This window comes from Aphelocoma coerulescens, chromosome 1 (genome assembly GCF_041296385.1).
Source record: "Aphelocoma coerulescens isolate FSJ_1873_10779 chromosome 1, UR_Acoe_1.0, whole genome shotgun sequence".
NCBI classification, from domain to species: domain Eukaryota; kingdom Metazoa; phylum Chordata; class Aves; order Passeriformes; family Corvidae; genus Aphelocoma; species Aphelocoma coerulescens.
Genome location: NC_091013.1, coordinates 6685158 through 6736160, shown reverse-complemented (window position 1 = coordinate 6736160; position 51003 = coordinate 6685158). Strand labels below are relative to the sequence as shown.

At 43.7% G+C, this 51003-nt stretch overlaps 1 protein-coding gene across 6 annotated transcripts; it reads right to left on the bottom strand.

Annotated features, from left to right (window-relative positions):
* Window positions 1-12845: 12845 nt before the first annotated feature.
* Window positions 12846-32449, bottom strand: NDP (norrin cystine knot growth factor NDP). 6 transcript variants are annotated; one of them, XM_069025127.1, is made up of 6 exons: window positions 32435-32449; window positions 31827-31937; window positions 30746-31060; window positions 21580-21636; window positions 20560-20914; window positions 12846-13661 (listed from the first exon to the last, which is right to left on the bottom strand). In XM_069025127.1, the coding sequence occupies exons 5-6, from the start codon at window positions 20776-20778 to the stop codon at window positions 13434-13436; spliced, it is 447 nt and encodes a 148-aa protein (XP_068881228.1). In that variant the 5' UTR covers window positions 20779-20914; window positions 21580-21636; window positions 30746-31060; window positions 31827-31937; window positions 32435-32449; the 3' UTR covers window positions 12846-13433. The 6 variants fall into 6 exon arrangements, with proteins under 6 accessions (XP_068881228.1, XP_068881234.1, XP_068881254.1 ...); XM_069025133.1 differs by lacking the exon at window positions 32435-32449 and having other exon boundaries at window positions 30746-31185; window positions 31827-32165; XM_069025153.1 differs by lacking the exon at window positions 32435-32449 and having other exon boundaries at window positions 21576-21636; window positions 31827-32165.
* Window positions 32450-51003: the final 18554 nt, after the last annotated feature.

Here is a 51003-nt window from a genome sequence, read left to right as displayed (position 1 = left end):
ATCAAAAAGTCAGTGATAAATTGACCTTTAAACCCATGCAGGCTTCATATGAGCTCTGTGTTGGTGGAGAGCCATGCCTTAAACCACAACAGACTCCTTCCAGGGAACTCTGTTCTGCCTAAAAGGGTGACTTTTCTCTCCCAGGTTATTGTCTGGAATTTTCCATAGCTGGTTTCCCTTTGTGCAATTCTTTGTGAACAGTGACCATGCCTTCTAAACTGGATTGTGACTTTTTTTTTCCCCCTCCTCTAGTGGTGATATGGCAGTGCTGCTGTGCCTACATCCACAGTGGTTTGCTGTGCCTGAGGAAGAGGTGGCAGATGTACAAGACTTTGGCAGTGAACAGCACACAGGGTGACGTGGGTAAAGCTGACATGAAAGACTTTATGGTGACAGGAGGACAGATAATGGCACAGGTATTGTAGAGGTGCAGGTGGTGACATTTAATTGATCCAGACATGGAATATTGTCACGACAGCTGTTCAATGTTCATTGATTTCTTCATTGGGAATGGCTGTGATATGTTTTCCCTCCCCTCTGAAAAGTATTGTTGAAAACAGCCTATACAAGGTTTCCTGAGCTCCAGAGGAAAGTTGACCAACAACTGCAGAAACAGGCATGTCACATGTGAATAGGACGTGCTCTAATAATGCCAAGTGCAGGGAGATGGAACCTTAAGGTCCCTTCCAGCCCAAACCATTCCATGGTTCCACAGACCCAGGACACTGTTCCTCTATCCTGTTGATAATCTTGCAGGCAAGCAGTAAATCTTATGTGGCCAGGGAACTCACTTTTGGATTTGAGGACCTTCTTAAACTTGGGGACATTGGAACCTGTTTCTGAGGTTTATATTTTAAGATGGCATTGTGCATTCATAATAATTCTTCCCCAAATGACCAAGGTTAGACAATCATAGACTCATTTAGGTTGGAAAAGACCTCTTATGATCATCAAGCCCAACTGTTAATATGCTGTAATGGACAGGAACTGTGTAATTTCTAAAAAGATAGTTTCCAACATTTATAGCCTGCCTTCATCATTCCACCAACTGTAAAGTGCATCTTAAATAATATCTATGCACCTGATAGTGATGTTGCTTATTAGCCACCAAATAATCTCATTCTGAATTCTGAAGGCTCCAGCCCTGGCCAAAGGAAATTTCTGCTCCTGCCCCTGGCACAGGGAGCACTGCCCACAGGTCAGGGAAGGTGATCTCCCAGGAGAAGTGCCTGACCTCTGGAGGAAAGTCACCATCACACCAGTCTTCAAAAGGGGCAGCAAGGAGGATCCAAGAAACTACAGGCCCATCAGCTTCATCTTCATCCCTGGGAAGGTGATAGAACAACTCATCCTAGATGCCATCTCTAAACCTGTGGAATCAGCAGGGGTCAGTCAAACGTGATAGTGCAAAACCAGAAGTCAGTGAAGCTGTCCAGGAGCCTCCTGAACTGGGATCTCATAGCTATAGTGCTTCAGCAGGGGCACACACAGAGCAAGGTTCCCCCAACGAAAAACTGGAGTTCACCCCACATCTTCACTTAACCTTTGCTCTTTGCCTTTAGCAGAGACTCCAGTCACCCCCACAGGGCTGCCCTGGGAGTGTAGCTCCATGTGCCTGTTCTCTATGGAACCAGCATTTACAGCTTTTTTTTTTTTGCTTTGTAGTTCCCCGTGCTCACCACTACCTTCTCCCCTCAAAATATTTTCTCTTGAACTGATTTCTGGGGTTTCAAAGCACCTTTCCCTCTGCTTTCTGGCCATCCCCTTGCCTATATATCTTCACAGATAAAAAGCCTAAGCCTCTTATGGTCTGGGCACTGTACTTCAGACTAGTGGCATAGCTGTTTAGAATCATCATTCCTGGAGAGAAAAAGTGGGGAAAAAAGGGGTAAAAGCACAAGTAGAGGCATCTTCAGCACTATGGGTTCAATCTGTCTCAGGTCTACAGCCACCTGCAGCAGGCACTGAGAGCTCATGCTCACAGCTGCAAGCTAAAGCTAGATTTTCTCTAGCCAAAGAAGAGTCAGAACAAATAGGCTACCTGAGCCTACACTTTAATGTGCCAAATGTTGCCAGGCCTCTGGAGGCTGCCCTGCTGTGTGAAACAAATTCACAGTATATTTACTTTTTCTAAATATTATAGCTCTGCTGTCTTTTTCTCTCAGTTTCGGTGGTGGCAAAGTGATTCTCTTTTTCTGCTTCCCAATCAGAGTCATTTTGATGTAATTTTTCTGCAGCAGCCCCTGCACCGAGGACAAGCCTCAACCTCCTCTGCTTAGTTTAGTGGCACAATTGTTTTAACCCTCTCCTTGGAGGTCATGAATCATGAGCTTACCCAAGAGAAAGATACTGTGACAAAGTGATCACGATGCACTGCTACACATCAGGGCATGGAAAGAAACCTGAGGAGATCATCTAATTCACTGCACCATCTGGAGGTAGGATTGGCTACACCTAAACATTTTTCTAAACTTCTTAAAGGTGCCTAAGGATGTCTTAACAGCCAGCTACTGTAATTATTTCCATGTCTTCTGTGTAAGAATGTGTTTTTCATTATGGATACTAGGAGTTTAATCCCTGAGGCTGCTTATGTTCATACTTTAAACAGATTTTCCCTTAGCCTTCTCTTCTCTAGACTGTACAGCCCAATTCCTTCAATTCTTTCTTACAGGCAATGTTTTCATGCCCTCTGATTACTTGAATTTCTCTCCTCTTTATTGTCCCCAGTTAGTGAACATCTTTCTTGAGCTCAAAAGTGATCCCACTGCTCTGGTTGAAGCTTCACTAACACTGAATAAAGTGGAAGGATTGCTTCAGGTGCCTTAGCATGCCACCTAGTATTGCATTTCGCTTTCTCCTAACAACATGTTGACTTATGCTCTGCTGTGACCCACCATAATCCCCATATCTCCTCCTGGAGAAGGTTTGTATTTGTAGTGCTGATTATTCTTTCCTGTCTTGCTGCATCTTTCAGGTCTCCCTTCTGTTTGCTTTAGGCAGTGCCTTCAATTTGTCTGGATTGCTTTGAATACTAATTCATACTTGCAGCCCCTTCTGCTTAATACCACATGCAAATACAGTAGGCATCCTCTCTATTCCGTCATCTCAGTCATCAGTGGAAATGTGGAGGGCCTCACCTGATGAAATCTCACACTTGGACAGTGTTAGTAGCTACTCTTGGTAGGTACTCTAGGTGTTACCTCTCAGAAGATCCATTTAGACTGTGTTTCCTCATCTTATTTGTGAGGATATCAACAGAGAGACTACATTAACAGCATCTTTGTGATTCCTGTTGATCTTCACAGCTGCTGTATGGCTGTACATGGATTCTCTGAGTTAAAATTGTCCTTTTTTTTGTCTGTACTGTATATTGATCTGCATCTGTAACTTTCTGCTATTAGAATGATAGTAAAATAATCAATTAGAGTGATGGAATTCCTCTTCCTTTTTTTTTTTTTTAACAAAGAAATAGGTTGATTCAGCTGGAAGATTACAACTGGAGAGGATATGTCTACCTTTGCAATAGGTGTCTAGTTTCCTGATGCAGCCCACAAGCATCTAGTCAGGACAATCAGTCTAGAAGGTTACTCAGCTCACCCAGAGATTTACACTGAATGTCTGTTCAGGTGAGTTGACCTTAGGCTCAGTTGTCTCACCTGGATCTCTACCACCTCCAGTGGGAAGTCAAACTCAGCCCTGATTCTTGGCCTCTTAATCCAAGAGCCAAATCCTGCCTGCTAAATTCTGTGTAACACACAGGATAACATGCTGTCTTCAGGATGTTCTAGTCGAGTTTTGCTGAACATTTTTAGAGTGCAGAAGAAAGCCAGAGAAAGGATAATATTTACAGTGCAAGTTGGAGTAATGCTGCAACACTGGAATTTGGTTTTGCCGATCTCAGTAGCTGCTTACAGTGGTGGATAGTGATCTGTCATGTGAAAGGGGTAGTGACTCTTCCTAACTGACCCATGAGATCACCTTAAATTGCTAATGTTGCTTACAGTTATAGTAATTGGGCATTATCCTGTAAAAAACCAAGGCGCTGGGGAGGAGAATAAAGCAGTAACAGAATGAGAAGCAACACTGTTAAAATTTGTTTCCCTTATAATTTGATTTCCTTTCAAAATATCTTCTCTTAAATACATGGGAAGGAGGTCAGGATACTGGTAGTGAGAGATCACAAAATAGTGGAGAATTTTTGCCACAGATGTAGTTTCAGCTGATGAAGTCTTTTCTGGGAAACATCTCACTAAACAATTTGCTTTTTCACAGATATTCATGATCATTAGGTTGCTGGGGATTTTTTCTTGCGCAAGAAGGGAAAAAAAGATGAGGAACTTGTGAGACTCCAACTGAAATAAGCAGGCACTAAAAAGCAAGAAAGAAAAGTAGCATCTCCTGATCACTCTTTGATATCCATGCAGGATCCTCACTGTCTCACATGTAGGAACCCAGAGTGCAGAGAAATATTCTCTGCACGCTGGGTTCCTACACCACAGGTGGTAGCAGGATGCCCTCAGTGTAAAGTTGCTTCTGTAAAAGTTTGCTGTCCCAAACATCTGTTTATCCCAGGAAACTCTTGAGTGCAAAAATATGGTAGGCAAAATTTGAGGTCATTTCACAATCTTCTGTGAGTAGGATGGGATATTGCTGGCAGCTTCATGTGTGGGAAAAGTGGAATGCAATGATTTTGCCTTTTCATGTTTTGCAGATTTAAGGACCATTCCTGTCCTCTACTGCAGTCTAGAGCTGTCCTCTGATGCTACCAAGGGCACCCTCATTCTTCATGCTCCTAAGCTGACACAGGCCCTGCCTGTGATGCCTGGTATCACTTTTAGAGTGTGAAACAAATGGGCTTTTACAAGCCTGGCTTTGTTAGACAAAATGTGACTAATTGCAGTCCCCAGTTGATTTGGGATTTGCTGCTAGCACAGAGCTTTCTTCCACTTATTTCTGCTACTGCTCTCCAGCATGCCAGATATCACAGAAAGGTTGGGAGGAATTAGGAACCACACACTTTGCAGCTGATTCCCTATGCTGAGCACAAATCCTGCACAGAAACCTGCTCCTTCACGCTTTCCACTGCACTCCACAAGCGCATGGCCCTCCTGTCCTAATCCCACAGTCTGTCCTCCCTATCCCACAGCCCAGCCTTCTCCAGCTATCCCATGGAATGTGCTGGATGCATCCACTGCCCCATGCTCCCATGCACACAACACCTCCAATCTCATTTTTTAGCTTGTGAGGATCCTGGCTATTAACCCGAGCTGTGAAAAATCAGGAGATTATTTTCTCTTTCTCTCCTTGCAGGAGAGAAATAGTCCAGCAGGAAAAGCAGCAGTAAGTGAGCTCCACCTAAAGGCTTATCCTCGGCTCTCTCCCAGAAAGGGAGGAGGGATTCACAGGGATTTCATCATGCCCGAGCCTCACGCTGTTCTCCACCTCCAGGGAAAAGTGCAGGTTACTCAGCAAAATCTAGGAGCAGTCAGTTAATGCCCTTTGCCTCCATTGCAGCCAGGTGTGCTGCTGACTCAGCCTCATTTTGTATTTATTGCCTTTTATTTTGTTGTTTTCAAGGTCATTCATGCAGCTATTTTGTCTGTCAGCCATGGCACTATCGAGGCTTAAATGCAAAAAAATATATTTATGAATATGTAAAAGGAGAGTTGTGCATGTCTCTGTATGTTTCTCTTTTATAACTCATTGAAAGACTGTAATATAAATTACTTCCAAAAAAGCTGTGATTATCCAAGTCAAGGCTAGAAACTACAGCTTTTTGCATCCCAGAATAAACAGTCTCATCTTCCCTATGTGTGTGTGTGCACATACACTTTGTATTCCTATATCTATCGTAGTTTAAGGGGAAAATATCACAATGTAGCACTCTGAAATTCATGGTGCCTGCAGATGAAAAGCCACAATTAACACATATATTTCCCCCTTGAGGCTGTTTCCAAGCTGGAGAATACAGATGAAGAGTGCTGGACTACCTGCTCCTCATTGTTCAAGGCCTTCCTTAAAGGCAGCATCAAATTTAAACAAAGAAACAGCATGGGAGAAATCAGGGAGCACGGGAATTGGTTCTCCCAGTGTAGGGACCCTCTTGTGCATCAAAGAGAATGAAATATGTGAGGCAGTAGCATCTCTAGTCCCTGGAGTGGTAATATTTGAACATATCTAGCTCATGTAAGATTAGAATTGCTTTGTTTTGCACAGTCTTGCTGCAGCAGGTCACACTTCCAGTTACTGGGAGTGTTTGGGCAGTGTGGAGATGGGTCTGACATCAGCAGGGTGATTGTTTCCACAGTTAAGAGGTGCAGTGAAGGTGAGGCAGAGCAAGGCAGGCGAGAGAGATGATGAAAATGAGTGTTTTCCTCAGTTAAGGGCTGCTGACTTGTGAATCTGATGCTGAGGACTGCCAATATCCTGAGCAGGTTTTTGCAGGACTGGATCCTTTCCTCCCTGCCTCCCCCATCAGCCTTAAGCAGGAGGCTTTGCTGATCAGGCTTTGCTCTCCCTGAAATTGCTGATTGCTCTTCTTCTGTGTGAATGAAAGTGGAGTTAAGTCAATATCGAGCCCCCTTGAAAAATCCCACTCAGAATTCATTTAGTGTTTATTCAGTTGAGTATTAATGATGAGATTTCTTTGGCTAAAGAAAATCCTTTACTGTCTTTTCATCAAAGTCTAGAAATACGGTGTCTTAGTTCCCCCAAGCATCCTCTGCTCTGTTTCATCTTCTGATCTATTTTCCCAGTTACAGTCTATAGAAGAGAACTACATTTTAAAATATTGTTCCAGAGTTGAGAAATGGCACAGTTTCTAAACAAGATAAAACAATTTTGTTGAAGTTTCAATAATCTCTTTGTCAATAGTCTAAAGGGGAGCAAAACGAGAGTTGGGAAAATCTGCATTTAAAAATATGAGACCCATAAAAAGCACAGATGGAAAGAGTAAACACAGACGTGCAGTTTCCCATGGAATCACCCTGATCCCTTTTCTGCAGAATATTATGTCTGGAATATTTATTTGGCTCCAACAAGTGACCCCTGATGTGGCCACAGAGAGCTGTGTTTGAGCAGTCAGCTGGGGGACTCAGGAGGATTTGGACATCAAGTGTTGTTTCACTTCAGGAGAATGATGAGTGATTCAGGCCACCTGCTTGCTAAATTTTGACCATCTTGCAAACAGTGGTGAAACATAGCTGCTTTCTAAGAGCAGTGGAGAGGGTCTAGTAGAGGTCTTTACTCTTCTCCAGTCTTTCAGAAGTGGTAGAGGGCTGTGAGGCTGAAAAGAGATGTCTGTGAAATAGAGCCTCATTTTGTGTGTGTATATACATATACACAGGAATATGACACAAAGCTCAAGAGTTACTACTTCTAAAAATATCATACTGCATCTTGGTAAAGCTATGGGGCTCATGGCCCTTGTGAATGTTTGAGTTCTGCAAAAGCATTTTTAAGTCATTTTCAAAGAACAAAGCAAATGTCATTGCAAAGTGAGCACGTCATTTCAAAACTTTAAATGCTTTACACGTGTTTTCAATACTGTTGGGGTACGTTCTTCAAATCTAATTTCTAATTCACTCAGACACCTACCTGGGACATTTTCAGCCTCCGAGTTTTAGACAAAAGTCTCTCTGACCACCAGAGGTTGTCTCTGCCTTTCCTAAGGGACTTCCTGGGAATGTGCATCTGCAGAAAACTCAGCAAACTCAAGTGCAAAGAGCAGCTTAATATTTCTGCCAATGCTGAGAGCGTGCTTAGCTCTCTCAGACTGCACTGCATTTACTGACAACGGCTCTGAGGATTTTACCACGTCAATTATGCACAGCTTCTGTGGGAAAGCATGGTCACCCAAGACAATGGAGACTCATCCCAGATCCTCCTCCACTCATATGAGGGGTTTTGATTCCCACCTCTTACAGTGTTGGTGACTGATGATTTCAGGGTAGAGGATTCAGCTCCAAAAATTATTTTGGAGGCAGAACTGGATCCAACAAGTCTGAGGCTCTAGTGCTTAGGGTAGGGAGTTGGGGGAGGTGAATGCCAGCACACAACTTACTGCAGCTCCCCAGATTAATCTTTTTTATACAGTGGTTGACTACAGTACAAAATATCCGTGCAAACCTCCGTTATTTTTTATGTCTGAAAAGCCTCAAAAGAATGGAAAATTATCAAGTCTTGAGACCCATGTAGAGCTTGGAATACCAATTGTGCATCTGAATGAAAACAGCTGTAACTCAGGATTTGCTCTTTAATTCTTTCAAGAATAAAAGATCAGGTTAATATATGTAGATTAGCTGGGAATATGATTAGGTTTTTTTTAATATTTCATGGGATGCACTGCTGGTTAATATCTAAAGGAAGTATTAATTCTGATTCAGACAAATGATAAATGTCCTTTTGTATTTTCATACATGCTTTTGATTCCTCAACCTTTTCTGAATGGTCTATTGGGGAAAAAAAAAAAGGCATAACAAAACACTTTACTATATCATTCTTGGTGTAAGCCAAACAAGATTACTTATTCTCCTTAATGAACTCTGAATTTTTTTATCTTGATATACATAAAGCATATTTTTTGTATTATAGGACCACCAGGAACCATTTTCAGTGCTTTCACCTGCTTACTAACATAGTTTGCAGTTCATTGGTGATTGTCCTCTGTCTTTTAAACAATAACTAGAGGTTGTGACCCTTTGCTTGCAAAATAAAAGGGATAGACTCACAATTTGGATTTCCAATCAGCTTATTTGTACACGTTTGCAACACAGCAAACTTCACTGGACTGCTCATTTCCAATGCACTTTTGAAAGGGTATCAGTCTCCCTACCTGTTACCTATAATGTAATCTATTTTAGAAGGCTGTCAGCTCCTTGTCTTTCAAATAATTACAGTCAAAGAAAGAAAGACACATCCTCCCTCCCCTTCCTTACAACGCCTTTTTTAAGGTCATTTGGATTTTTCAAAAATATTTATGGCCCAAGTCAGAGGAAAAAATGCTTTGCTAAGTAGAACTGTGTTTTGTAGGGGGTTTAATCCTATGTCAGGCAATTTCTGTAAGAAGCTACTGTCTCTAAACAAGTAGGACTAGGCACTGAGAGAACACTCACCCACAGGAGGGAGCTCAGGGGCTTCTCTTTCCTCACAACACAACTAAGGGCTGAGATTAGACACACAGAGCAGCAGAGTATGGGACTACTCCTATGGGACAGTAACCTCTCCTCTTTTATTTCCCTCCTCTTTCACAAAAACATTCTGTCTGTCACACAGTCTTGCCTGAGCTTCAGGGCTTCATGGTAGGTCTGGCAGGACTTGGCAAACAGGTCTCAAGAAAGGCTCACATGAAAGCCCAGCACAGGCTGTGGTGTACCATGTATGTCAGTGAATTTTGCCTCTCCTTTACTGCTTGAGGCCTGTGACAGTAACTTAAAAAAGCCCTGATGAAGGCCAATGGGAGATAGCCAGGCTCAGGAACTCTTGGTAAAAGTTCTTCAAGGTCAGCAGGCAAGGTGAGGTGTTGTCAGGGGGGATATCTCCAAGCAAGCAGTGCATTATTCCATTTAATGATTCTTATAAACCTTGAACCAGCAAAGTGGCTTTGAAGCTGGGAGCAAAATAATTAAAATTTGCTCTTTTATTCTGGCAAATCACAGATTATTTCTGATAGGCACAAACTGTGGGGGAACTGTAAGACTTTTCCTACAAATAAAGGGTACCACCGAAGCTCTGGTGTTTGCCTCTGGTCTCCATGTGTGGGAAGATGACTGGAGGGTAAAAAGACTATGGCACAGACATTATGAGGGAAAATACAGCTCCTTCTCCCTGGACAGAACATGGTCAGCATGCCCAAATTTCCACACAATCTAAGGGGGACTAAACAGAGGGTGGAGTGGAGTGGAGTGGAGTGGAGTGGAGTGGAGTGGAGTGGAGTGGAGTGGAGTGGAGTGGAGTGGAGTGGAGTGGGGTGGGGTGGGGTGGGGTGGGGTGGGGTGGAGTAAGGATGCTACAGCCAGGCTCTGTTAAAACCCTTGCAGAGGAGGTAACTTGGTGGTACTTTCTTGGTGGTACAGCATCTGAAAACTGAGGCAGATAAAGATGTCCTGCTGTTGAAGCAGCAGCTGTGGTGAAACTCCTCTCCTTGGGTAAAAATCATACTTTGTGTGCATTGAATGATCTTGAGCTGGCTTTTATTGGGGATTAGAGCTTGTTAGGATATTGCTTTGAATTAATACGTTGTTTGAATAGTCTTTGCCGTCAGATACGACCACCTGCAATCCTTGAACCTTAACCTGTCACAATTTTATTAATAGAATATTATTCCATAAACTGTTAATGTGAGTCCTTGAAGGGCGCTGGCGGTCGCTGATAGTGGGTGAAAGTGTAGACCTAGAAGGGGGTTTCTCTGTTTGGTGTGTGACCCTGAATGACTGAGTCAAACCACCCTCTGACACAGCAGGACAGTTCAGGGTCCCCATAATATGACACTGACAGACTGGTTGGGCTCAAAATATGGATTTATAACTGACTTTGGGGCATTTGGTTCTGAAGAATAGCTCCTCCTTTTCTTAAATATTAATATAAAGATTGTCTGACAAAGCCAAAAGGAGAATTTGAAAGCTCGATTCATTGTTTAATATCAAGTTGTGGCTATTTATAACTAGTTTTTGTTGTCATTGATAATTTCTGTTATACTCCTTCCATGCATTTTATTCGACCCCACAGTTCAGTTAGATGATATTGGATTCACCTCAACATTTATGTCTAGCAACAGCCTTTGAGGTCACAGGGTGATGATTTCATCAGAGGAACCAAGCAAAAGTAGAAGGAATATAGAGTGGTGAGAGGGAAAAAAAGCTTTTCTTGAAACAGAAATATCTTCTGTGAGGCCAGTTTGAGCAATTACAGCTCTGGCTCTGTGTTGGTGAGGGGGGTGTGGGTATAAACACCAGCCAAGTGCTCCTCTCACTACTGATATTTTCTTTTTTTGCTAAATTGGCTCAGGCATGGTCTCTGCTGAACCCCACTGTCTCTTCTTACCTGAGGACCACAATCAGGGCCATGCTGTTCTGCCAGGTCCCATCCAACCATTTTAGCCACTTGTAGCACCCAGATTTTGTGTCACAGCCCCCCTCCCCCTTTTGCACTGGCAAAGGAGACCAGTGGCAGCATGACCCGGGGGGAGGTGATGCTGGATATAGCAATTATCCCTCAAACATTCCCATTCCTTAGATAGCTGCATAGTGCTGCTGGTGTGCAGCAGTGTCTATACCCACGCTTGGAGGTCACACATATTTTGCTCTATAGTTATTTGGCTATCAAAGGTATTGCTGACGTTTTGAATAAGGACTGGAATTTGCTATATATAATTAACAGTAGGGGGTGGTGCTCTTTTGGATAATGGGATCTTTAGATGCTGGAGGTTGAAAGAGAGTGAAAAAGGGATGCACATATGATCTTTCATATAAAGTAGTCTGGTGATAATGCCCAGCTCACGCTCCCTGCGCTGGCCCTTTGATGTTCAGACCATGCATCAGACGTGAAAGGAATGACTGACAGTCCTGGGATAACACATGGTGCCTAATGAGCTCACTGGGGCTCATCACGCCCAGTTCTGACATTTCAATCTGAGCCCCTCAGCTTCTGGGGGTTGGGTTCACCCTTTTTTTGCCCACAGCTCTGTGTCATTGAAAAATTACCATCTCCAAGTCACCTTCAGAAGACAGAGACAGTTCTTCCCATGTATCACAAACCTCTCTGACTGGTGTCTGTGGTCATATCTGTCCCCCATGGCTTTCCACTTCTTACTGCCATCCTACTCCAGGGTTTGGCTTGCAAAGGCCAGTGTCTGTCACCTCTGTCTTCGCACCCCATACACATTCACCATGAGGCAAAGGAATTAGGCTTTGCCTGAGCAGCCACAGTAACTCCTGTTGCTGTGCTCTGTCAGACCTTGGGGATTCCCTGTCACACACAGCAGTGTGCATCCTCCAGCTGCTGTGGATAGCATCTGCTGCAGATGAACTGGGTGGAGCTGAACAGATGGGCTGAACTTGTTCTTGGAAAGGACTTTCCCTCCTTACCATGGGACCCTGCCAGACATTGCTGTGCATGGGAGCCAATCCTGTCTATCCCAGACAATAACTGTGGGGCTGTACTCATGGGTGCTACTGACCCTGAATTCTTACACAGCAAAGATGCTCTCAACACCCTCATGACTTCTACCAAAACGATGGCTCAGCCAGGTTTCTGTGAACAGCACAGACATGCTGCTGGCTGACTGCATATACTGCCATTTAATAAGATAAGAATTGTAATATGAGAAAAGAACACTTATGTTGTTTCCTTGCAGTCACAAGAGACTGTGAGTGAACCTTCCTAAAACTTCATGTTAATGGAGGAGGGACAGGGTTTCTCAGCAAACACCAAACACCATTCCCAAACTTTGGATCTCCTGTTGCTTTGAGATTTAGGATTAGGGATTGCCTGTCTTTAAAAAGCAAAATGGTATTTGCTCAATGGCCTAAGAGCTATACATGAAAATAAGTCCTAGGTTTAGTCACCATTCTGGTGGCTCTGGTTCTGTACATCAACAGGTCTACTCAAGTTAAGAAATTACTCCATTTAGTATGTGGCATTTTAATATCTGATGAGTTTTTAGCTTTTGAATAATGGCTTTTGTGACAGACATGGTGTGTCACACTCCCAGGCTTTTAGAAGGGAATAGTGAGCCTCATGACCTTTCCCTTCCCAAGAGTTTCTCAGTCACTGAACTCTGATGACACAGGGTTGAAATAATTGTTTCAGCTAGGCTGGGTATTCCAAGCATGGCATTTCATATCCAGTTCACTTTTCAATGGTTTATTTGTAATTTCTGCTAAACCACAGTTAAAGTTATCCAGCATTTGGCCACTAGGTCAGTAACAGATGACCCTTGCCAACAGCACAGTTTGCCTTGAAGGCCAGTATAACTAGAAAACTGAGAATAAATTGATAGGTTAAGAGGTTGTCTGTGGGAACTGATGCCCATCCTCTGTCCAAATGTCAGCTTCCAGACTGCAGTGCTGATATCTGGCTGACCTTCTTCTCTGTTCCCCTGCTGTCCACGGCCTAAAGTAAAAGCACCTCTCTGTAGTGAGAGCTGAGTCAGAAAAAGAAGAAACTCTCAAAAATATCCTTTCATAAAAAAAGAAAGGCTTCTTAAAAACAAGTCCTCATGCTTTTGCCTTTGTCACAGCCCACACTGCGGTACCAGCACCCTCCAGCAACCCAGGATATTTTGTACTTCTGCTCTCAGATTCAATCCAGCCTGGTTAGTCCTGTCCTCGCTGCAATTGTGTGCTTGGAGCACGGGCCTGACCTAGGAGTGTTTCTTGGGAGTCTTCCCCAACAGCAGCACCCCCTCATCCCCCGTCTGCTGTGCCCCTTGGTCCCTAGGAGTTGCACTCCTCGCAGTGGCAGGAGAGGATGTAGCGGTAGGTGGCCGTGAGCCGCATGCCCCCCGAGCACCGCAGCCTCATGGCCTTCAGCTTGGAGGTCTGGGGCCGGCAGCAGTGGCAGGTGGAGCGGAAGGGCTGCTTCAGGACGGTGCTGAAGGAAACCATCGGCTCCGAGCGCGAGGTCTGGCTGCAGCGGCCTTCACAGCGAGCCAGCAGCACCATCTGTGAAAGAAAACACTCGGGTTAGGGAAGGTGTCCCCAGCACACAGCTGACACCAGCAGGTGTGAGCCTCCTTCCAGCCTGGCTGGGGTTTTGTCACTGCATCCCAGCCCCACACCGTGCTTTGCCCCTGTGCTGTGTCTGAGAGAGTGGAGGAGATAATGTGGGCAGGAGGAAAAGCAAGGCTCCTCCTGAAGTCCTTGGCACTGACACCAACAAGGACTGCAGGACCTGGACTGACCTCAGGGCCCCAAATGATCACAGCCAGCCCTGCTTTCCAGACACTGTGACCGCAACTGCGAGTTGCTGACCCCAGATTTGAAGCAGCCAAGCCCTTAAATCATCAGCCAGACTGATACTTTGATTGGGTATTTACCAGTGTTTTGAGTGTATACACCAGTGATCAGCAGAACTGGTTCTCAGGGACAACGAAATGTCCAAGTTCTTAGATATTATGAGCATGTAAAGCAGAAATATAAAGAAGATGCTCAGTTTATTGCTTTAAAGAAGTATGTTTCTAGCTCAGTCCTTTGATAAAGATCACCTGGAACATGTATTTGTAATTATATGTGTATCTATATATCATTGCATCAGTAGTATCTATATAACATGCACTGCATAGCATAAGGCAGTGAAAATGTAACAAAAGTTGAATAGTGTGTCAAACATGAGGGTTGACTCATGAGATTTCCCAAAAGCAGTGCGGCTCCGTGTTTCTTCTTCTGAGTTCACCATGTGAGCTGTGACCAGAACAAGGTAACTTGCACAACAGGAGGCACTAAGGAAGGAAAGTCCATGGTCAGTCACCTATTCCCCAAAAACCTCTTGTTGAGCAGACATGGATAGAGCATTAAGCACTACATAAATCTTGGAAAGGACCCTCTAAAGCTCAGCAAATGATGTGCTGGAAACAGCTGTTACCACCTTGATAACGGGTGTTGTAAAAGTTTGAACAGACTCTGATACTTTCATGGGAACGGAAATATTAAATCCATGTCAGCTAATTATCCTTAACCAACATAAACTTCAATATCAGCTTATTATATTATCTAAAGTAGGCAGTAAAACAGTTGCAAGTCTTTCCTATGACCACGGGAGAACATTACATTTTAACCATGCTGCACATATCTCATGGGTTTTTTCCAGGCAATCTGGAAACAGCAAATATTTTAGAGTGTTAAACCTTTTTGGGCTTCTTTCTCTACAGAAGCTCAGCTGTCTGCAAATCTCTAAGTCATGCAAGCAGGTACATCGAATGTTTAATTTTCTCTTCAGTCAGAGTCATAAGGAAAGATGAGATAAAAGAGAGAGAATATTCCTGAAATCAAGTAGGAAATGCCAGCACTGTCTGCATCCATGGGAAAGGTTCTGATCATCCATTGTGCAGTGCTTAAAAATTACTCTTCCAAGAGCACTTACATGCTAAATGTTTTGCTTGAAAATTTATTAATGTATTGATACATTAGTGACTACACTTCCAGTCAATAGAGGTCACAAGGAAGATGTCTTCGTGAGCTGATGACCTGTGCTTGGGACCATCTTGCTTCTTAGTTAAATTAAGAGATGGGTTCTTGTTGCTCTCTGAGAAATTTGCCATCTTTTAAGATTTGTAGCATAGATTTATGGTATCCTTCCTGTGGTACTGCATATTCATACATAAATTAGGTTCAGCTGTGGGAAGGAAATTTCAGTGTATTGTTGAATTGCACCCAAGCTTTAGACCTATCAACTATGTCAAGCTCCTTAATAGCAGTGCCTTTAGTGTATAGAGAACATGAAAGGGACAATCACTTCAGTGCTGTCACTCCATTACTCACAGATAAAGATCCACTTTTTTCCCCTTGGTAAACAAAACTCACTTCCCAGACAGGCAGCTGGTGAAGGTGTCTAATTAGATACCAGCTATGCAGGTATCTAATCCTGCCTGCATTGCAAAGGAAAGGAGCAGATTGAGACATTTAACCCAGTTAGTTTTCTTCCCAGCATCTTGACAGCTCTTGTTAGGTGCCATGCTTTGACCAGTTCACCAGACTGTGTGTCACAGGCTGTTCCCAAACATTTGGCTGAATCACAGAGTTAACTGGGTTGGAAAAGACCTTTGAGATCATCGCCTATAAATTTTGGAGGTGAAGAGCAATCCATCAGCACCTGACAAATCTGAAGGCTTCAAAGACAACAGAGCTGAACTCTCCTCTGGAGTGGTACAGGGGGACGTGCAACAGCCAGAAATTCCTTTTTGGGAGGTTCAGAGTCCCTAAAGTCCCTTCCAACCAATCATTTCTATGATTTCAGCCCAAATGTGACAGCACACATTGCTGTATGTTGGGGCTGAGTTCTGGCAGTTGATGCTTCTGGAGCTGGAAAAATCAGTCACTTTCTGGTACTGTTACCCTAAGAATTTTTATGGCACACATCTGCTCCTGTATCTGCAGGTACTTTCAGAAATGCCAATAAAAATAAAACAAGCCCTCAAGAAACTGGCAGGACTAGAGAAGAGTTGTCCAGAGTAATTATGGGGTAGAATTATCTGATGTGCCAATATGTCTGTCTGAATATATTTCTCATAAACAGCTGGCTTCCTTATGCAAACCCAGCCAATATTTAGTCAATGTGCCAGTGTATTTATAATTTATAATTACAATTTATAAATTCTAAGCCTTGTCTTTAAAGACTTGATTTAGTCTGAGGAGGCTCTAATTTTAATCTGCAATTTTTCTGGCTACTCAGTTTTTCATAAGATTAAGGTCAGTATTTATATAATGTAGAATCACACAGTGTTGGTTTTATACCTTGTTTTTGGATGACAGTGTAAACTCTTACAAATGGCACAAACCCAAGGTTATCAAGTTGAACTTTCAGGCTAAAAAAAAATATCAAATTTTCCGTTTTCATAGCTTTCTAACCTTCTGGGCTATGAAGGTTTTGTCCTAACCAAAATTTTCCTTCCTCTTCATAAATCCAGAACAGCACCAGTGGATTTTGACAGGTGTGCAAATGAGCTGGAAATAGCATGTACTTTGAAAGCTTTGCCTTTTAATCAATTGCACCAGCTGCTTATTGCTTTGTGTACTATAGTGCAATAGAGATTATCACCTAAATAACTAGTAATGCCATGATGGCATAGCACAATAATGCAGTGGGTGTGTATATATAGTAAAAACATGTGGGTATTTTATAACCTGACACCTCTTGGCCCCCCTTGAGCCCTGCACATGTGAGTTTGTGCATGTCACCTTGCAAGGCTGGATCCAGAAGCACAGTGTCCTACCACAAGGGAACCACATGGGTCTATGAGCAGCTAGGGAAGAATATTATTGTCATTATCATTATCAATATTATTTAAAGTCAACTGTCTCATAGGTACAAAAGAGAGCAACCTGAATGTGAGGCAATATTTGACTCTGATCATTTGAGCTGTATTCTGGAAATCCAGAAGCTGTGAACTGGTTTTTGTAGTCCTCTTTTCTTCACCTTCAGCAACAAGCTGAAGCCTGAAAGCAGATGGGCTGAGATGCCTGAGAACAGATTTTCACATAGTTCCTGTGGCCTGGCTGCAAGCAGACATTACTGAAAATCTCCTGAGCTACCTCAGGAGTAAATGTCTTCAAACATCTGCTGAATTTTTCTTCATCTGCTCCGTGTCTCTCTGGGCTGGATTCTTGAGTGCGAGGCTGTCAGTGGTAGCACACTTCTGGCACATCTAGATGAAGCACTTGTGACAGCCAAAACTGGAATTTAGGAGTCTCTGGGAGCAGTGAGAGAACCCAGCACATTGATGGAGACCAATGGGTCTCCATGACAGAGGTCAGGGTAAATCCAATATAGTCAGGAAAGGTAATAATACCTCATGAACTGATACAAACATTTCCTTGAAGACAAAGGAAAACACTGGTTTTCTGGAATAAATGGCCTTCTTCCACCTCTCTTTTGTGTCTCTTTTGTATGTTTTGTTACTATAATGGACTATGTTTCCAAAGGATTTGGAAAACTGTTTTCATCGTCTGCCTGAGGCCACAAGCAAAAGGGATTTTAATGATTAAATTATATTGGCTGGATGTTTACCAAAACTGTTTCCCATGTGGGTACAATTGGCAGCCTCCACAGAGAAGCACATAATGGTGGACATAATCCTTTTTTAACCAGGACAGACAGAAAACATAATATGTCTTGCAATTTCTGAAGCCATTTTTAACTTCTGTAACTCTACGCTGCACCCAAAGGGAAAACATATGGAGTGAGAAAGGATATCTCAGTGAAACCAGTCCATCACCCCAAAAAAGGGCAAAGTCTCTGCTTGGCACTGTCAGTCCAGGCTTCCACAGTGGAAACTTGGTGGAAACAAGAGGTACCACAATTCCCACAGCAACTCCCCAGAACTTTCCATTTTTTGTCTCAGTTACATTTTATCACTATATATATATATAAACAGACATTGCATCTAGTTTCCATTAGCATGTCTAATATTCCTCTGTGTTAATATGCTAGATCCAGAACAGAAGCCATATGTCTACCAGGATGATTCAGATCCCCAAGACCGTAAAACAAAACAAACAAACAAAAAAAAAGCTTGAATTAAAAAAGTTTTCTAGGAAATTATTTCACTTTGTAGGGAAACTATTTTCATTTTCCATTTCATAAGAAAGTCCATATAAATCACTGTACTGTTATAAAAGTGTTCTTGAAAGCATTGTGGAATTTGGGAAGCCAAAAGATGTGATAATATTTTCAAACATGATTTCCATTAAAGGCTTGATTTAAAAATCTGACTTTTGTAGCCAGAATTGAGAATGTTTATGTCAACAACTTTTCCCTCAAAGCTCAGTTTTGAAATTATATGTTTTTCATTATGATGAAACCTAACCAAAATGTCCTCATTTCCATCAGCCCCACTCCTAAAGGCCTGATTGATTTTTCTGCTTTTCTATGTCATTGGGGATGAAAAAAAAGTGAATTGTTGATGTCTTCTTCCTTCCTTCCTTCCTTCCTTCCTTCCTTCCTTCCTTCCTTCCTTCCTTCCTTCCTTCCTTCCTTCCTTCCTTCCTTCCTTCCTTCCTTCCTTCCTTCCTTCCTTCCTTCCTTCCTTCCTTCCTTCCTTCCTTCCTTCCGAATTCTGAATTCCTTCCTTCCTTCCGAATTCCTTCCTTCCTTTCCTTCCTTCCGAATTCCTTCCGAATTCCTTCCTTCCTTCCGAATTCCTTCCTTCCGAATTCCTTCCTTCCGAATTCCTTCCCTCCCTCCCTCCCTCTCAGGTCTAACAGGTGATCAGAAACATGAAGAGAGGGGAGGACTGGTAGCACACAGATACCAGTAAGCAAAAGCCATCCACACCACCCACACACCTACATTTTGTCACCTTTGCCTCTTGCTGGAGTTAACTGTGACAAAATCAATAGTGCACAAAGAGATGCACCTCTGCAGTTCTCTCTGATAATGCCAGATGTCTCCCACATGGTAAGAAGGTCTAGTCTAAGCTACAAGCAAATCAAAAGGCCTCTCCTGAATCTCAAATAATGTATGATTTTACTGTTTGGATTCAGAAGAAGTAGGGCAAAAGTCTCTGGGCTCCCACTGCTGTGAATCAGGCATGGTTGTGCAAAGCCAGGCAGACAGCTCTGCTGAGAGAACAGCGTAAAGCAGCCCAGAGCAGAGCAGGGCTCCCTGTGTGCAATTCTGAGGCTGTCAGCCCCTCTCTGTTGAGCAGGCACAGGACACCCTGGCTGTCCCAGTGCACAGCAGCTGTCCTGGTGCACAGAGCACCGAGTGGGTCTTACTTGCTGTGGACACTTCTCTTTGTGCTTTATTTTAGGTTTTATGACCTGCAGCTACCAGTGGCATTCCCTCACCCCTGAACTGGTAATGGGAAGCAAGGAACTCGTTCTGCACACGAAGGCATCTGGGGGTGTCTGCAGCTAGTGCTGCATCCATCTCAACTCTGAGGGTCCTCTCTCCTTGTAAATGCTCCCAGGATCCCTGCTGCTGGGGTTTGCCATCAGGCAGGCACCCCTCTTGTCCTAAACCCTGTCACACTCTGGCCTCCCATCACTCTCTTACCCAACACAGGGCTGGCAAAGGCACTGGTGCTGGCAGCTGTTCCCTTTCCTTAATCCAGGGATGTGAGCGCCTGAGGCAAAGCTGCTTCCCATGGGACAGAGGGATGGCCCCGTCATCTGAATGTACAGACTGTATTAACTCAGACAGAACAAATTAGGACAAGACAAAAGAGACCAGTAAGGATTTTCCCATTGTTTCTCCCAATTCTTTTTCTCCACATAATGAAATAAATGTCTGTAGGCTACATGCACAGGCTGCTAAACCACTTTGACACAAAACTTTTCAGGCTTGAAATCCCAAATGAAAGTCAATCTTGTATTTCTGTCTGCTCCTAAGACCTACAGTTACCATCCAAGTGTCATTCTGCATGAAAAAAAAAAGGCTTCGAAAAGGGAGTGGGCAGGGAGAAAATAAGCAGTGTTCTTCACAACCTTGTTTAATTACCATTTTAGAGTTTGGTTCTTTATCTCAGTACTTCATCTATGGTAGCTATGAATTTACATGCTCCAGATTAAACACCCACTTGAAGGATGGGGTGACTGGGGTGATCTAAACTACCAAAGTAGCCCATCTCCTTGGGACCATCAGCTGAGATCCCAAATGGGGTCCTTTGAAACTTATAATTTACTGCATGTAAATTTTACCATCATCAAGCATTTCTCCTTTTGAAAAGGTGAGAGTCAAGAGCCTTTATCTCCAGTCCCAGTTCTTATGTACACACAAGATGTCTCCACATCTGCATCCCCCTGCAGCTCGATTTTGGTGGATAAGAACTTATGCAGAGAAAATCACCCAGAATGGCTCTTTTGAACAACTCTTGTGCTGTGAGGAGGTGAGGGGAGGCCTTACCTTGGAGCTGCACTTGTAGAGAGGGTGGCTGATGGAGTCGACGTAGTGGTGCCTCATACAGCGGCTGGGGTCGGAGTCGATCAGGAAGGAGCTGTCTGTTTTACTGTCCGTGTCTCCCATCATCACCAGCAGCGAGAGCATGGAAATCGAAGCCGCGAGTACATGATTTCCCATTGTCGAGGAACTTCTCGCTGGTAACAGCAGAGGGAGGTAGAGCATTAAAAACCCACCAAATTCTGGAAGCCAGTTCCTTTCCAGGATGGTGAAAAGTCCGGTTTAAGTGTCTGAGCTGTCATTCTTCTTCTCAGGTTGGAGTCTGCCGAAATTGTAATCCATCAAAGAAACTCTTGCCCAGCTGGAATAAAAGCAACGTAAATCACAATCCTGAGCAAAAAGACCTCTGGAGAAAATAGATATAAATAATATTAAGGCGCTCAGGACCTTTCCTAGCCAAAATACATGCTCTGAGTGAGCATCATTCCCAGAGTAGGTAGGGAATATGGCATTAAGGAAGGAGATGTCAAGGCCTTGTTACTTTTAGCACTGTTCTATCATTTCAGGGAGAACTTTTTGACTTTCAGCATCACAAGTGGTGCAGTGCCATTCTTTTCCACTTGGTGATGACCCTAATGTGTTCCCCTCAAAACTGGTGATTAGTAATACATCAGAAATTTCTGCAATTCGAAAGGACTCTGTATTCACTCAAAGTGCCAAAGACGGGCAAAGCTTGGCTGCCTTCCATGTTACAGATGGGAATTTCTGGCCTAGATAGCACATGGAAAGGCTGGAGGCAGGCTGAGCTGTGGCTCTAGAGGCTGCCTGTCTCTGGTGTGCTGCAGGGACAAGGAACAGGATGGAGGGATGCTGAAGGTCCAAGCCCAGGCATGAAGAAAGTGGACCCCCAGAGAACTTGCTGAGCACCAACCTGCACTGCAGGAGGAACTACCTGGGCCTCTGGCTGCCCTGCCCTCTGAGTACCAAACTCCCATGCACACACATGGACAGGCTTTACTTACTTACTTGTCAGGCAGCACTTGCTCAGTGTCAGCCTCTTCCCCACTAATTAAAGAGCAGCACCTGAAAAATACATTTATTATTCCATAATATCCAAGTACTGTCCCAGCTATCAATTGGGAATAAGTTTGTTTAGGTGGAGACATATGCCTATCTACCCAGGCATCTGGGTTGCTGGTTCATGTTGGAGATCAGAAGATTCCCTAGGGAAAAGGCAAAGGACAGCCCTTGAAACGCTGCCCAGAGCTTTGTGCCAGCAGGGGAAGGAGAGTATCTCCCTCAGCTGCTTCTTCACAGTCCCTTGATCCTCCTCACAAAGCCCTTAGTCCCAACTGGGTGATTAATTTCGCTTTTACTACAAACAGATATAACTTGAAAGAGCTGTGAATTATCCATCTAAACACAGCCCGATGAAGGATAGTCAAAGGATACTCATCAGTACAGTTAAAAGTGCAAAGATTTTCTGAAGAAACTTAGGATAAAACAGTTCCCTGCTCACAAAGAAATGCTCCGGCAGAGCCTCTTGAGTATTTAAAGAGCGGATGTGTGCCTTTATTGCCTTATACAAGCCTCTTTCAAAACTGTTTTCTGGTTTGCTGGCAGTCCTCTAAACTGACTGATACTCATCTCCCAAACAGCCTCCCCACCAGAGTGCTTGATGATTTGTGTTTTGCTTTATAGCCTCCTCCAGCACTTCTGTGAGAGGAGTGCCTAGCAGTGACAAACACTTCCAGAGTTCATCCAAGTTGGGATGGTACTGATGTGACATCCGAAGTCTCATGCTGGGAAGAAATGTTATTAGGGATGCTCTGTGTGTTAGAGAGACAAAGATGCTCTGTGTATTAGACATTGTTGTTGTTGTTGTTTCAGGCTATTATCCATGTGCTTAAGCAGGAAAGGAAAAATTATGTGACTGTGGATTTAAATGACAATATATTTTTTCCCCAAGTCTGACATATGATCTGGTATATTTTCCTCAGCAAATGGGGTATTAAAAACATACTGTGCTTTTGCAGTATAGAGAACTTAAACAAACAACATTAAACACTTAGGATCTCAGATATATTTATGCACAGCCTCATTCATGTCAATAAATATCCCTCCAAACATTTTAGCAGCATAGGAGAGAAATCTCTCGGTCATGGGAGCAGGGACAGACTCCCTCCCCGAAGTGAACTCTGCTACTCCAGTTCATGCAGATGATGCCCAAGGATTAGCTAACAGGAGGAGGGATGCACTATTTTTTTCTCCATGTTTAACCTTTTACCTACATTCCTATTCTTTTTTATAAAGAGGCTGACCAAAACATGCTGCTTGGCAAGGTCTCCCTCCAACATAGTTTATCATTATTACACACCCAGTAATTCCCTCTCCATCCAAATAAATTTACTTGATATTAGACGGTCTCATTTCATGTGATATTACACCCAGGGATCCCCATTTCCCATTCTCTCTGTCCCACTGTTAATTCTGTGCTTCTATATCTTTCCCTGGTTTTGATCAGTATGATTTAATGCAGCGAGAGAAATCTGAAGTCCTGGCTCAGTTTTCAAAGGCTTATCTCCTTAGTTTTCTTCAGGAAATAATTGGATGACACAAAGTCTGCCTCATGAAAACACTCTGAGAAAGCTGGAAAGACACAGGGAAAAGTGTGAGAAAAGGAATATGGCTGTACCTTCTTCAGGATAAGCACAGTACAAAAAGTATTAACACTTCCACAGTCTTTAAAAATTGCCCTGACACTCTACTAACAAAGAAATGTAGCAGGCTTTGGTAACAATACTTTGAAAGAAGTAAAAAGTATCACATATTTATAAGAAAAAAGAGAGAAAACCACTGTGAATGTGATCCATCTCCTGTGAAATAGCTGGCTACTGTTCTTTACCGACACACTGGCAATATGTGTAGGTGTATCTCCTGATACACCTATGGGAAGTGTGCACAAACGTTTTTCAAGCACATATGTGATATATAATATATATGGAAGAAAAAGTCTTAGAGGGACATTTAAACACACAGAAGTTAGGAAGTAGATTTTTAATTCTGTAAGAAAAAAGTCAAAATATTTTCACTTAGGTACATCACCATGATGAGGTGTGTTGGCGTGACATTTTCCATTTCCAGCTGTTATTGTGCAATGGCATTTCACTTGAACTTAGCATTCTTTTTTTTTTTTTTAAGTTGAAAATTGCATTCCTTTTGAAATGCTGTATGAAATTAAAAATAATTATATAATTATAGCACATGCTATCAGGATTGGCATAAGTAGTTTCCAGTCTATACTTCTGTCCAAAAAACAGAAGCAAATACAATTGTGATCATCAATCATCATTACAATGGCATTTTGTTTCATTTGGAACATACACTTTTTTATTAAAATCAACAATTTCACAGAGAAATTTTGTTATTCTATTTCAGCTGGTTTTTCCTCACTTTCTTTTCACGTAAAATCTGCGGTAGACAGCTCATCTGCCGAGCTAACAAAAAGGAAGCCTAAACCCTCCCTCTTTACAGCATCCTGTGGAGAAAAAGATGCCAGGGTGACTTCATATCCTCAGGCTGAAAATTTGCCACAGAAATATATGGCCTAACAGTGGATGAAAATCACTAGTTCACATGTTTTTCAGAATTCACTGAGATATAGGAGGCACATTTTGTCAGCTACAGGCTTAGTGCCCTTTCCATGTAACTAATTTTCAGGATTTCATACAGACATAACATACTAAAACTTGTTACAGCTGTTACCTAAAACTGCTACAGCTGTTAACCTAAAAACTTCAGGGAAAAAATAGAAGACATCCCAAAGAAAAACTGTATTAACATACAGTCTAAGACTGTTCTACATGTGGACATAGGGGCAGAGGTAGGGTTGTTTTTCCAACTCCATGTTCTTATTGACCGCTTTCTGAATAATGGAGATTTCTTATCATAGTTTTAATATCATTTAGAGAATGGTGAAGATTAAAGTTTTGTTTTGCTTTAAGGACAGAAGAACATTCCATCATCTGGAATTATTTAGCCAGTCACTTTGTGAGAACGTAAACAGAAATTCCCTTTTTGCTATGTATCTTGGAAAAAATAAGGAGCTGAGCAGTTCTCCAAAGGTCTATTGGATCTGCTCAGCTTTTACCCTGGAAGGTAGGAAGGGAGCAGTGGAAAAGCTCATTTATGATGTACTTCTAGTTAGTTGTTCCCTGAGCCCCCTGTGTTAGGCATGCACGTATGCTCAGCTTGGCCTTCATTTGCTGTGCATTTTCTGTGTTTGAGACTCCTGCTTGAAGATGAGGGCACAGTTTAAGTCACTCAATGCTTTTTATATTTTGGAAGCTGCCAAAATCCCGTTAAAGTAGTGGTGTGTGTACATAACTTAAGCCTGGCCTTGCATGCTGTGCATATTTAGTAAACACAATTACTTGGATCCTACCATGTGGTTCCCTCATTCTGAATTTTATGTAAACAGAAGAGTTGCAAGATTACTCAGTTTCTCCAAGCTCCAGACCTCAAAAAGTGTCACTAACCATGTATGTGTATATATATGGACATGTGTGTAAATTCACTGTTGCTGTTCTGACAAAAAAAAAAAAAAGCCACAAAGTTCTTCATGAGACCAAAATGGATTTCTGAAGAACTTTATCAAATTTGGAAAAGTTTAGATTTTCCAGGAAGATAAAGATTTGGGGGTTTCACTCTCCAAGATCTGGATTGGAGTAGAAACAACTGTGATGGGCAAATCATTCAGTCAGGCTCCACCAGGGTTTGTTCTGCAGGGTGAAATTCTCCACTGCCATGACAAGGGCAGCATGGTCTGTTCCCAAAGATCCTTTGGCACCCACAGCACTCAGATGGCTTCCAGCCCACGCAGCCATCCACACCATACCTGGGAACAGCTTGGGAAGCACTGGGAGCTGTGGGACTGAATTGCACCAGTGACAATCTGAGCCATTCCAGAGCACAGTTCATCGAGTAGGAGAGACAACCTGAGATGAGATGCTGTGTCTGAGCCTGCTTTCTGTAGAACAACCTCAGCGTCTTTGTCAGTTCCAGTGTATCTTTTAGCTCTGTAAATAAATGCAATCATCTTCTTATCTAGCTATTTTACTGTGGCCATTTCTTTTACAGCAGTGAAGGAGCTGGCCTCCTGTATATGCTGTCAAAAATCCTCACTCCACTCTGCAGCTGCCTGTCAAAACACCTGACAGAGCCACTGAGTGGCCATATGGCAGCCAGGCAGCAGCAGGTGAACACAAGCAACCCTAGTTGTTTGGGAAATGCCTCCACACAGCATTTGAACAGGTTTCTTCCCATCCTGAGGCAGGGCAACTACCAAACCAAGTATTTTGAGTGAGACCCCCACAGGTCTAAATAAGTGAATGTTCCCCTTAGGTCTCATTATGCTAAAGAGGGTTTGCTTGACTGACATGCAGCTGTGCTGGAGCTTGTCCCCTTCCATGCCAAGGGAATGTCTTCATCCATGGTACAGGAGCTCCATCCACCCATTACACAGCAGGGCAGAGGCTACACAAACAACACACACCCCTGGCCAGAGCTGGCAGCAGCTGATGGGGAAGAGGAGAGAAGAAGGAAAAAGGCAGTAAGAATGAAAACAGGCTCAAAAGAAGGAAATGTAGGCCTCTTCATCTGGTTGTCCATGGTAGAGAAGCCCATCTTCTGGTCCTACGGAGGCTGTGCTGTCCTACTGTGTGACTGCAATGACTGCACGCATGGTCCCTCCAAACCCGAGAAGATAAAGGAGATGCTGCCTCTGAGCAGTCAGAAATGGCAAACCCACTGATACGGTAAATGAGAGAAACTCCTGCAAACCACTTTTTGCTGTGAGACTGCCTTAAGTTTTTTTAATATTTCAGGAGAGAAATACCTGTGACTGTAAGCAGACTGAAAAAGAAAACATAGGAAGACCATGGCACGTGAAGCATAAGAAGCAGCACAGCAATTGCAGCAAACATAATGGAAGCACCCTGGGAGCCTCAGCACTCATGGGATGAGCATAAACAGGACTGATTCCCCGGGCTTATTTAAGGCCCCAAAATTGTTCCCGCCGTGGGGACCTGGTCCATGAGGTGGAACAAATCCAGCTGAATGGCACTTGAGCTGTCTGAACTTCCCTCTGCTTTTGAAGTTCCCAAGAACATTTCCAGCCCTTCAGGTAGGAGGAGAGGGGGAGCAGGAGGTGCCTTCCTGCTCAGTGGTTGAAATAACAAACTCCAGTGGGTACTGCAGGCTGGCATCCCGCCAGCAGACAGGCACAGGCCAACATGGAGAAAGGGGTTTAATACACCCACACAGAATAACTACTGGGGGACAAAAGAGTGCTTGTATTTTTATTCTTTCCTTTTCCTGCTTCCAGGGAGCTTTAAATAGATTGATTAGGGGCATGCATGGGATATCTCTCTAATGAGGGAGTAGAGCCATTTAATAGCAAGGTGATGCCAGCCTTGGATTCCTTTTTATTCTTGTGTCTCACTGAATATCAGAGTAGTCATGGTCTTGAGTCTCAGACAGCAGAGGAATACAATTTTCCACTTGGTCATCCATCCAGAGGGTGCTGGATGGGATTACTCCTCGGTGAAGCACCAGGTGCAGAGCTGAGCAGTCTAGGGCTGCCCATCCCTCTCAGGAGGCAAAGCAGGAAGGGTGGCTGCTGGCTACAGTGCAAATGTTCCCAGCCAAGCATTAGCTATAGGATTTGCTTCAGTAATTACCTCTACTTCAGTCTTATGACCCAACATGAGGCAAAATTACTCTTGGCCAAATTACAAGTTGCTGAGAGGTCTAGGGCATTCAGGCATGTGTCCTCTACCTGTTGGAGTGTGTTACAAGCAGGTGGGCAGTTTTTGTTCCCTGTCTTTTGCATATTTTCCAGAGAACTCAAAGGCCTGTAGTTATCAACAGATGCAGGAGTAGGAATGGGTCTTTTTATTCTTTAACACTAAGCAAACACATCCCTGCTGCTAGGACCAGCAGAGAGTGTTATGCATGCCGGAGACAGCACATGATTGAAGGGGATGTTCCCTCTCTTCTGACCCCAGGGGCAAAATCCTTTCCTCTTTTATACACAGGCAACATTCAGACCACCATCCATATACCTCATCCTCTGATAATTAGGGAACCTAAATATTTGGCCCATGGTAACAATTCTATGTCTTCTAACAAGCGGAGCAGCGTTCCCCTAGGTCCCACTCCCTTTCAGCCGTGCTGCTATGACAGCAATGTGATTGTCACTGCCATGGTATGCTTAACCTTTGCCAAACCAGAGCTGAGGCATTAACTCAGATCCTCAACCCACATGTCTTAAAGGGCAACATAACCTGTGCTGCCTCAGCCCGACACAGTCTGCAGCTCAGTAATAACAAGCACGAAAAAGTGACAAGTGAGAGCGGTAACAATGATTGATGCAACTAGAAAAATAACAAAGAGAAGCTGAAAAATAGCAATGGGGAGGAGGAATTCCTGGGACCAGTGTCTCCATGGCACCAGCAGCCCCCTACTCTCACACCAGAAGAGAGGCTACACTCTCCTGTAGTAGAAGGGATCTTGATGCCACACAATGAAATTCCAGCAAACAGGACAAGGACTGATGGTGTCTGGAAGTGGTAGTGCCACTGCTACCCGGATAATAGTCTGAATTAGATTATGTGAGAAAAGGAGGAATATATAGACGACCAGCTGCTCAAAGGCTTACTACAACCTTGCTTTTATTGTTCTGCTAAGTTAGAGGTGGGGCATCAGAGGGATTCCTAACATACCACTACTGAGAAATTTTAATATGTTCCACACTGACACATATAAAAAGGAAATAACAGCTGATCACAGCCAGCAGAGACTGCAACATCTCTTCATATGCATGCACAGAAGTGTGGTCAAAGTGGGGTGCTCTTGGCTGGGGCACCTGAGCTAACCTGACTCAACTAAACCTTTCTCCTGCCACTGAGTTCAGTTTCAGCAAAAGGACCATCAAGTGTGAAGTCAGGCAGCAGAAAAAGAGGTGATCTGGACATGGCTGTTCACCCCATCCCAAGATACCAGGACATGGAGAAGGGTAGGGGAGCTGAGAGGCAGAACACCTAACACTGATGAAAAGAAACACGTATTTACACAACCGACAATGATCCGGTGGAACAAGATATCATAGAGGGCAAGAGTTTAGCTGGGCACAGCAAAAGGACCTGTTGTGTATGGAGGGGTTACAGCCACAAGGGTTTAATTTCTAAAGAGTTTTTGGAAGGGTTATAAACCCTCAGGACTCAGAGTTCAGTGGATGGGGTTAGGGAAAATCCTTTGCCCCAGCAAGTTACCCCATATCTGCAGCCACAGGGTCTCTGTGACTTTCTTTGATGTGGCCTCTTCCAGCCATGCTCAAGAGGTGGATTGCTCAAATAACAGGGGCTGTGGCACAGTCTCATGTAGCAAAACTCTTCTAAAACTCACAGGGACAATTCCCTCCTCATACTCAGAAGGACAATAGAGACAGAGGAATTTGTAATACTTGTAATACAACTATCAAATATTTATAATTGTAATTACAGTAATGATTGGGGGGGTGCAGAGAATTTTGTTTTCCTTCGGTTAAATAAATAATCCACCAGACAAGTTGCAAAAATGACTGTCTCAGTGGTTTCATGCAAGCTTTCGCCATAGACAGTCAATTCTCTTCAAGTTCCAAGGACAACCTTGAGCACTTCCTAGTGCATCTGAGAGCAGACAAGCCAGGAAGGGAACAAAGTCAGCCCCAGGAGAAATGGGGAATGAAGCCAACCACAGGAGGACTCCCTGTCAAATGAGTCACAGCAGGCATCAGCGTGAGCTGCCAAGGAGGTGGCTTATTTCCCTCCCACCTGGGCAAGAGAGACTGCAGTCCTGGCAAGGCAAGAAGCCAAGAACATGAAAATGCTGTCACAAACCTCAAAGGTGCATAAGGGACGGTTCCAGTGGGGCAGATGGCTTTTGTGGGAAACAGCCATGCCTAAGGAGCTACCTGGGGTACTGCTACTGCAAACTCTACCCAAGACTGTCCATAACAAACATCCTGCTCTGCAAAGGCCAGTCTTCAGCATGCATTAATCCGATCCAAAGCGGGCACTGCACAGACCCAGGAAACCTACATGGGACACCTTCAGGTAGAGAAATGAGCCTGTAACTAATCATCAGCAGCCCCTAACTATACCCTGTCCCTAAATCAAATTGCATTTTATTTTGTTAGCTTGAAATACCTATTCCTTCCACATTTGTTTTTAACCGGAAAGTCTTAAGGCATTGTTTTATAATACAAAGTAAGATTTCATTAGCAGCAAGGGCATATCAATGTATATATAAGTCACATTGGGAACCCCTGATTCAAGCTGGTAAGTAATTACTCAGCAAAGAGTTCTGTTTAGGTCCAGGAAATTATTCATGTGTATAACTACTCACATATATGAGTAAGGTCCCACAGCATGAGAAAAAGTGAGCATCATTAATAATTTAAAAGGAAGGGGAAAAAAAATAAAAGGTAAATGTCCCAAAATGTAGCTATTATATTCTTTTGAGGAGGGACAAATAATAGCACCATGATTATTACAGCCACACTTACTGACCCCACCAGGCAGCTGGGCTGCTTCTATTAGAAAATAACTTTGCAATAAAGTACTGATTTGAAGGGAGTTTTTCCCCACTGCTGGTTTTAAATAATCATTTGCCTTCAAGTGAGTTTGTCCTAATTCTGGTTTTAGAAAACCTTTTGCCAGTCCTTTTTCAACAGGCAGAGTTCCCACCTCTCAGCCACTGTTACAAAGCTTTAGGACCTGTAAGTAACATGTAGCATATAGGAAACATATTTTTCGTCTCTAAAGATCTGCAGAAACCTTAAGAAGTTACTTGCCATGCCATCTCTCCCAGGCAGCAACAAACAAGATGTGTTATGGGGAGGCTATAAGAGAAATTTCAATGAATTGCAGTGCAGGGTAGGAAATCTGCCTGGCAGTGCCACAAGAATCAGTGCTCACACACACACATCTTGCAAATTCAGATTTGTCACAAGAAAATTGCCCCCCTCAGCACACACTTTGTGTGACACTGCAGCAGTAGCTAACCCCGTACTGAGACTGGTCCTCTTTGTTACCCTGTTCTTTGCTGCTGGACCCATTCAATCGAACTTTTATAGGATGAATTCACTCACCTGAGTCCCCGCAGGGAGCCGGGGCTCTCCTCCTCAGCCGCGCTCTCTCAGGGCAGTGTCCGTTCCCGAGCCTGGCTGTGACACTACACTGACACTTGGCCACCGGGCTCACCGCAGGGAAATTCTTCTTTCGTCCCACAGAAACAGAGAACAGTCATGCTCGTGCCTCTGGCGCTGACACACAGGGAAATGATCTGCCGGGAACGGAGGAGAGCCTCCCTCTCTCCTTCAGCGGGCGGTCTGGGGTCGCACAGCATCCTCGCGTGTTCGCTCCGGGCGGCACAGCCACGCCGCGCTGCGTGTCACGCCGGCCACCTACCAAATATACCCCGGGCGCTACAGCAAAGCACCGGGGCTTTCCTCGCAGCTCCCAGCCAATAAAGAGTGTATGTTAAATCTGTCCTAATCCACAACCAGTGCTGTCCGGTCCATTGGAAAGCCTGGCGGAAGTTTGGATGAATAATAGTGTGCGAATTATGAGTGCTCCCGCGAAGCGTGAGACACAAAGCTAGAAATAAATATTGCCTTTTTTTTTTTTTTAAATAAACATTAGAAACTGGTGTTTCAAATTATTCTGAGCACTCCAGCAGATGACTGGCAAGGGAACAGCAGGCGTAAGTTGTGATAAAAGTAAACAGCCCAACTTTAAAGTAGCAGGCTTGCCGGTGCTCATAGAGCCCTATTGTAGTGGGACAAAGAGGGTGCAGGCGATATGAGCGCTCTCTCGGTGAATTCAGGGCAGAGTCCAGCATGTCCATTCACTCCAGAGCCACACAGCTAGGACCAGCACAGAGCTGCAGACTGGAGCTCAGCGTGCTCACAAGAGTAGGTGTTTAACCAAGGTGCTCAAAAGCACCCTGGGCTACCTATTTGACCACATACAGGCAACCTTCAGACGGGAGATAAGGACACAATGATAAGGAGACACAGGGACTAGAGCTGTGTTGATTCAATTTAAGCACAGTTTAATTTAAAAAACAGTACAAGGAGAACATATCTTTGTCAGATAAAGAGATTAAGCACTCAGTTTAAGTCCACATAACACTCAAAATCTGTAGGAATCTCTTATTTGCATGCTTACCTCTGGAAAATGCACCAGTCCTTCCTTTCCTCGAACTCTTTGTAGAGCTAAGAAGAGGTCCTGTTACTTCCAAATGCTTTTGTTCTTCTGTCCCTCTGTCACATGGCTTGCCTTTTATATTTGCAACACACAAAAGTTAGGGCTGTTGTTTAAGAGAGAGAGGGAGAGCAAGGGAGAGAGGGGGAATGTCAAATGGAAAAGTGCCATTGCAGTCATATATCAATCAGGGCAGCAGCAGCAGCAGCTCGCTGGCAAATGGGAATTCCACAGAAATGTGAAGCTCTTGTTATCTGAGAAATCACAAAACACCACCAGCCAAGCTCCCCTCTGCAGGGACTTATTATTGGCAAGCCAGGAAATAGAAGGAAATGTAGGCGCTTTTTTGATTGCTGTTATTGTTTCAGATCTGGAGATAAGGACGCCGTGCCATGTGTAAGGCAGTGGAATATAAATCCTGACTCAAATTCCTTCCTAAACAAATGCACCATGTGCAAGATAAAGCAAACCACTGAGAAGCAAGATAATGGAGCTAAGTAAAGAATATTACAGTAATGATTTAAAGAATTTGGTAACTGTTTGCACTCAGAAAATATCCACAGAAAAACTACCTGCTCCCTGGATTACTCATTAATCGCCTTTTTTTTTCTGACCAGTTTTTCTTAGGCTTTTTAAACTGTGATTGATCTCAGGTATCCTCAATTCAAGCTGTGCTGCTTCACTACAATTGGTCAACTGAGTCATCTGACATTCCCTGGCTCTCCAGTTGGGTAAGCAGGCGAGCATTTTCTGTATAAATACATGTCTGCAAATCTGCAATTCCCCTGCTTCAGACAACCTCCCCTGAAATTTTGAAGTTTCTGTCAAATAAACTCAGAAGTCTGGTCAGAGAAGAAAGCATTGTCTTTCTACTTTGCACACCTTTCTCTGAAGAATGCCAAGTTTGAAAGCAGTTATCCTTAAAATCTTTTATAAAATGTTGTGATTTTATGCAAAAAAAAAAAAAAAAAATTCCCTGAGGGGCTGAAGGCAGGCTCCATCCACTGGAAAACCCCACTTACAACAAGCACATCACAGCTCTGGATGCACCAAACCCTCTTCTCCGCAGAGGAGGGTGTTTCACTTCCCTGTGGAGTGCCCCCTAGTCATCCTGCAGGATTATGGGAAGCACAGAACTAAGCTGGTTAATTAAAAAATAGGCAACATAGCTGGCCATTCACAAGATGGATCTGTTCAGAGGCACTGGCCAGCAGATGGACAGGGTTCTGTGTCAATTGTGTTTGAACTCTAAAGGAAAGTTGGTATTTGATGGATGATGTTATTAGCTAAATGTCTTATGTGGTATAAGATCAAAGAACAGATGGGAATTATGCCTTAAAAATAGAATATTTTAAAAGGGGAATGGCTTTTAGATGAGTAAGCATCATGGAAACAATAAAGGAGACTTTCTTTGGCTTGCTTTGCTGCACAGCCAGGTTTGACTGGTGGGATAAACAAACGACCCACTTAGGACTGAAATTCTTAGGATGTGAGTTTTGCTGCACATTTTTCCTTTCATACTCAGTGTTTACACTGTTTTTCCCCTTAAGTCAACCTTGTGTTTCTCTCCCTGACCTAGTGTGTCCCAGCTCTCTGTTTGCTCACAGATGCCACCGTGGTCACCCAGGGTGGGTGGTGGCAAAGCTCAGCAGCAGCTTCGCCTTGCTGCAACCACAGACTGAGACTGCTGCTCTGGCACTGCACTCACTTTAAACAGAGAGATCACACACAGCAATCTTTTTAAATTTAGCCAACACCCTCCTTTAAAATGAAGGCTATTGGCCCTTTGGTCATTGTACTGCTGTGTTGTCTGTCTTTTTCCACTGGCAAGAAAGTGATTTGCATACTCCATTTCCTTGCACCAAGAACCTATCACGTGCAAGACAAAGTAGCTCCTGGATGAAATCTCCAGGAGACAGTGGATATCCTACTCATGGTCCTCACCGTGAAAATGATGCGTTAGGTTTGTTTTACTGGCACTGCTTAGGTTTCTTATCTTTGTGTCATCTGCAGGTGACAATATCTGTATTAATTTTTTGTTGGGTGCTAAGCATACTCAACAATTATCAATAATTCCTCAAACAGTGGTATTTTTGAGATGTAGTGCTCAGCAATTTGCTACCACAACATAAATTCCTAGTACAGGAAAATCAGCAAAAGGGACTTTCAATATTTTTATCTTCAGCTTCCAGGCTCTGTTTGGCAGCCAGTGGAAGTTAATCAGCAATTAATTGACTGCACAGCCTGGTGACTTATAAACTGACACTCTCATTTGTGGCCTTCTGAATGAACTTGCACATGATCACAAGCACAAAAGTAGAAATATCTAATGTAGCCTCCCCCCACCTCAAGAACACTGTGGCCCATAACTTTTTCATAGCTGTTCATAAATCTTTAGCCTCTCTCAAACGCTGTGACTTAATCCCACCCATAAAACCAGACATTTTGAAGAAACAAATAAAAGCAGAAAGTACAGGAGCTCAGAGCTCAGTTTTCAAAGAACACTAGACATCTGAGATGACCCCAGATACAAGATAATATTTACAGAAGTCTAAGGTGTTCTGCTCCCATCAGTTCTGACCTGAGTTCCCTTCAAAAGAAGTTTATCTCACTTACAAGTACTTGCCTGAAAACTAAGTTTAGGCTCTTCCAGCAGCAAATGTAGAGTTTCCATTCCAAATTACTTTCAGTACAGGCCCAATTCAGATTGGCATCAATAGCAATTTTTCTCTCTGTGAACAACCACAGATATTCTGCTGACTCAGTTGAACTAAACATGTATGTTTTTTTTAATAGAGAAATCAGGTGACATAAATCCCTCCTTGAAGTCTTGGGATGTAATTTTGAAGAGATGGAGATCCACTCCTGCATGGAGTTCTACCAACCTCCCTAGTTCAATCCCCATAAAATGCAGTGAAGATCTGCAACCCTATTCCTTATTCCACCATCACCATATGACCTACTAGACTCGTGTTTGTCCTCAGAATAGCATTGGAATACCATTACCTGCAGTTCAGGGGGACCCAAATGTTTGCTCTGTTGGCATCATCAGTCTCCATGTTCCTTCTTCAAAGGAGCAGGATTTCGCCTTTCCATCATGCATGTCTTGTGAAATGCATTCAGACTCGTGTGGCGAGCTGTTAACCCATCGCTTTTCCTATTTCACATGGTTCTCCCACTGTTCCCTCCCCTAAGCCTGGCCACTCCCTTGGGCTCTCCCCATTGGTTCCTGTGTCCCAACCCCACCCAGGGAATGCCCCTGGGTCCCTAACAAAACCCCCCTGTGCTCAGGCCACAGGGTCTCTCTGCCTCTGGGGGTTGCAGGGACAAGATGTGAATAAAGTCCTCTCAAGCCCTCATGGGAGACCCTTCTCACTTCCTTCATCATCACTGGTTGTAACGCTGAGCGCTGCCGGAGCAAGATTGCGGGATCGTCCGAGATGGGCTACAGGGTGCGACCGGGTCGCATTGCCCTAAGAAATCTTGCTGAGCTCCCAGGAAGCTACAGCCTGCTAAGCAAAATCTAGTGGTTACAACACTCATGCAGAAAACTCAATGTTTCATTTTCATCTTAGGGATTTCCCAGTGCTGCCACTCTCTAGTCTCCCCCAGGCAATTTTTACATTCTGAGACAGCAGGTAACAGACCTCCAAATCATCAAACGTGCTGTCAGAACAGGCATTGCTTGGTATCTGTGCTGGTTGTGTCTGCAAAGACCAGGAAAGGAGTACAAATGCAAGGACAACCTTTAAATGTAGATACACACACACAGACAAACATTGCACCCTTTTGCTGCAAGCAGTTAGAGGGAGTGGGATGCACAGGAATGCAGTTCAGGGAAAGGCCATGCTTTGTTCCATTATTGAATTGATGAAGGAGGGTTTATATCTGGGGATTGGCCAGCAGTATTCCTCTCATAGTTGGGAATGTAGGAGGAACTGAAAGCATTGTAATGGCAGTCTGCAGCAACAAAAAAGTAATACTTATATAATGAATTTCTACTTTGTATATGTAAGAGGTACCCAGAACTCTTACAGAAAATATTTTCTATCATTTTAAAAATAGAAATAAATATTAGGCAAACAATACTGCCAATAAATACAACTACACAACCACATACAGCAATGCAGAAGCAGGTAGCACAAAAGTCTGTTAATGGTTTTCATCTCTTCTTTCTCCCCATGGTGTTTTATCTCAGATTTGTTATGCCAGGATATTTAAATACCTAAAAACACATAATCGTCTGTAACCTAAGTGGGTCTCTTCTTTCAATGTTTGTATGTATTAATCAATGTGTGTTGTTAAGAAACTGTAAATGGAAATGTTTATTCAGTTATTTACACAAATAACATCATTACAGCAAGGCTAGGGGATAAGGCTGCTATGGTGAAGACTGTGAAAATTCGGTCTAAACTACATGCTTATTAGTTTTAAATAGAATTCAGAAAGACATATTGTCTGTGGACAATACTTAGCCTTCAGTCTGACTTGAAAATGCAGCTGCAGAAGGACCAGAAGTTGGTGTCCCCCTGGCTCCCTCAGCAGGAAGAAGCAGTTGGTCAGGTAGAGTTCCTGTGAGGTGTGCTGCCTGCAAGGCACAAATCACTGTGGACTATCAGTGCTTAAAAAAGGCAAGCTGAGGAACCTGACAATAAAAGGAATGTGCCAAGGGGAGATCTTGGATGAACAACGTCTTGGACATGTCTGGGGGAGGCAGGTGATGCTCTGGCACAGGAAGGTTTTCATGAGTGATCTGGGCACACAAAGTCACTGCCTTGAGCTCAGTCACAGCCAGGCTGCCCTGCACTCACCAAGAGCCCCAGGGATAGTTTGTACAGGACCAGTGAAGAAGCCTGCATTCCTACACATTTTTACCCTATGTCCCTCATGGTTACCCACTCAGGTTTTTTCCCTACACAACCATCAGCTCCTTGATCCCCACATCTCTTGATTATGTGTAGTTAAACTCTTTGCCCTGTGCTCCCTCCCACAAATTTTTCAACCATTTTTAAAGCCCCTACAAGACTGCTGGCTGAGCAAGGGGCAGCACACCCTCACTGGATAGCAAACACGTGCTGTGCTTCCTCAGGCTGCAAACTGTGGATGCTTTGGTTTCCTTTTGCAGGACAGCAATAGGATGCAACATTCCCACCTATGCACCACACCTCCTCACATGTCCAAGAAATTGTCCAGAAACTTAGTTTTCTCTGTGACATCTCAGCCTTGCTGTTGAAATTGATTGAATTTGAGCAGCTGGATGTAAAGCTGCAGGGAGATACTAACATCAGGGCCAAGAGACAAAAGGCAACTCAATTCTATGAGAAACTCATAAACAAGAGAGTAAAAATGTCTCTTTTCCACCTTCAGGCTGCAGGAAGGTAGAGTGCCTTTTTCCTAGAAGAGACTGTTGTCACCCTGATCCCTGTCCCCTTCCCTTTTGCAGTCACTGGCTGCACCTCTCTGGTGTCCTCTGCCACTACTTTATGCCTCAATGGAGAAAGAGGAAAGCTACTGTGTTTTCCTGAATTTCAACAACGTGGATCAACAGTTCTGCAGACACCTGTGAGGTCTAACCACCCTTCCTGCAGGCATCTGTCTTAGTTTCAGCTAGGGTACTCTCCTTGTCAGTGGAAACAACAAACAGGTACTGCCCGAAGGGCTGCTCATTTTGCTCATGATGGGATGAGGTGGAACTGCCTTTTGGCAGTATCTGTTTATTAAGAACTAAAGGAGCCAAGAGTCATCTTGATTTAGTCATCCAGATGCTGAATGCCTTGGTTAGGGCAGGTGAATTCCACCTTTAAGGTTATTTCAAATTATCTTATAAGCATATGCAGTAGATGCTTAACCTACCAGCTAACAATCTAGAGTTGCATGTAGGTCAGTGTGAAATATCTCACTTTTTTCCAAGGCTTCAGGGCAAGTTTTGCATCAAACAGTGTGGGATAACGACACCTGATGTGCAGTGTGCAGTTTGCAGCATACATCTTCCACCTGACAGAGAATGGGTCTCTCTGTGAAAACTTGTAATTCATCAGATGTTTATCTGAGTACCGAAGAACAGTTGGGATGTGTCCTACAGGATCCTCAAGCCACATTGAAAAGCAGGCTGTATTAAGCCCAGTCTCTTGCAGCAAGGAGTTAGTCATGGCCCCTAAGCTTCCAGTGTGGAGTTTGGGATTTGGGGTACAGCATACATGTGGGATTTATGGCAATTTCTCCCATGCTTCTCCAGCATTTCTGTCTCCACCTCCCCATCTGGGTGATGTGGGGTGCACCTTGGGCATCAACACTGATCTCTCTACCCCATTATCCCAAACCACAAGCAATAACATTTCTACTGATTCCTGTCCCCTGTGTTCCTCAAGAGGTCAGAGTTTGTCAGAAAGTCCTAAACACCAGAGGTACAGCTGGAAGTTTTGCATGAATACAAGCTGGGGGTTAAGGATTCTAAATGTGGTTTGAAGTAGCTTCCCTCAGCAAGGGTCAGATCCGGAGGGCTCCCTTGGAACTTGCATGTCACTGAGCATCAAACTGCAGCTTCATTTCTAGGATGGTTTGCACAAGACAGAGAAAACTCTCAGGTGTCAGGAATATCTCCACTCAATTGAGAAAAGCATCACTGCTTTTCTCAGTATAATTTCCTGACTGTAGCTTAAACATTTCCATAAAAAACTACCCATAAATTTGCTTAGAGCTGCAAAACTGACCTGGCAAGATACAGCCAGCTACTAACAAAGGCAACCTCTTTTTATTGCAGTCTCCTGCCAATAGCCACACAATATGATTTTCTTGCAGTAAAAATGCAATAAGTGAAGTGGAGAAGATGTTTTTCTATGCTATTTACTGTGAAAAATTAAAGTGAAATCATTTGTCTATGACTCAGGTTTTTGTGGCCACTCCCTGTGCAACACCTTATGTTTTAAAACTAAGCACTAATGAAATTCAGTCTCAGCTAATCAGTTTGGGTTAAATCTGCAGGGCAGCTCATCGTATGGGAAGCTGCTGAGAAGAAATGCTATTTAGAGCAGGAAATTGGTGATTCATAATTGACATTAACTCCAGTTACCCTCCAATGTTCATGCTGTACTTCATGTGAAATTATTATAAGGAAAGAAAGGCCATTCCCTTGAGCAAGTTCAAGTTAATGTTTAGGAAACCATTTAAGTTATTATTAGGACAAAAGTCATTACAGTGGAATGGTCAGATGCTCAGACTGTGCCCTCAGCTGCAAAGCCTGTGCGTTTTAATACCTCTTTGCAGGTAGCTCTTCAGACATTTGGTCATTTTGGCCAATTCACTGAAATCCCAGCTTCACCACTCTCCCAGTCAAATCTCCCACCTACTGGACAGATCCAGAAACAAGTCCTTTTCCAGAATTCCCTAATTGCACTGAAATCCCTGCTGGTCCCCAGTTTCACACTTACAAGTCCCTGTGATCTCGGAGGAACTCCTGGAGGAGGTGGGAGCAGAGCCACAAGGACGTGCCCACACACAGCTGCATGAGGACCTGGCCTCAAGGCAACTTTGGCAGATACCAAAATTGCAGAATGCTGCAGTTCAGACCATGAAATGAGACAGCCCAGGGGCTGGGTCCATCACCTAATGAAAGCCAGCAATACTCTGTGGCTTTTCCTGCAAGCTGTGACCTTGCACCAGGGGCAAATCTGGTGCCACCACTGCCCGGTCCTTGACAGCTGGATGCTTTGCCACGTTGTCTCCAGAGGTGAAGCTCACTGAAGTTCCTCAGAGTACTGCCCTTTACTCAGCCCAAATGGACATATGAACTTTATCATTCCACCATAACATTAGCCTAGAATAAGGAATTAAATAGGTCTTGTTATGGATTTTGGTGTAAGTAAAGCTTTGGCATTTTATGCGACTTTTTTTGATTTTTGTTTTTTTCCAAATAGAAGCAGAAACACCTTTCTAATATAGAATATGCCTTAAACTGCAAATGTAAATCAGGCAGGCTTCAGGTAAAGAAAGAGATTAAGGACTCATAAATTTAAGTACCTTTGAGCTTGAGAAAAGCACTCTAAACCACTGTCTCATTATTACCTTTAGAAAAGAGGGATTTGGATTCCTCTCTACAAGGAGAGATGCTCTGCAGCCCCAGTGCTGGGCATGACCAAGGACCCCAGAAGAAAAGCCAGTCACTCTCCACAGCTGATCAAGTTCCTGGAGCCCTATGGACTGCAGTGAATGCTCAGGGCACAGAGAGGTGACACATCATGGAAAGCCAAGGGATTCACCATCTTCCTTGGGCTGCTACTTGGGCTGTGATAAGTGACACAACAAAAGGATATTTTTTTGGGGGGTAGCAAGAGCCTCAGGAACAAAACAAACTGAGAAAACATTCATTGTGTGAGACCAGAGGTGCAGAAAGTCCTGGCAGAGTTGAAGCATACTGGAGTTGAAAAGGATACCAGAAAAGGGTATAAACTGTGGTGTACTGAGAGTGATCATGGTAAAGGGTGAGAGAGCTTGCAAGACAAAGGCAGAAGAGGCAGGAGAAAGAGCTATTCATTGGTGTTTCCAAATAATCTTCAGTTCTGCTGGGCAAAGGAAGCATTGTAGAAATGTGAGAGTCCTGTACTTTATCTGAAAGCTAAAAAGATAAACAAGAGGTTATCAAACAGAGGCTAGAAAAAGGAAAGTTTGCCCTCCCTTAGCAGAGCCAAAGCTACAGCACAGCTCCAGGAGCTTCAGGAACACACCCCTGGCAAGAGCCTCTCTTGGAATTACTGCCTGGGGTAGAACTTGGAGGCTACTGCAGGAAGCAGAATTAACTCTGGAGTAAGGAACTAGGATTTCCCAAGCCAAGGAAGTCAATCAGAACAGGCTGGGGCTGATGCAAGAATACACAGAGACTGAAAAGAGCCCTGAAATGGAACAGAAAGACCAGTCTGCTGCAGTGGGAGACACTGAAAACACATTTCATATACAAACCTTGGCAAGCCACAGCTGAGCTCAGCATTTGGGAAAAGAGTAATAACAGATTACCTTTTCTGGGAAAGAATCAACATGAACCTATGATGCACAGCATGGGAGAGGAGAATGGTGACAGCACCATTAGAGGCAAGGGGCTTATTTACAGGAGCCATGAAAAATGCTGTGGTGCAAGATAAAAGGACAACCAGCCTGTAGGCAAATGGCAATAATCAATTTTCAGCTGGACAGAGCTGCACAAGCTGATAAGGGTCTGACAGGGTTATGAGCACTGAAAGAAAAGCTACAGGCAGCATAAGGTAAGAGAAGAAAGGGCTCAGAAGGACTGTTTCCCACTGAAGGAGATAAAGGCATGTGCAAATGACAGTTCATAATAATGTCAGGGATTTTTAAAATGTCACATCCTTGATCTCAACCCCAGGGTGAGTGCACTGGATTCAGAAAAACAGCAGAAATGGCAGAGGAACTTCTTAAACTGCAGAACAGAGCACAAAACCACCTCACTGTCCCCATCCCCACTCCACAGGGGTAGCTGGAGCCTTGCACCCCCAGCCCAGGGTGAGGTTTGAAGCACACTGCTGTGAGAATCAGTGGTCCAGGGAGAAACTCAGCCCTGGAGACACTCCACATCCATCCACAGCAAGAAATATTGCTTTCTTAACAAATAAGGAAAATCAAGTCATTATGTGAACAGGGCAAGTTTTCCTCTCCTCCCAGAGGGAATGGCTTCTAGCAGGCAGCTGACAGCACATACCACACCTGACACACCAGGCAGTGTTCTGGGGCAGGACCTGGTATTGAGAGTCCAGAGGAGGGACATGAAGATGATTAGAGAGACTGGACAGCTTTAACAGGAGAAAAGGCTGAGAGAATTGGGATTTTTCAGCCCGGAGAAGAGAAGGCTCCAATGCCACCTTATTGCAGCATTTCAGTGCCTGAAGAGATCTAAACTGGAAAGGAACTTTCAAAAGGCAATATAGGGATAGGACAAGGGGTGATAGCTTTAAACTAAAAGAGGGTAGGCTTATATATTGGGAAGAAATTCTTCACTGTGAGGGTGGTGAGACATTGGAACAGATTGCCCAAGGAAGTTGTGGATGCTTCATCCCATCCTCAGCTGTACCTTCCCTTGGCTGCCCTGAGACTCTGGGTAGCTACAGCTTCTGTAAGACTTGGTTGAGGTCACAAACTTCTACCAGCTTGGAATATCTCTTTGGAATGACTGCAGTGGTGCTTTGGAACTGGATGGACTCATCCTGTTCCTTCCATTTCAAAAGGCCGCCTGGAAAGTAAAGCAGCCAGGCTGTATCCCTTGTTGGCAAAACAGGAGGGCTCACATGAATTCCATCAGTGAGTCTCCTGAATTCACACCAGCACTGAATTTCCCCTTCCAGCCATACAGTGATAGTACCTATTTTGGTATTTTCAATACTTATTGATCTAAAGAATCCAATGAATGGGATGGTGCAACTGCATTGTTTCAATGCTTCAAACATAGTACTGTAGGATGCTGATTTCCCATGGTAATTTTGGAAAGGAATCATGGCTGTGCTCTGAGCTTCCCTCTGGAGATTGGGAATATGGTACCTGCATGTACCTCCAGTTTACTGTACTGGTGTTGAACACAGAAAAGGGATGATCAGTCTGTAGGAATTGTTGTCATTTTTTTTTTCTTTTGCTGTTGATGTTCTCACTTAAAAAATGAGAGGTCTTCAAAATTAGTTGTCAAAAGAGAGATACACTCATAACCAACAAGACCAACCATTTCAATGCCACAGAGCAGACCATGGTACAATGAAGGCTCTGGGAATGGTGCACACAAGGAGTGCACCTCGGTCCCTGCTATCACAGCTGCAGTTCCTGTGTGCCTGAGCTGCCTGTCCCCAGATCTGTCACCTGCAAATAGCCATGCAAACTCACCTTTCTGGTGCTTCTGAAGTGAGAGTTAAGGCTGTAGGGCCACTCTGGAAGGAGGTCAAGCCCATTCAACTATGTGGAGGACAAGGAGCTGTAGTGTAGACAAGACACCAGCATCTTTGGTTCTGCATCTTCTAAAGCTGCTTACAGGCAGGAGAAATCCCTGTCCTCCTTTCTTCATCCAAATCTCTCTCCTGTTGTTACTGGGGATGAATTGCAGCTTCCAGATCCAGACTGCAGCTTCCACAGCAGTGAAAAGTTGTAGTGCCAAGCCCCTCAGAAACTGCTGAGGGCAGCAGGGCAGCACAAACACCAGCCCTGGTGCTGCATCCTACGGAGGGCTCCAAACTATGAGGCTGCTTCCAGGATCAGTCCTCCCCCAAGTTTGGCTGCTCCTTACCACCAGCATCCACTGCTGGTCACTGTGGAGCAGGATGCTGGCTGGGTGGACATCGGCCTGGTGCAGCACGTCCACACTTAGGGCTCTGTGATTGATGCAGTAAGATGTGTTGTATCACAGCACAATCATTTACTGAATTAGGAGAATCAAATAGTGAAGTCCAACCAAAATGGTTTTGCTTCTTCAGAACAGAAATTCTTCTGTTAAAGATTCTTCTGATAAAGAAATGCAATGTCATGGTTTGTTGACTTTGTTTTTCCTACAGATTTGCATTGTGCTTTTTTCTGAGATTGTTACATTTTCACAGAACATTTCGTTTGCATTTATGCTGTACTTTCCTGGAGAAAACGATGTCATTAGGAAACATAATTTATCTCCTCTGGAGTTTTGCAATAGTAAAATTGCAATTCACATTCTCTGTAGTTGTAAATCAAACACATTTATTTTAATGGCCTGGTCTGAAGAGCTGGAGAGGCCAGGTCTATCCATCCAGTTTGTAATGAATTGATGAACATCCCTGTTCCCCACAGCAGTCTCAAACTGCTCATAACACTCAAGCACTGATGTCTCTATATGAGCAGCTTCTTTAATTACCATTGCCAATTCTAATTTTCCAGGTAAAGGCAGCCACCTTGCACAAATGTTGAAAACATTTATCACCTGTCATGAGGGAGAGAGTCTCTTGGCATCCTCCTGTGCAGCATATATGCTTTGATCCCAAAGCATTCTATCTATGGTGTAGTAAGACAAAGCACCACCTGCTATGAAGCTTGACAGACTATATAAAATTTAATTTATGTACATTACCATCTTGTCTGACATAAAAGAATCACATAAGAGAGCAAGAAGAAAAAAATTTTGTAACTGTAGTCGCAGGCACAAATATCTTTAATTTATGGCAGACTTAATAAAATAGTTTTTCTCCCAAATACACAACTCTTTCCAGGAGCTGTGCAGTGATTTGATTTATATGGTCTTAAATGAAAAGAATGCCTGTAGTCAATATAGTACTACCAAATAAAAAATACAAAGATCCAGAAGATCTGGTAAACCTGTCTGGTCAGTCTCATGTGTACAAAGGACCAGAAATCTAAAGATAAGAGCTAAACCCACCAGTCAACATGTAATTAATTTTCAGATCTTCAGGTGGTAGAACTCCATTAGCAGCAATACCCCAGCACCCTCCCAGATGCACAGGAATGAGCAGGAGCATCATCTGGAAAGATGAGTTCCAGTTCCCACTGACAGACATCTCCACGTCCAGGTCCCTCAGATGTTCCAGAGGTACCATCCAACTCCCAAAAGGAAACCAAAATGCTTCTGTTCATTAGCAGATTCTAGATAGGGAGGGGCCATCTTAAAAAATGGGCAGAGGGAAAACAAGTGTTTGCTGCCAGAGGAATCTGGTGGAACAGGCTTGGGGGCTGTGGTGTCAGGGATGGGGCAATCCCAGCAGCACTTCTCAGTCACTGCACTGGGAGGCTCCAGGCACATCCCCTTATGACATCCAGAGCCTCAGGATCCTGTACTCCCATTCCTTTATAGACATGGCAAGTTTGTGGGGCACTGTCTTTCAGGCAGACCAAAGACATATTAACTGCAACAACTCAGTGTATTTCATTGTCATCCCTGTTGTGTCCCTCAAATTTAGCTTTATATCTGGGGCAAGAGGGTGAACATCCTTGATAGATAACAAATCCCTACTTGCCATCATGCATGCTGCAAGACTCAGAAGTAAGACACAACATGGGCTTGTGAACCTCATTTGAAAGTTTTCATTCTGGTCTTCAACTCACACGAAGGCTGGGAAGGATGAACAGCCCCTTCGGCCCTCATGCAGAGCAGTCTGGCTGAAGTATGGTCTGGCATCCTGCTTTACCCTTACAGAGGGGTGGCAGGGTCAGTTGAGAGCATTTCTCCCCCAAAACTTACTTCCCAACTTCGATCTTTGTACCCAGTGCCCTCACCAGAAATATGGTGTGGGGCACTGCCACCCACAAAGCAATGGCAAAATTTTGGCATCTCGGAACTGAAACCATTTGTGAGAAAGCAAAACCCAAAGGGGATGGTTGGAGCAGCTCTGCCTTGCATTAGGCAGCAATAGGCTTTCTCAGGAGGACACTTGTCCCACAGCCCAGGAACGGAGGTAAGAAAAAGGACTTATGCAACCTCCCAACACATCCATGGGATGCCTGCACTGTCCAGCCACCCTCCAGGCACCAAACACCAAGGACCAGAGAGTGACTGCCTTTGGGATCTATGGGGTCTTGCAGTTTTGAAACAGGTCATTTTTACACATATAGGTCTGGAAAGAAGCACACAGGCTTGGAATTTTTCAGGAATCATTGCATGATGGGTTTTTTTAACTTAGTCCATCTGTACTACTCTATCACTCCTTTTCCCAAAACAAGCCAGAGGTTTTAGCTCAAACAGAGAGGTGGCACAACTTTATTTTCCTCCTTTGCTGTGGAGCTGCAGAGGGTGGACACACAGACCAATGCAGTGTTCACTTCTCATTTAGATTCAAGTACAGTGCCAGAAACTGGTAGCAAGGGTTTCTCAACCCTGCAAAGTCGAGTTTTTTTCTTGTTTGCTTTCCAAATGAAAAATATTTTTCAGTAGCATTTTTGATGGGAAAACCAACATGTCTATTGTACCTTTTTCATTTTTTTGTTCTTTCAGTAGTAAACCTCAGTCTTAATGCAAGAAATTCAAAGAGAGCCTAAGTGATTTTTTCATGTTATGAATTTGCCCAGACACTAAACATGTTTAAATGTCATTTTCCATTTTCTGTTTTGTCCTTATAAAGTAGATTATCCTGCTACTGCTCTGCAAATTTTTTCTCAAGAAAAAAATTCTAAGCCCCATTTCTTGCTTTCTATCAAAGTTTGAAGTTTGTTCTTAGAACTTCCTGGAACTGGAACAAAAATGATTCAAATTGTTGCTGTGAAGAGAAGCACTTGGTGGGAAAAGAACAGGGAGATACTAAGAGCATAAAAGGCAAAAAAATAACCTTGTATCTACTGAATCTCTAATTATTGAGTGTCCAACCTACAACTGCTGTTGCCAGCCAAGCCTGATGTTTATACATTTTCTTTTGACATTTGAAGATTAAGTAGATCATGTTTATGTGCGATAGTACCAGCACACACTCGACTCCAATCTCTCCCCACCTCTTCAGGATCTGTCGCCAAAGGGATGCTATGGAAACAGCATCAGGAGATGGCCAGGAATACACACCCATGCAGGAGACCACCACAATTAATTAACCTCCTGATTTAAGGGAGCACTGACATAATCTCCAGCTCTGCTTCCTTTCTGTGCTGAGCAGTTGCTATAGGTCTATGTTCATGTGCAAACCTACCTTATAGGCATGTGCTTGTTATCTCTAGATTTGTGTTTATTTACCTCTCCAGTTTTTAGTAAGGATACCAGTTCTTGACTACTCTTTGTTTTATAAAGTAAACGTGAAGCAATTGGCAGTAAATATTGAGTCCCCAGTCCTTTACTGAAATCTGATTAGAAAACCACTAAAATCTCCTTAAAGGCACTCCACTTTCTAAAGGTTTCTGAAAGGTATCTGAGACTGGCTTGTGAAAGCAGAATACTGACCTTGCCTTTATTGTATTTACTTCTGGTCCTACTTCTTGTGGCTACAAGTACAAGCAACTATTGCTGATGGTGAGAACAGACTCAAGGAGTTATTTTTCCTGAGGATTCCCATTCTGTATGGAGAGTGGAAACAGTTGAGTCAGACATGGATGGAGAGGGGAATGGGAGGGAAAGAAGGCAGGCAGAAAGAAAAAGGAAGGGAGGGAGGAAGGGAGGAAGAAGAGGGAGGGAGGGAGGGAGGGAGGGAGGGAGGAAGGAAGGAAGGAAGGAAGGAAGGAAGGAAGGAAGGAAGGAAGGAAGGAAGGAAGGAAGGAAGGAAGGAAGGAAGGAAGGAAGGAAGGAAGGAAGGAAGGAAGGAAGGAAGGAAGGAAGGAAGGAAGGAAGGAAGGAAGGAAGGAAGGAAGGAAGGAAGGAAGGAAGGAAGGAAGGAAGGAAGGAAGGAAGGAAGGAAGGAAGGAAGGAAGGAAGGAAGGAAGGAAGGAAGGAATTCAAATAAGAGAAATGCAGAAAAGAAAGTGCAAGCTTTTTTTATAACCTTGATTTAAAACCCTGTCTGAGCCAGACCTGTTATACAGAATATATTTCCTTGGGGGTTTATAATGCAGCTACTACAGAGAAACCAGCATGATCTGACACAGCATGAACTATTCAGCAGCCTAAAACTATGAATAGCTCATAATGACAGGAGAATCAAACTGTTGCTGTCTGGAATGTGAGATTATAAAATGTGAGATGATAAAATATCATTATCTAGATTGAAAATCGATATATTTGTTAAAGCTTCCAGTAAAGCAACACAGACTATTGGAAAACAGTCAGTGCATTCCCTACAGTTGCTAACAGCATTTTTTGGATAAGGCAAGAAGTTGCAAGTTTAAAGTAAAAATAAATTAAGTGTTCTTACATCAATCCAAAGTATTGAAAAATAGAAAATTTAATGGGAAACAAGTAGTGAAAAGCCAGGGTGGAGAGGTGAACAAGGGCAACTGCAGCACTGATATCTGAAAAACAACAGGTATATTACCCTTACCTGGAGGGGTCTTCAGAAGGTACTTTGCTGTAAGGCAGTGCCCTTGCAATATTTAAAGGGATTTGCTGTTAGAAACTCTTGGAATTAGGAAATTTTACATGCACTAAGTGAAATATCAAAGAGAGAACTAGCCAGCCTCCCAGGTTAGTCACTGGGGTTGGTGAAGGAAAGCAATAGCACTGAAGTATGCCTGCTCAGGTAAGAACTTAAACAAATGTTTAGACTGCATCTTGCTTAAGTGTTTATTTAAGCAATTTAATACAGTCAGGCCAGATTAATGAAATTCAACTGCTATTAGTCCCACCCCACAAGAGTGTCCTCCATACCACAGATATGAAAGCAAATAAGATAAAATGAAAATTGAAATAAGAAGAGGTGCTACTTACCTGTGCTATTCACTTTGTCTTTTTTTTTTTTTTTTTTTTTTTTTTAAATGGAGCCATTTGTAACCAATCCTTAGCATGGTTTGTATTAAGTTTGTATTAGATCACAAATGACACCTACCATGCAGCTGTTTGCATCTGGCTCACAGGTGTGTGACTGGTGTTTGTCAGGAGCAGATGGAGGCCTTAGAGGGACCTTTCAGTGCAGAGGCAGAGAGGAGGAAAGGGTGAGGGTCTCTACTGTTCCCTACCTGTGTTTCCTCCCTATTAAGCCTCCTGTTATGAAATACAAGTCAGTTAGCACAGAAATACTGATTGGAAAAGGCTCCAGATTATCCTCTAAGATAGTGAAAAGTGCAGTAGTGAATATGTGAAGGAGTACAGGGCAAGTTGACTAGAAAAGACAATATTGATTGGCAATCCAGGTAAAGTTTCCAGCAACAGGAACTCAGGGTTGAGTTCCAGCCTTTGGCTGTGCTGGGATTGCAGAGTCCATTGTCCTGACTGTGTGTCCTGCCCCGGGGGACAGAAATGGGTGCATTAGATTAAAAATCTGTCAAGTGCTCCCAGGTGTCTGGCACTGTGGTTTGTACACACACCAAGGATGCCTCCACATGGGCATTAAAACTCTCCGTATGATGAAGAGTTTAGTGCTCCTGTTGCCCACAGGCTGAGGGGCCAGCCCTGGTTCTGAAAGCCCATTCACCATCACCTGCTCTGAAACCAAGTCCTGGGTCTGACAGTGGGCAAACCTAGAGCCTGAGGGGAGACCTTAATGCCCTCTACAACTACCTGAAAGGAGACCTCAAGTTGCACCAGGGGAGATTTTTATTAGATATTAAGAAAAATTTCTCCACAGAAAGTGTTGTCAGGCATTGGAACAGGCTGCCCAAGGAAAGGGGTAGAATCAGTGGAAGTATTCCAAACATGTGGATATGGTACTTGAGGACATGGTTTAGTGGTGAACATGGTGGTGGTTCTAGGTTGACAGATGGACTTGATGATCCTAGAGGTCTTTTCCAACCTTAATGATTCTATGATTTTATCCAAACCTGACTGGAGAGCAGGACTTCTGCACGCTTGATAATGTGGAGCCTGTGTAACACATGGGCTGCATGGAGGATAAACCAACCACCATGTCTTGCCTGTATTCTCCCACCCACCATAGCCTGAGAGAGTGGAAAGCTGCAGGGCAGGAGGATGCAGGAGGCAGGATGGGGTGAATGAGCAGGAATTCACCCCTTGCATTACCAGCCTGGCACTTTCAGAGCCAAGTGCATCAGGGCTTTGGCAGGGGAGTTTTGTTGGAGAGGAACAATGCCACAGACACGGGTGTAACAAAGAGATCTTTGTGAACACGACTGGCCTGCAGCACAGGATCAGGACTTCTTTTCAGGCTGACTGCCTGGAATACTGAAGGAGGACAAACAGCTCCCCAAGTCAGAATAACATGACCAAAAATCCCAGTACATCCCCTGAGCTCCCTGCCTGTGCAACTCCTCAGCCGTGCAGCAACTTCTTCCTCGGTGGGAGGATTTGAATGGAAGAGAGGGGGAGATGTGGGAGCTCAGGCAGAGGGAGGAGCAGGAGCTCTTTGCATGCATGCACACGTAGCCCTGGCCATCAGGAGCCTGGCTGCCGGCAGAGGCTGCCTGGCTGCAGAGTTTGGGAAGCCCTGCGGTGCACAAAGGTTGCACTGAGACAACAATCCTGAATTCAGTGATTTTGCTCTCCTGAGCCAATGAAAAATATCCACCCCCCAACTCTGGAAGATCAACTGCTTCCAGCTTTCCTGATGAATTATATAAGGAAGAGAAATCATCCTCAGCCCTTCCTCACTCAGAAAGCTGAGGATTTTTCCCATGGTCTGTGTAAAATGAAGCACCCCAGATTGGCACCATTAATGCTGCCACAGCCAAGCACTGCCTGTGCAACAACATCCCCAGGAAGAGTGTTGCAGCCTCTCTTAAGAACCTACAAAATAAAATGTAACCACAGATTTCCAACTCAAACACATCACCAAACTCACCCACTGCATCTCTTACTCCACCAATTTTTTTTCAATAAATTCAGGCTACAGGAACCCAGTTTACCCCAAAAGATACCAACTTCTATATAAACCAACTTCACAGAAGATTTTTCTTTTTAAATAACTATGTCACCAAGCCTGTGCTTTAAACAGCATTCAGAAATCACATGCTCACCAGCTGGATTGGAAGCCTGTATTTTTTTTTTTCAGTTCCCATCGCAAATTCAGTCATCAACAATGCCATCAAGCTGTCTCTGAAATATTCTTACACCTCTATCAACTTCAGGGGCACTATCATTAGTGAAGTGAGACCCTAAATCTTCCATGCACAAGCATGCCTGCAGATCAACCCACATATTGCCACTGAACTTGCAACCAAATATATTCAAAACATATCTCATTGCTGTGCCTTAGAGGAGACTCTCAGGGATCACTAGTCACTTGGAGGAGAGCAAGGATGGCACTTGCTTTGTTGGTGTAAGACTGGGCTTTGCTTATCAAAAGAACTGCTCTTATCTTCCAGTGACCTCACTGTGTCTTCAACATCCTCATGAGGGGAAGCAGAGCTTCTCTCTGGTGACCACTGACGGGACTTGAGGAAATGGCATGGCTCTGAGTCAGTGGAGGTTTATTTTGGATATCAGGAAAAAGTTTTTCACCCAGAGGGTGGTTGAGCACTGGAACAGGCTCCCCAGGGCAGTGGTCACAGCACCAAGCCTGACAGAGCTCAAGAAGTGTTTGGACAATGCTCTCAGGCACAGGGTGTGACTCCTGGGCTGTCCTGTGCCGGGCCAGGAGCTGGACTCAATGATCCCTGT

Bases quoted from the DNA above. Each gene is read 5' to 3' on its own strand.
- NDP (XM_069025127.1), bottom strand. From the start codon at position 20,778: ATGCTCTACCTCCCTCTGCTGTTACCAGCGAGAAGTTCCTCGACAATG. The intron at 13,662-20,559 runs GTAAGGCCTCCC...TTTCTTTCACAG, and splicing joins TCTACAAGTGCAGCTCCAAG to ATGGTGCTGCTGGCTCGCTG.